Below are 72,089 nucleotides of genomic sequence, written 5' to 3' on the forward strand. Positions count from 1 at the left end.
ATACTAGACAAAACTCTTTTGTCCTTCGAAGGTACTTAAGTATGTTTCTCACGGCAGTCCAATGCCCCTGCCCTGGGTTGGCCTGAAATCTACTTACTACACTCACTGCCTGAGCAATGTCAGGACGATTGCACAGCATAGCAAACATGATTCTCCCTACGGCAGAGGCATATGGAACGTCTTTCATGCCATCAATCTCCTCAGAATTCTTGGGAGACATCTTCTTGGAGAGAGTGACTCTATGCCTGAATGGAACATTTCCTTTCTTGGAGTTTTCCATGCTATATCTTTTGACTATTTTGTCAATGTAAGCAGATTGGGATAATCCTATTATCCGCTTCGATCTATCTCTATAGAGTCGAAGACCCAGTATAAAGGAGGCTTTCCAAGGTCTTTAATGGAGAATTGCTGTGAAAGCCATATTTTCACCGTAGTTAACATTCCTACATCACTTCCAATGAGTAGAATGTCATCTACATACAGAACCAAGAATGTAATCTTATCTCCACTGTACTTCCTGTAGACACAGGGTTCATCCGGATTCTGCTTGAAGTCAAACGATTTGACAGCAGAGTCAAAACGGATGTTCCAACTTCTAGAAGCTTGTTTAAGTCCATAAATGGATCTATTAAGTTTACATACCATGATTTCCTGACTTGCAGCAATGAAGCCTTGCGGCTGCTGCATATAGATATCTTCAGTAAGATCTCCATTCAGGAATGCAGTTTTGACATCCATCTGCCAAATCTCATAATCATGGTATGCTGCTATAGCTAGCAGGATCCTAATGGATTTAAGATGGCCACAGGCGAAAAGGTTTTCTCATAATCGATGCCCTCTTTCTAAGTGTACCCTTTCGCCACCAGACGAGCTTTGAAGGTCTCAACCTTACCATCGGGGCCCTTCTTCCTCTTGTAAATCCATTTGAAACCGATTGCTTTTACCCCGGAGGGCGGATCTACTAGAGTCCAGACTCCATTGGTCTCCATTGAGTCCATCTCTGCTTTCATGGCCTTCACCCACTTCTGGGAATCTATGTCCAACAGAGCTTCCGCGTAAGTCACGGGATTCTCCTCACTAGTCAAGGTTTCCACCAGATAACTATCCTGGTCATAACCATAACGGACTGGTCTAAACTCTTTGAACTTTTCAAAGGATTCAGACTTGTCTCTCACTAGGTACACGTAACCATATCGTGAAAAATCACTTGTGAAGGTGATGAAATACACGTGTTGGTTCCATGTCCTAACACTCAGGGGACCACATTCATCAGTATGTATTAGGTCAAGTGTGCCTGTACACCTTTCAGGCTTACCGTTAAATGGCTGTTTCGTCATCTTGCCTTGTAGGCAAGGCTCACAGGTGGGAAGATCTTCTATAGTTAGAAAATCCAAAGGACCATCCTTTACCAACCTTGTGATTCAGTCAACACCGATGTGGCCAAGTCGGTAATGCCATAGACACGTGGGATTAACTGTATCACGGGCTCTCTTCTTGGGGATTTCAGCCAACGTAGTTTCGGTTATATTAGTTTCTAGAGAAGGATGTAGAACATAGAGACCGTTCTCCAGTTCCCCATATGCGATAAATTTGTTGTTTCTTTTAATAGTAATCGTATTACTAAAGAAGACAAAATAACCATCTGCACACAGTTTTGAAACAGAAATCAAATTTCTCCTTAAATTTTGTACATAAAGGCAATCTTTTAGTACAATCGTTCATTCTCTAAAAAATAACTCCACAGTTCCTATGGCCGCGGCTGCAACAGTTGCATTAGTTCCCAAGTAGAGTGTGACTTCTCCTTCACTCAGCCTTCTACTTACTTTGAACCCCTACAGTGAGTTACACGCATGAGTTGAAGCCCCGAAGTCAATACACCAGGACGCAGATGCCACCAATAAATTGGTTTCGATAACACAAGTTTCGAAATTACCTTTCTTGGACTCTAGGTAGGCAGAACAGTTCCTTTTCCAGTAGCCGGTCTTCTTGCAAAAATGACAGGCATCTGATGCCTTGTCCTTCTTCAGTTTCTTGGGTTTGGCAGCCATCTTCTGGGGCTTTCTCTTTGCCTTCCTTTTCTTGCCCGATTTGCCAGTTTCAACAAGCATGGCAATTAGCTCATCTTTTTTAATCAATTCTTCGGCCCTCTACAACATATTGCTGAGTTCCTGCAAGCTGACGTTCAGCTTGTTCAAGTTGTAGTTCATGATGAATAGATTAAAGGATGGAGGCAGAGAGTTGAGAATAGCATCAATCTGTGTTACCAGATCCAGCCCGGATCCAAGAGCCTCCAGTTCATTGATATAGCCCATCATCTGATGACAATGGTCGTGAACTTGTTGACCCTTGGACATTTGCGCAGTCATGAACTGTTTCAAGACCTTCTGCCGAGTAGAACGGTTCTGCTCTTCGTACATTGTCTTCAAACTGTCTAGTACTTCCTTAGCTAGTTCGATCTGATCGAACTACCTCTGAATTGGATTGTCTAAAGAGGCAATAATATAGCAGCGGGCAAGGGAGTTTTTCTTCTCCCATTCTTGGTATTCTCTTCTTCGGGCCTCGGAAGCCCTATCCAGGACAATCCAGGGCAGGATTCTTGGCTACCTTATCCAACTTTTCAGAGGTTAAGACCAACATAAGAATCCTGTACCAGTCGGCGTAGTTTGGGCCCTTCAACTTGTTGTCATCAAGCAATTTTGCCAATGATCCGTTTGCCATTTTCTGATAAAAGAGCAAACATCAGTCCACAACCTAATTTGATTCATGTTCATTTCATAGATATGGATTTTAAACTACGTTCCATTTCCATTTATTCATCTCTGAGATTTCCCTCCTTTCTTAGTGACGGAGACTACGGGTTGTCTCTGGAAATGTGGGAAAATCACATAGGGTGCATGGAGCCAACTGTTTCAGCTGCATAACCCCACCACCTTTCTGTGAAGGATCATATCCACTCATATGAGTTTTCCCTTTGGCCTCTGTCAGACAAGGTTCAGAGCCGTTTTCAGGTAAACCTTTCTGTCCAGTGAGTGCTTACCCATCATATCCGTAAACGCCAAGGTTCCATGAGAGAGTTCCCATTTTCTGGTGAAGCCCCTCCCACATCAGTCTATGACGCCCCTACCATCTTATGAAACACTCAGACAAGCCCAACAACAAATGGATAGCCCATTTTCTGGTGCATTTCCTCATTACTGAAGGACCCATCCTCATGCTAATGATGGAAGGCCTTTAGAGAGTTCATCATATGAATCTCCCTATCACATGCACTCATATAAGCTGCAGGGAATAGCTAATTACGCCCTAGTTCTAATTATAGGTCAAACCAAAGTGGCTCCCACTGACTTTCATAAAGCCAAATTTCGGTGGGCCTAAATCGGCTAGGGTTCCGCCCGAGACCTCTTGATGAGGTGTGGGGCCCACCACTGAGGGAGGTCATCCAATGACCAAAAGGGGCACCATGGCAATGATGTGAATTCAGCCATGGTGTGCGCTAGAGCCACTGTCGATTGATCATGGGTCAAGCACTTATGGCCCATGTACGTAGCACATCACACATCCATACATCTTATGCAGGGATAAATTGATCCAATCAATTAATCACCTGTATGGCCCATTCGAAGCCCATTTTAAATCCATAATATTAACCATTAATATTATCTAGGTATATGGGCCGAATGGTTCAGCCCATATAGCTTTAAAAGTTAAGTGGGCTTTTAGCAATTTTAGCTATTTAAAACTGGGCCTTTACGGGTTGGGCCGAATTAACTATTTAATTAAATATCAATCCTCAAGCCCATTAGTGGGAAAAATTAGGGCTGACTTTCAGCCTTTATTAAACCCAAGATTTGGTCCAAACAGTTTGAACCAATCTTGGTTCGAATGGGTCTAGGGTTTGATTTTTAATTAAATCTTTAATTCAAGAAAATAATCTGAAATTAAATACTGATAAAAGAAAATCAAGAATCAGCCAATCAGGGTTGTTTGCACAATCCATCCCGCAAAACAGAGGTTAGATCACAGTTTGCAGTTTCATAAATTGAAAATCACAGATTGTAGTTCTCCCATCTGCGAAATCTCCTTCTTCGCGAAATCTCCTTTTCTACGCCGCCATCTTCGATCAAAAATAAAAAAAATAGAAATCCTATTTCTATTAATAATTACATCAGATCGAATACCTAATACATTGAGTCTAGAAAATAAAAAAAAAATTATTTACAGACCAAATGTAATGAATAAATCAAAAAACTGCAAATCTTGCAGGTTCCCTGCGTAAACCAAGAATTCGATCTCCTCTAATATGAATAGCCCATAAACCAAGAAAATCATAAAGAACAGTTCTAAAGAATAATCAGATTTATATAAAATTAATTTCAGATTATTCGCCCATTAATTTTGGGAACAAATTTCCCAAAACCCATATCTGTGCAAATCGGGTAGAACACCTTCTGCCCATTTGAGCAGGTTCAGATCTGAAACAAATTGGTTCAAGAATTGAACCTGGCTCTGATACCACTGAAGGGATGAGAGATCCATCGTATGGATGCCCAAAGATTGTGGAATAAGGGGGCGAATTTCAAAAATTTTTCTCTCCCTTCAATTGGGAATCGCATTCCCTATTTTAGAAAATCATATTTTCAAGGATCATTCTTGAACCATAAACTGAACCAGATCTAAACCAAAAGGAGTAGGAGAGGATTATACCTGATACGGAGAAATAGTATCTCCCAACAAAGGTGTTCACGCCCAAGGAAGGATCCAAAGACTACTTCCACTGAAGATGGCGCAGTGCAGGATGGAGCAGAATCAGCAGTGTTCTTCTCCAAGAACTCTGTCATTTGCAAGAATCAGCAGGATGGCACGTGAGTACAGATTCCTATCAATTCTTTCTCAAAGAACTGATGTTAAGATCCAATCTTGACTTCTCCCACAACTGGAGATCGAACTGGTAAACAGGGCGGCAAGAACAAGGAGGCGGCAAGAAAGAATTCTGCAGGGTTGCTTAATTCTTTCTTTGTGATTTCAACACTAAAAAGGATCTGATTGTGTGTCTTCTAAAGGCTGTCGCCCCCTCCTTCTTTTGTTAACCTAAAAGATCAGCTCCTAATCCAATTAGGAGCTGCTTATCCAAATCATATTTGGATCAACCCTCTCTTTAGGTGATAAGGATAAACCCTTATCTTAACTGCAGATTGGATTAGTTTTCTCCTAATCTCATTAGGAGGTTTCTAGATCTAAATCACATTCAGATCTGGACTCTCTGAGTGGATAGGGTCAAGACCCTATCCTATCTACTAATCCATCTCAAAATTTGCCCCATAATTAACTAATTAAATAGCCCAGTTCGAAATGGGATTTATGCCCATTAAGCTTATGTACTCACTTAACCTTCCTAACTGCTGCCCAGTTGGGCTTCCTTGTATGGCGTGGGACCCAAACATTGATCTACACATCAGCTACATGGGTTCAACCCAGCCTTTATTACAAGGTCTGGCCAAATACACTGTTATGGACAGTGCACCCCCTGAAACCCATCTTATGGACTCTATGGGCCCAACACTTACCCTAAGTGGTCCCTGGGCCAAGCCACCTTGTAACACCCAGGGACTGTGGGCAGATGCAAGATTAGCCCATCAGGTATTATCCTCAATGGTCTTACACTTAACCTCTCAGCCCATAATGATCATACACTGCCCGACAAGAGAGGACCTCTCCCTAGGCTGCAAGGAACAGTGTTGCACTCCCTACTTATATGGATCCCGGGAATAAAAACCTTTTGCAAACCTTTAAGAAACCATAATATATATACTTTTATATCTCATATAAAATATATTTTGCAAAAACAAATCTCAACGGTTGAAATCGGCTACTGGCAGTCTTGGTTTCCATCAGTGAGAGTGCATCCCCGATCATTACCTTTGTCCGACAAAGGGGCTGATCCTGTCACTATGATCACCCACTCAGATGAATTCTCAAACTGTCCCAACATACCCAGGTTTTGACCCCCGCTAAGAATCTCACTGATTGGTACATCAAAGACAGCCTAATCCGACACCTAGTGCAGTATCATAATCGAGTCTAGGGGTCGGGTGTAACTTTCCAGTTTTGCCCATCAATCTCCAAAGTCCAGGGTAATACTGGAAATTTGGTCCAGTTCATATATTCAATTAATCCTACACTATATGTGCCTAGGGTCTCACCCTGGCAGCTGAGACATGCCACCCCAACCGACTTGGTGGCACGACAGTGTCAGCCTTGTCAGGATAGGTCTCCCCAGACCGACCCACTGGCTGTGAACATTCTAAACTAATACGTGTCTCATTAAATGTCTAGTTTAATGGTATTAAACAGAAACATACCAAGGGAACATGAATCAAATATGCATTTTTATTCATTTACAATAAACTCATAAAGTGCATCATTCTGATTGAAGCTAAGGGCATACAAAACTGTCTAACAGTTTTATTGTGATGGTACAACAAATCCAATATTGGAACTTCAAGCAAACAAGCGATTTAGGGATGGAGGTAACTTGGTTAAAATATCATCTCATATTCTTTGTTTTATACTTAGTCTTTAATCTTGAACCTTATGATTAATGTGTGTAGAATTCTAATTTTGTCTATTTATTTTTTTAGATGACTATAATTTTTTCAATGAGATGTTAGAGGAAAACTTAGAACATGATCATGTAGATGCAAATGAAGATGAAACACAACCTAGAAATGAAGGTGAAACACATCCTAGAGATGATGATGATGTGCCACCTGGTTTTAGTTGGCTCCGCCGATGAAGAGTTTATGGATTTGAAATTTGAACTTGTTATGTATTAATTCAGTAACTAGTTTTTGACACTTGTTAGATTTTAATTTGTGGATCTTATGTTTTTATATTTACTATTTAGTTGCAACTCATGAGTTATAGAGACTTGGAAGTTGGAAAGGCTATTTAATTTCATGTTATTGCTGAAGGGATGGGAGATCCATCATATGGATGGCCGAACCCTGCAGGAAGGTTGGGCAAATTTTCAAAAATTTCTTTACTCCCATCCGGGAATCCTATTCCCAATTTAGAAAACTGCATTTTCAAGGTTCGTTCTTGTAACCAAAACAGACCAAATCTAAAAACCAAGATTAGGAAGGAATATACCTGATACGGAATACACGCAAAAAGCTCCTCCCAACGTAGGTGTTCACGTCCAAAGAGTGTACCAAATCCTCCCTCCACCGAAGATGACACAACTTAGGATGAGGTAGGATCAACAGGTAGTTCTTCACTAAGAACTTGTGATTCTTTTGCAATAATCGAAGGGGGCAATGAGCACAACTTCAAAATTGTTTCTTCTAGCAAGAAATAATATCAAGATCAAATCTTGATCAGATCCAAGAACTGGAGATCGAACAATGTAGGGCGGCAAGAGTAGGAAGAAAAAGAACTGAAGGCAAGATCAGTCTGAGTTGTCTTCTCTCTGTGTTGTGTTTGGTGTCTTTTTCAGGTCCGCTCTGCTCTCTATTTATAACCTTAAAGAGACAACCTCCTAATTTGATTAGGAATTTCTAGATCCAAATCTTTATTTAGATCTGGACTCTTTAAGTAATAAGGATAATCCCTTATCTTATCTACAGTTCAAAATCAGCTTATTCCTAATCAAATTAGGAGTTTCCTAATCCAAATCTTTATTTGGATCTGGACTCTTTAAGTGAATAAGAGTTATCCTCTTATCCTTATCTACTAATCCAAACCTAGATCTGCCCCTATTTAATTAATCCAGTTAACCCAGTTCGAAATGGGCCTTTAGGCCCATTAAGCTTTTAGACTCACTTCCTTTTAATGCTGGCTAGCTTGGCTCTCTTTGTATGGCGTGGGACCTTAACATTGATCTACACATCAGCCACATGGATTCAACCTAGCCTTTGTTACAAGGCTTGGCCGAATTCACTACTGAATACAGTGAACCCCTGAGTCCATCACCATGGGCTCTTAATGGGCCCAATATTTACACTAAATGGTCCTTGGGTCCAGCCATCTTATGAAGGCCCAAGGAGTGTGGGCAGATGCAAGGTTAGCCCATCAGGTATAACCCTCAATGGTCTTACACTTAACCTCTAAGCTCTTAATAATCAAACACTGCTCGACAAGAGAGGACCTCTCCCTCGGCTACAAGGTACAGTGCTGTGCTCTCCACTCACATGGATCCTAGGAATTAAAACCTTTTGCAAACATTTTGAAACCATAATATATATAAGTATATTTCTATATAAATATATTTTGCAAAACCAAATTTCAAACACATTTGAAATCCATTACCGGCAGTTTAGGTGTCCATCAGAGAGAGTGCATTTTCCCGATCATTCACTTTGTCTGACAAAGGGGTTGATCCTGTCACTATGATCACCCACTCAAATGAGTTCTCAGACTGTCCCAACATACCCAGGTTTTGACCCCCTCTAAGGATCTCAATAATTGGCACATCAAAGACAACCCAATCTAACACCTAGTGCAGTATTATAATCGAGTCTAGGGGGCAGGTGTAACATTCCAGTTTTGCCTATCTATCTCCAACGTTCAAGGCAATACTGGAATTTTGGTCCGGTTTAGGGTTTCAAGAAAACCCACACTACATGTACCTCAGGTCTCATCCTGGCAACTGAGACAAGCCACCCCAACCAACTTGGTAGTATACCAGTGTCAGCCTTGGCAGGATAAATCTCCCCAGATCTATCCAACGGCTGTGAAGATTCTTAACTAACACGAGTCTCATATGTGTCCAGTTTAAGGGTATTACACAGAAACATACTACAATAACATGAATCAAATATGTACTTTATTCATTTACAATAAATGTCATAATGTACATCATGCTGATTGGGGCTAAGGGCATACACTGTCTAACAATTGCATCTTGTTTTATGGTAATTTAATACTTTAATTTAGCACTCTTGCACTCTTACACTCTTACACTTTTATGATATGTTAACAAAGAATTCATGTATGTGTTCAAGAACTCAAGTATGAATTCAAGAACTCAAGAACTCAAGAACCCAACCCTGGGAAATTGTTGTCCTAAGGTGAGTCTCTTTTCTTTGTAGCCATTTGTTTACATTCATCAGATGTAAATCATGCAATTACTTGCTTGTCTTTTTGTTTCTTAGAGTGCTGTAGTGTATAGCTTATGGGGTTGTTCTTTTGGCAAGCTTGATATATATTTGTCCAAAAATACAAATCGGCCAAATCCAGTTGTGACATTTGTAATAGGTGGAGCCTAGATTATTGGATGAGTAAATATTGGGACGCAGATACCCTTGAGACTCTTCTTGGTTGCTTAAATCTATTACACTTTTAAATGCACATATTAGACAGTTCATACGTATTGGCTGAAGAGGTTCACTTGATTACAGACTGTGGCAGATGCAGCCCAACAAACCACAAAGGTAATTGAAGAGGCCAAGCCCATTGGTTCATCAACCGTGGAGGCCATCTCAACAGCAGATCCCGTGATAATTTAGGAACTGCCGGAGTATTATTCCTTACGTACCTCCTCCTTCTTCCCATCTGGTCCTCCATTTCTTTTGGCCGTCGTGGTTACAAAGGTATATCCACTTTTGTCTGAATTTTGCATCTTTTGGTTAAATTAGAAATCAGATTACAAAAGTAGCATTGATGTAAAGTAATTCTACTTTTAGTGTTTAGTACATATATTATGTGTCCTTGTATTAGATTTGAATATTAGGAAACCAATTTTACCATGGCTGGGCTAATCTATGGTCATATGGTGGTTTTGGTGTTCTCTAGGTGGGCTTACTCCTGCTCAGACTCTTGATGTGATATCTACACAGAATTACCTCATGATAGATATTAGATCGGAGAATGACAAGAACAAGGATGGTATTCATCATTGTAGTTAGATGTAATGTCCAAAACAGTTCAAAAAAGGGGATTGAGGGACTTCTTATGCTCTGGAGGGTTGCAAAAATTTTTTTCATTATTCATTTCTTAGGGGCCACATGCTTATGAGGCTTGGTAGTTGCTATGATGAGTATGATCAATGCCTAGTTAGCCCACTGAGTGCAAATTATATGATGAAGGATGCAAGATAATTCCGTGCTAGCTAAGGGCATGATATTCTCTTCATTGTGAAATTGTTTACTGTTATTGGTACCACCTGCATGACAAGTATAATGATATGTTTGGTGTTATGAATGTTTCAGCTTGGAAGAGCTTCCAAGCAAATTAAGAGGGTTTGTCAGAAACTCAAAGAATGTAGAAGCTGAAAGCCGGAAATAGCTGCTCTGACGATTTTGTACCTCAAGAGAATTAACAAAGGTTCCAACATCATTATCTTTGACTAGTGAGTTCATTTCTTACCCTTTTAACAAGTAATATATTAAAGAAAGCTAATGAATTGAAGCTTTGATTAAATTCAAAATTTAAATTAATTTCAGCTAGCTCTGCCATTTTCTGTTAATAATCATATTTGTCATCAGTTTGGTTGGATACTTGGAGAGTTGGATCTATGGTTCTGTTACAGGAGATGAGGGCTTTGTTGAAAACTTGAAAGGTTGAGTTTGACTTGATTTTCTCCTTTTCAATATATTTGCTTGAGTTCATTTATTGTTGAATTGACTAGAATTTTACAATAAGAGTATTGATCGATATTGGAAAAGACTATTGAATTATTGGTTTATTGGTTGAGTTTCAAGGCATGAGGAGTTGAGGGTGGGCGTTGGGGACTTGCCCACTTCCTGAATGAGATCCAAGAGATCTCAGCAAATATTTTTGCTCTTATAAATGGATTTTGAGGGCTGTTAATCCCTTGGTTTGTTAGACAGTTTTGTATGCCCTTAGCTTCAATCAGAATGATGTACATTATGAGTTTATTGTAAATGAATAAAAGTACATATTTGATTCATGTTCCCTTGGTATGTTTCTGTGCAATACCCTTAAACTGGACACTTGATGAGACAAGTGTTAGTTTAGAAGGTTCACAGCCAGTGGATCAGTCAGGGGAGACATATCCTGATAAGGCTGACACTGTTGTGCCACCAATTCGGTTGGGGTGGCCTGTCTCAGCTGCCAGGGTGAGACCCTAGACACATACAGTGTAGGATTAATTGAATATTTCAACTGGACCAGATTTCCAGTATTGCCCTGGACCTTGGAGATTAATGGGCAAAACTGGAAAGTTACACCCGACCCCTAGACTCGATTATGATACTGCACTAGGTGTTGGATTGGGTTGTCTTTGATGTACCAATCAGTGAGATCCTTAGCGGGGGTCAAAACCTGGGTATGTTGGGACAGTCTGAGAATTCATCTGAGTTGGTGATCATAGTGACAGGATCAGCCCCTTTGTCGGACAAAGGTAATGATCGGGGATGCACTCTCACTGATGGAAACCAAGACTGCCGGCAACCGATTTCAATCGTTGAGATTTGTTTTGCAAAGTATATTTTATATGACATATAAAAGTATATATATTATGGTTTCTAAAATGTTTGCAAAAGGTTTTAATTCCCGGGATCCATATAAGCAGAGAGTGCAACACTGTTCCTTGCCACCGAGGGAGAGGTCCTGTCTTGTCGGGCAGTGTTTGATCATTATGGGCTGAGAGGTTGAGTGTAAGACAATTGAGGATAATACCTGATGGGCTAATCTTGCATCTGCCCACAGTCCCTAGGTGTTACAAGGTGGCTTGGCCCAGGGACCACTTAGGATAAGTGTTGGGCCCATAGAGCCCATTTGATGGGTTTCAGGGGGTGCACTGTCCATAACAGCGTATTCGGCCAGGCCTTGTAACAAAGGCTGGGCCGAACCCATGTGGCTGATGTGTAGATCAATGCTTGGGTCCCACGCCATACAACGAAGCCCAACTGGGCAGCAGATAAGAAGACTAAGTGAGCACATAACCTAAATGGGCCTTAAGCCCATTTCGAACTAGGCTAATTTAATGAGTTAAATATGGGACGAATTCTGAGATGGATTAGTAGATAGGATAGGGTCTTAACCCTATCCACCCAGAGAGTCCACATCTAAATATGAATCAGATCTATAAACCTCTTAATGAGATTAGGAGAAAGTTGATCTAATCTGCAGATAAGATAAGGGTTTATCCTTATCACCTAAAGGGATGTCTGATCCAAATATGATTTGGATCAGCAACTTCTAATTGGATTAGGAGCTGATCCTTTAGAGTTACAAAAGAAGGAAGGGGCGGCAGCCTTTAGCAGAGATTCTCACATCCTCTTTAGAGCTGAAATCAGAGAAGGAAGAATTAAGCAATCGTGCAAAATTCTTTCTGGCCACCTCCTTTTTCTTGCCGCCTACCTTGCCAATTCGATCTCCAGTTGTGGGAGAAGTCAAGATTTGATCTTGATATTAATTCTTTGTGAAAGGACTGGTAGGAAGTTGTGCTCATGTGCCATCCTACTGTTTCTTGCAAAGGAATAGGTTCTTGAAGAAGAACACTATTGATTCAGCTCCATCCTGCACTGCGCCATCTTCAGTGGGAGCAGTCTTGGGATCCTTCCTTATGCGTGAACACCTTCGTTGGGAGATATTACTTCTCTGTATCAGGTATAATTCTCTCCCACTGCTTTTTTTCAGATCTGGTTCAGTTTATGGTTCAAGATTGATCCTTGAAAATATGATTTTCTAAATAGGGAATTCGATTCCCATTTGAAAGGGAGAGAAATTTTTTAAATTCGCCCACCTTATTCCGCAAGATTTGGGCGTCCATACGATGGATCTCTCATCCCTTCAGTGGTATCAGAGCCAGGTTCAAATCTTGAACCAATTTGTTTCAGATCTGAACCTGCACAAATGGGCAGAGGGCGTTCTACCCGATTTGCGCAAATAAAGGTTTTGGGAAATTTGTTCCCAAATTTATGGGCGAATAATCTGAAATTAATTTTACATGAATCTGATTATTATTTAGAATTGTTCTTTATGATTTTCTTGATTTATGGGCAGGTCATACAAGAGGAGATCGAATTCTTGTTTTGCGCAGGGAACCTGCGATTTTGTAGTTTATGGATTATTTTATTACATTTGGTCTGTAAAATAATTTTTTTATTTTAGATTAAATGTATAGGTATTCGATCTGATGTAATTATTAAAAAAATTAGGATTTCTATTTATTTTATTTTGGATCGAAAATGGCGGCGTAGAGAAGGAGATTTCGCAGATGGGAGAATTGTAATCTGCGATTTGCAGTTTATGAAACTGCAAACTGTGATCTAACCTCTGTTTTGTAGGAAGGATTGTGCGAACAACCCTGTTTGACAGATTATTGTTTTTCTTTTATCAGTATTTAATTTCAGATTATTTTCTTGAATTAAAGATTTAATTAAAGATCAAACCCTAGACCCATTCGAACCAAGATTGGTTCAAATTGTTTGGACCAAATCTAGGGCTCGATCAAGGCTGAAAGTCAGCCCTAATTTTCCCACTAATGGGCTTAAGGCTTGATAATTAATTAAATAGTTAATTCCGCCCAACCTGTAAAGGCCCAGTTGTAAATAGTTAAAACTGCTAAAACCAACTTAACACATAAAGCAATATGGGCCAAACCCATCAACCCTAATTCAGCCCATATACCTAGATAATATTAATGGTTAATATTATGGGTTCAAAATGGGCTTCAAATGGGCTTTACAGATAGTTAATTGATTGGATCCATTTATCCTTGCATGTGATGTATGGATGTGTGATGTGCTACGTACATGGGCCATAAGTGCTTGGCCCATGCTCAATCGACAGTGGCTCTTGCGCACACCATGGCTGAATGCACATCATTGCCATGGTGCCCCTTTTGGTCATTGGATGACCTCCCTTAGTGGTGGGCCCCACACCTCATGGAGAGGTTATGTGCAGAACCCTAGCCGATTGGGCCCACCGAAATCTGACTTTATGAAAGTCAGTGGGAAACACTTGGGTTTGACCTAGATCAAATTAGGGCGTAATTGATTGTTCCCTCCAGTTAATATGAGTGCATGTGATAGGGAGATTCTTATGATGAACTCTCTAAAGGCCTTCCATCATTAGCATATGGGTCCTTCAGTAATGAGGAAACGCACCAGAAAATGGGCTATCTATTTGCCGTTGGGCTTGTCTGAATGTTTCATAAGATGATAGGGGCGTCATAGACCAATGTGGGAGGGTCTTCACCAGAAAATGGGAACTCTCCCACAGAACCTTGGCGTTCACGAATATGATGGGTAAGCACTCACTGGACAGAAAGGTTTACCTGAAAATGGCTCTGAACCTTGTCTGATAGAGGCCAAAGGGAAAACTCATATGATGAGTGGATATGATCCTTCACAGAAAGGTGGTGGGGTTATGTAGCTGAAACAGTTGGCTCCATGCACCCTATGTGATTTCCCACATTTACAGAACAACCCTAGTCTCCGTCACTAAGAAGGGAGGGAAATATCAGAGATGAATAAATGGGAATGGAACGTAGATTAAAATCCATATCTATGTAATGAACATGAATCAAATTAGGTTGTGGACAGATGTTTTCTCTTTTATCATAAAATGGCAAACGGACAATTTGCAAAGCTGCTTGATGACAACAAGCTGAAGGGCCCAAACTATGCCGACTGGTATAGGAACCTTATGTTGGTCTTAACCTCTAAAAAGTTGGACAAGGTAGCCAAGTATCCTGCCTCGGATCGTGCGGGAGATAGGGCTTCTGAGGCCCGGAGAAGAGAATACCAAGAATGGGAGGAGAAAAACTCCCTTGCCTGCTGCTATATCTTTGCCTCCTTGGACAACCCAATTCAGAGGCAGTTCGATCAGATCGAACTTGCCAAGGACGTATTGGACAGTCTCAAGACAATGTACGAAGAGTAGAATCGTTCTACTCGGCAGAAGGTCTTGAAACAGTTCATGACCGCGCAAATGTCCAAGGGCCAACAAGTTCACGACCATTGTCTCCGGATGATGGGTTGTATCAACGAACTGGAGGCTCTTGGATCTGGGCTGGATCTGGTAACACAGATCAACGCTATTCTCAACTCTCTACCTCCATCCTTTAATCCATTCATCATGAATTACATCATGAACAAGCTGAACGTCAGCTTGCAGGAACTTAGCAATATGTTGTAGAGGGCCGAAGAATTGATTAAAAAGGATGAACCCATTGCCATGTTTGTTGAAACTGGCAATCCGGGCAAGAAAAGAAGGCAAAGAGAAAGCCCCAGAAGAAGGCTGCCAAACCCAAGAAGCAGAGGAAGGACAAGGCATCGTGTTAGTTTAGAATGTTCACATCCAATGGGTCAGTCTGGGGAGACATACCCTGATAAGGCTGACACTGTTGTGCCACCAAGCCGGTTGGGGTGGCCTGTCTCAGCTGCCAGGGTGAGACCCTAGGCACATACAGTGTAGGATTAATTGAATATTTGAACTGGACCTTGGAGATTAATGGCAAAACTGGAAAGTTACACCCGACCCCTAGACTCAATTATGATACTGCACTAGGTGTCGGATTGGGTTGTCTTTGATGTACCAATCAATGAAATCTTTAGCGGGAGTCAAAACCTGGGTATGTTGGGAAAGTCTAAGAATTCATCTGAGTGGGTGATCATAGTGACAGGATCAGCTCCTTTGTCGGACAAAGGTAATGATTGGGGATGCAATCTCACTGATGGACTGTCGGCAGCCGATTTCAATCGTTGAGATTTATTTTGCAAAGTATATTTTATATGAGATATAAAAGTATATATTATGGTTTCTAAAATGTTTGCAAAAGGTTTTAATTCCCGGGATCCATATAAGCAGAGAGTGCAAAACTGTTCCTTGCAGCCGAGGGAGAGGTCCTCTCTTGTCGGGCAGTGTTTGATCATTATGGGCTGAGAGGTTGAGTGTAAGACCATTGAGGATAATACCTGATGGGCTAATCTTGCATCTGCCCACAGTCCCTGGGTGTTACAAGGTGGCTTGGCCCAAGGACCACTTAGGGTAAGTGTTGGGCCCATAGAGCCCATTTGATGGGTTTCAAGGAGTGCACTGTCCATAACAGTGTATTCGGCCAGGCCTTGTAACAAAGGTTGGGCCGAACCCATGTGGCTGATGTGTAGATCAATGCTTGGGTCCCACGCCATACAAGGAAGCCCAACTGGGCAGCAGATAGGAAGACTAAGTGAGCACATAACCTAAATGGGCCTTAAGCCCATTTCGAACTGGGCTAATTTAATGAGTTAAATATGGGGCGAATTTTGAGATGGATTAGCAGATAGGATAGGGTTAGACCCTATCCACTCAGAGAGTCCAGATCTGAATATGATTCAGATCTAGAAACCTCCTAATGAGATTAGGAGAAAGCTGATCTAATCTGCAGATAAGATAAGGGTTTATCCTTGTAACCTAAAGGGACGTCTGATCCAAATATGATTTGGATCAGCAACTCCTAATTGGATTAGGAGTTGATCTTTTAGGGTTACAAAAGAAGGAAGGGGCGGCAGCCTTAGTAGAGATTCTCACATCCTCTTTAGAGCTGAAATCATAGAAGGAAGAATTAAGCAACCGTGCAGAATTCTTTCTTGCCGCCTCCTTCTTCTTGCCGCCTACCTTGCCAGTTTGATCTCCAGTTGTGGGAGAAGTCAAGATTTGATCTTGATATCAGTTCTTTGTGAAAGGACTGATAGGAAGCTGTGCTCACATGCCATCCTATTGTTTCTTGCGAAGGAATAGGTTCTTGGAGAAGAACACTGTTGATTCTGCTCCATCTTGCACTGCGCCATCTTCAGTGGGTGCAGTCTTTGGATCCTTCCTTGGGCGTGAACACCTTCGTTGGGAGATATTACTTCTCCGTATCAGGTATAATTCTCTCCTACTACTTTTGTTCAGATCTGGTTCAGTTTATGGTTCAAGATTGATCCTTGAAAATATGATTTCCTAAATTGGGAATTCGATTCCCAGTTGAAAGAGAGAGAAATTTTTTAAATTCGCCCACCTTATTCCACAAGATTTGGGCATCCATACGATGGATCTCTCATCCCTTCATGGCTTACTCTCTAGCTAAATTGGAGGTGAAAGCATTTTTTTGTATAGTGTGTACACTGTGTAGAGAAAAGGGTTGATTAGCTTGTGGTCCCATTTGTTTATCTATTATTGATGTTATTTTTCTGTCATTAGCTAGTTGTGCCAAGTTTTTTTCTTTCATATTGGTGGCAAGGGTATTCTTGTCATTATAACTTCTTTTATTTATTTTATATAAAAGAAGCCACATGGCTTTGTAACTTTCTGTATTTTTTTGAATTTTTTCTATATTTTTTTGTATTTTCTGTATTTTCTTATTTTTATATTTAGATATTTTTATTTTTTCATATGTTGTTCTTTTTCCTGTATTTTTCTATGTATTTTTGTATTTTATTTAAATTTCTATGGTATTTTTTATTATATATAAATATTTCTTTTATTTATTTATGACATCAGTTGTCAAACCGTTCGACCTGGATGGTTGAACTGTGAAACCGGAAAACAGTGCACAAAACGATTCAATTTCCGGGTCCGTTTTTAAAACCTTGATCATGCCAATGCCCATCTACCTGCTAAGGGCATGGATGTGTACCATGCGAATTTGTCAAGCCTCTTTGAATGGGGGAAAATATATGGAAAGAGGACTCTTAATCTTGTCAAGCCATGGAGACATGGCATCACATCTTGAATCTAACTACATAAATACTTATGCAAAATCAATACAGTTGCCTAATACTATTAGAACCATTCATCATACTTAAACTGCATGGCATGTTTGGCTCCTTGCTGACTGCATTTCATGGGTAGCTTTATATCTTATTAGCTTTTGAATTTTAATTTTTCCTATTTGTGTAGGAAGTGCAGAAAGAAGGGTTAAATGTTTCCTTGAGGTCTCTGTTGTGGATGCATTCGTGGGAAGAATTACCGCCGCCAGCAGCAGCAGAGAGGGGGGCCCACACAACAGCTTATCTTGCCATGTTAACTCTTCTTGCCAGCTCGACAATACTTTACTTATTCCAGTTTTGTTCTTACTTATCTAGTTCTGTTCTTACTTATCTATTAGAGATAGGAACTGAGTTTTGTTAGAAGTTTGTTAGAAGTAGGAGTTCTATTCTTACTTATCTAGTTCTGTTCTTACTTATCTATTAGTGATAAGAACTGAGTTCTGTTAGAAGTCTGTTAGAAGTAGGAGTTTGATTTAAAGTTGGATTGTCCTAGCTTAGTCAAATGGAGTAAGGAGTCTCCTCTTGTAATCTCCTATTTAAGGAGCTGTGATTTGGGAATAAAGTATTCAGTTTCCTGTCAAGAGAAGAGTGAGGAGAGTTCGGGTGGTCTCTTGGACAAATCACCCATTCGGTTTAACACAATAGGGTCTGCACGCAAGGGAAGGCACAAGGGGAAGCAAGAGGTTCTCCCCTTGGACCGACCCGTGACGAGATCCTACGCCCGGGCCCATAACATTCTGGTATCAGAGCCTACCGTCATGGGGGAACAGGAGCCGCTGTCTTCTAGGGTCCATGAACTGGAACATAGGCTCGCAGAAACCATCATGGAGGTTCGTGAAGTCATGGATGATGTCCAGGAGCTGCAATGCCTACTGGATGCATTCCTCTCCAACAAGGACAGAAGTTCTGAGGGAACCGCCACCACAAACAGTCGCCGTTCGGACTGGGTAGAGACGTCCAGCGAACAGCAGATCGCTGCCCCAACAGCCGCAGTTATTCCCAAGTATAGCCGGCTGGAATTCCCATCTTACAACGGCACCGGAGACCCGTTAGGATGGCTGAATCACTGCGAACAGTTCTTCCATAATCAGCACACTGATGACAAAGATAAGGTCAGTCTGGCCGCCTTCCACCTATCAGAAGAGGCACAGCTCTCGTTCTACCGACTGGAGCAAGAAGAACCCAGGCTCAGTTGGGGACAGTTTAAATCATATTGTCTCCTCAGGTTCAGACCACCGTTGACAAGAAACCCGCTGGGCGAGTTAATCAACCTCAAGCAAACTAGAACCGTGGCAGAATACCAATGCCAGTTCCAAACCCTTCTCGCCAGAGCAACCTCAGTTCGCGCAGATCAGCAAGTCAATATGTTCACCGCGGGGCTAGCAGAACCCCTAAGAGTGGACGTGGAGATGCAACACCCTCCCAACCTGGTGACAGCCATGAACCTAGCATGCGCCTTCAAACGCAAACTACAACTCAGCCACGGAACCTTCAGTATGGTGCGGCTTCCTTCAGCATGGGCATCCCCGGAACCACTCGGAATGGCTCCATATCCAGCAGCCAGCCATGAACGGAAGCCACAGACGAGCACCAATTCCAGATCAGCATCCAGTGTGGGGAGCAACGTTGTTACACCCCCTATTAAGCACTTGTCCAGGGCTGAGATGGCAGAACGCAGGGCGAGGGGGCAATGTTTTAATTGCGATGAACTCTACTCAACAGGGCACAAGTGCAAGAGACTTTTCTGCCTCCTGGTGAAACAAGAGGAAGATGAGGATGAACCCCCTTCATTGGAACCAGATCCAGGAGGGCAAAGTCATTCCACCTATCCGGGATTCCTTTGACGGTGTTTCTCGACACCCATCCTGAATTCGAGCTTGAGGACAAGCTCGTAGTCCAAGAGGGGAGAAATGTTGTGGATGCATTCGTGGGAAGAATTACCGCCGCCGGCAGCAATAGAGAGGGGGGCCCACACAGTAGCTTATCTTGCCATGTCAGCTCTTCTTGCCAGCTCGCCAATAGTTTACTTATTCCAGTTCTGTTCTTACTTATCTAGTTCTGTTCTTACTTATCTATTAGAGATAGGAACTGAGTTTTGTTAAAAGTCTATTAGAAGTAGGAGTTCTGTTCTTACTTATCTATTAGAGATAAGAACTGAGTTCTGTTAAAAGTCTGTTAGAAGTAGGAGTTTGAATTAAAGTTGGATTGTCCTAACTTAGTCGAATGGAGTAAAGAGTCTCCTCTTGTAATCTCCTATTTAAGGAGCTGTGATTTGGGAATAAAGTATTCAGTTTCTAGTCAAGAGAAGAGTGAGGAGAGTTCGGGTGGTCTCTTGGACAAATCACCCATTCGGTTTTCCACAATAGGGTCTGCACGCAAGGGAAGGCGCAAGGGGAAGCAAGAGGTTCTCCCCGTGGACCGACCCGTGACGAGATCCTACGCCCGGGCCCATAACAGTCTCATGATGAAAAGATATGTCAAAGCACAAATATCTACGTGGTTAATACATTAGGTCCATATGTTAGAGTTAATGAAGGAAGTGAAATAGGCCCACCTTTGAGGATGGAATTAGCATGCATACTACGGTGATTCGGAAAGTTGAAAGGATTCTTTTCTTATGGTTGCCCATATTGGAGTTCAAAGGGCTAACAATTGCCAATTTTTGTTAGGATTGAAACTGTATTCATAGTTTAAAGTATTGATGCGATACGCCATATCGTATCATATCTTTAGAAAAAGATACAGTCCGAAACACTTATTTTCAGGACCCCCAACTTTTTTTAATAATAAAAAACATGTTTTAAGATTCCCAAAAAATCAAAATTTGAAAAAAAAAACTGAAAAAAGGTGTTTCGACCGTTGATAAGTATCGATATATGTATTGTATCGATACTTTCAACCTTGACTGTACCATCTTTGATTCTGTTTTTGATGTATGATGTACAAACTGTTGTATATGCATCACAAAAATATATGACCATATTACAATTTTGTAAATGGGTTTTCCCTTCATGTTTACTGATACAATCAATATCCTTATAAGGAGAGAGAACTTTGAAGCCAAAGATTAATCATTATTTGTATTTCTATTATCCAAACATAATGTTTATGATTTGTTTCTACTTTCTAATAAATGGTTTATTTTTGTATCAAAATAAAGATTTAAATTACCCAAACTCTAGCTTCTCCTATTTCTGAAGAATGTGATTTCTCTCATACATGGATCTGAATGAGAACATCAAGCTTTACTCATCTTTAGGACTGCCGCTAAAGATGCCCTTGACTGTCGCCAAAAATCATGTGCCAAACTTGTAGCGGCAATCACGACTGCTGCTTAAAGTATTTATAGCAATAGTTTTTGTTTGTACCAGCAGACTACCACTAAAGATGTCCTTGATTGTCGCTAAAAATCATGTGTCCAATTTATAGTGGCAGTCGTGGCTGCCGCTAAAAGTATTAATAACGGCAGTTTTTTGTTTGTATCGGTAGCCGAGAAAATTGCCGCTAGAACTTCTAGCAACACATCTTTTAATGGCAGTTTTTTTACTACTGGTAAAGTTTCTAGAGGCAATTTTGGGGACCTTTAGTAGCAGTTTTGGGGACTTTTAACTGCCGCCAAAAGTCATTTTTCCTGTAGTTGCTTTAAGCTTGTTACTTTGGTGATCAAAAAGATGAGCAAAACATACACATCTAAAAAATACGAAGTGGTAAAACAAACAAGGGAATCTTATTTTGAAGAACTAATGAGGTCATTCTATTGATGAGATAACAAGTGGTAAGAATAGCATTACTCCAATAAATCTTTGGCACATTCATCTAAATAAGGCAAGTCTGTGTAACTTCTAGCAAATAGTGGTTTTTGCATTCAGCCACACTGTTTTATTGTGGTGTATCAACACAATAACTCTGGATGTATGATTCCATGCTCATTGTAAAATTTAGTAAATGATGAAGCCATGTATTCTTTAGCATTGTCAGATTGAATAACACGAATAGTAGAGCCAAAGTGGGTTTTTATAGATTTGAATACAGAAAATAAACCGGACCTCTCCTTTAACAAAAATAACTAAGTAACTCTTGAAAAGTCATCAACAAAAGTAACAAAGTACTTGAACCCCAAATAAGACACTATAGGACACTGACCTCAAACATCTGAATGAACTAACTAAAATGTTTTAGACACATGACTCATAACTTGAGTCACATGTCCTAGACATAAGGTTAAAAGAAAAGTAAGTACATAAAGAATAGATGATAAAGACAATTGGGATGTTGGGTTCACATGTCCTATGCTAGATACCAAAGATTTATATCCATTAGTAAGAGTAACATGTTGGACAAAAGATGCCAAAGGATTTAATTAAGAAAACATAGATGAAGTACCTGACATGTGATCAATAACTCTTAAGTCAATGACCCATGGAGATGGTGAGGAGGTAGAAAGAAGATAGGTGGAGCCAATACATGATGTCTGGGCAATAATAGCAATTGAGGAAAATGACGCTACAACCAATTGATGATCTCTCCATCCGGATGATTGTTTGTAGCAGCTATCTATGGTTGGGATTGTAACACATCATCTGGACAAATAACTTGGTTAGCATAATTTCATGGTTTCTTCAATAGATGACAATACTTCATAGTATGTCCCTCACGATGACAATGTAAGCAAAAATGAACTTCACACAAATCTCTACAATAGTTAATAGTGTGTCCTTCTAACCCACAATGACTATAAAACCTAGTATTACCATTCCTGCCTCATCCATGATCACAACCTAAAAATCCCAGAGGGCCATGACGACCACTTCCACAACCTCCTCTGTGGGTACCACAACCCCATCTATTATTTCCAAATACAACCAATGTTGCTCGATCAAATGTTTGGATGGGTTCAGATAATTTGGCCCTCTATAGTTGAGAAAACGTATACTCCATGTAAGGTAATTTTGGATTGCCTAATGTTTGGGCTCTCACTAATTCATATTCATGTTTAATTCCCAAAGAAATTTAGCCACATACAACTCCTTTCTTTGCTTTTCCATAACAGTTGCATCACTCGTAACAAGATGGTATATATTAAGCTCCTCACAAATGCTGACAATATCCAAGTAGTAAGTAATCTTCAAGAGACTTATCTCCCAGTTGTAAATTGAATAATGATTGGAATAACTGATAAGTTCTAGTAATATTATTACGACCAGAGTATATCCTCTTTACTTGTCCCCAAATCTTCTTTAAAGTTTCGAGAAATATAAGGGTACTACTAATTTTTGTCTTCATAGAGTTCCACAACCATGTTTTAATTTGTACATATTCTTGTAACCACTCTAAGTACTTAAAATTATCAATCCTAAGTTTGTTATCAGTGAAGTACTTTAATTTCCCAACAACTGTAAGGGAAACTTCAACTGATTTTGCCCAAATGGCATAGTTTCCACTACCATTCAACATAATGGTGGTCAACATAAAGGTTGTAGAGGTCATAATACTTGATTCACCTCCACTGAACTTCACTATCCTCACATAAAATGAAATCACAAATGGATTTTACTAACCTGATCATATTCACAATTCACACACACATCTATCACGTCACTAAAAATCCCTTCACAATTTTAGTTTCATCAGGAAATCAGTCTCATCACAGATTCATGAGAAATCTTCACTTCACAATACTAAATAAACTCAATTATCACCTTCCCCTCTTGGTTTTGATCCATTAAAGGGTTACAAACAATCACTGATCACCTATCACAACATCTGTGATGGTTAGAACCATCACTAATCGCCTAGAAATTCTGTTGAACCTAGTTCAATCCATTATAACAAGCAAGCTATGACAGTCTTCTAGAAGAAACCCTAATCACATCGATGTTAAGGATGAGCCCTAATCTGATCTTACTTTCGTTATATGCTCTGATACCATGTGAAAAGTGGTACAATAGAGCTACAATGGAGTTCGAATCAGAAAAGAAAGAAAGAAAGAAGAAAGAAAGAGAGAAGAGAGGAGAAGAGAGAAACAAGAAAAGTGTCGCTCTACTTTAGAGAAGGATTAGATTTCATAGTCCTCTCTTAGCAGTCGGCTCAACTTTTACATTAAAAATAAAGAGATGTTGAATTATATATATGCCCTTGTGTTCAAAACATAAAATAAAGACTTCTCTGTCATGCCACCTAATAAACCTGAAAAGACTTCTTTTAACACACCAGAAGTTGAATTATATATATGCCCTTGTGTTCAAAACATAAAATAAATAGACTTCTCTGTCATGCCACCTAATAAACCTGAAAAGACTTCTTTTAACACACCAGAAGTCGGCTCAACTTTTACATTAAAAATAAAGAGATGTTGAATCAAAACATAGAATAAATAGACTTCTCTGTCATACCACCTAATAAACCTGAAAAGACTTCTTTTAACACACCAGAAGTCCCTCTAGGCACCACCTCTCCTCTATAGCCAAGGAATTACTCTACTAAGCTGAACTTTGACCTCAAGGAGATAGGAGTGTTCAAAACATAAAATAAAAAGACTTCTCAGTCATGCCACCAAATAAACCCGAAAAGACTTCTTTTAACACACCAGAAGTCCCTCTAGGCTCCACAACCACAAGCTCAGTAAATCCTCTCCTCTAGCCAAGGAATTACTCTACTAAGCTGAACTTTGACCTCAAGGAGATAGATTCGAATTCTTTTAAGGATCAAAATAATGCAATGTATTGATATGTATGAACTGATACATGTCGGTTTTTAGGGCTACCCACACTCTAAATACAAGGAGTTGGGACATTTGGCCACTTTGGATGACAATACCCTCCCTAGAGATGTCGTAGTTCAATTCTTGAGACATAACTACCTTTTAATATGTGTATCATCCATTTGAAGTTTGAACCACGCGATATACAATTTTTGTATATTGCATGTATTGGTACTTTAAAGTTTGTTACTTTTGATATGCATCCCTCGGAAATTAATGTGTTGGACAAAGATAACTGAAATCTTCTTATTCAATGAAATGATTAATTAAAATGTTTTAACTTCATCATTGGCAACTAAGAAGGTATTCTTTTTTTCGGATTTGGAGAGGGGGAAAGTTGGTCAATGGGATTTTGGTTCCCATCGACCAAGAATCGCATGTTCTTTTTTCAGCTTTGTGTAGGGAACAGGAAAATTTTATTTTCCTGGGTATCACTTACCCAGGAAAGTGATACCTATCTCCTAGGTGGGTAAATAACTTTCCCACATAGGGAGAAAGTTACCAACAGTTGAATGGGACAAAAATGTCCCTTTCAACAATGAATTTCTATGGCTAAAATGATCATTGCTTTATTTACCTGAGAAATAAAAGAACATAGGTAAATGCACTTACCTGGGTAAGTGTTTCCTAGGAAAAACTTACCTAGGTAATTGCATTTACCTGGGTAAATAACTTACCGAAAAGCGAATGGGGCCTAAAATCATACTATAACATGATAGATACCAATCAAATGGAAACCTACAAATCAATTTTTCTTATTTAAATATCAAAGTGAAGCAAATAAATAAATAAATTACTGTCACTAGAGCCTACGATGTTAATACCTAAGACAAACCCCCTTACAAGTAATTGGGTTTGTACAACAAAAGGAAACAAATTGATCTACAGACTGGAGAAAATGAAAAACAAAATGAAATAGAAGGAAAATAAAAAGACATTACACGACAAAAATTCTAGAAATACTGGTACTCATACGAGAAGGCAAAAGAACATACAAACACATTGACTCAAGGAAAAGAAAACTCAATAAATGACCATAAAAACTTGGCCTGCACAAGCAAACAAAGATTCTCCAGCTGTCAATTGAATTGCCAAATTGGGCCCAGAAATCAGAAATGTAGTCAACTTCATCTCCTAGTATGTACAGCAAAATTGCAGATTTTGAGCACCAATTTCTGTTTGGAAGCCTTCAATGATCTATAATTTGTTAGGCATAAAACCACCAAGAAGTCGTTTAAGAGAAATAGTCTTGCTTGAAAATTGTAACAAAATCAAGGGATGACCCATCTTCATCTTTCTGCTTCCACAACTCTCCATTGCCTTGGATATGCCATAATATTTTAGGTGAAAGTGGTGAATACAGATCTGTATGTTTCACCAAAAAGATGTAAAACCAATCTTTGATGAGTAAAATGTTAGTAGTTAAAATAATGAACAAGGAAGAAATAACAGCTAAAATTCACCATTTGACCATTCTCATTACAATGACTTTCTGCTACTAAACAAACCAAGGTTATTAAAAAAATGAATAAGAAAGAGATAGCAGGAATAAGTGAAGCATGAGAGGGCAGCATTTGGGTGCAGTAAAGGCTGGCATCAACTCAACCCCAATGGATTTAACTTATTTCAAACCAAACCTGATCCTCCCCATTTTGGAGCACTTTTGCTCTCTTTGGATTCAGATGGGTTCCACCTCAGAATGCTGCTAGCTTATTCAGTTCACAGGTAGTGGTTCAACCAAAAAGAAGATGAAAGATGATATGGAGAGCCACCAGAGCAGGCTGTTAAAGGAAAGGAACAACAGGCTGAGCAATGCAGGACATTAGAGGTTGTAATTGAAAGCATCATGTGAAGGCAATACACTGGACCAAGATGATGGACAATTTTAAGTGCTTTTCAGTAGATGAGTTAATGAGAAATTGGTGAGCAGTGGCAGATGACTCCACTTTAAGATTAGGCTTCAACATCAGTGGATCCCCCCCAAAAAGTAACAGGATAAAGTTGAACTTTGATGAAAGCTCTCTTGGCAATCCAGGCCCTTCTAGTATTGGAGGAGCCTCTAGGGATGGTTATGGGATAATAGTGACTCTTCTCTGGCCCAATTTGAATTGGAAACTCACTAAGAACAGAAGTGTCAGCTCTCCTGCGCTCACTAAGACTTGCTAAGCAGTTGAAGGTGAAAGGGGACTTTATGCTGGTATTGAGGTGGCTTAACAAAAACAGTCAAGGAATCTGGAAATACAGGTAGATTTTATTGTAAATTAAGGCATTATCAAGAAAAGTAGTGGCTTCATTCAAATGGATCAGCAGATCAGCAAATGGCTTGGCAGATTCACTAGCCAAGCAGGGGGTTTATAGGGAACAATTGTTTCAAGCTTTGCTTGTAAGACTAAGATGTAAAGGGCTTAGAAACATTCAAAACTGAAAATTGTACTCCTCTTTTTCATTTTAATCAAATAAAAGTCACTCCTGTCATTGATCAAAAAAAGAAAATAAAATAAAACCTGACCCTCCCCATAAATGAGATAGAGAAGAGCAGGGCAGCTATTAGAGTGATATAGGAAAAAAATAATGGCATTAATGGAGAGAGAGAGAGAGAGAGAGATGGGGCTCAAATGTTGAGCGTTAAACATGATTATAAGGATCCTCATGGGTCCAGAGGTTGCTTAAACTTGAAATGGAAATGGTTGTCACTATTTACTACGTCCAATCCTACCCCAAAAAGTTATGCTCAGGCACAACCTTAGGGTGAATATTCAGAAAATTGTCTCTCTTAACAGAGGTTGTTCTTGATATATATTTGGGTTTTATTTCTTTTTCCTTGTACCTGACAGTAGAGCTCAAGTGGTTTCCTCAGATTTTTAAGCAGTGTTTGAAAGGCATGGGAGGCATACACCTGGAGATGTGCCTCCAGGCAAGGCACCCCAAAACGCCCTGAGGCATATGCCAAAGGAATTGATGCCTCTGAGGCTACGCCTTAGTTGCAAGAGGCATATACCTCATGTACCTCATGCATGCCTCATACAAAAAGACAGAAAGAAAAAAAAAATAAAAGAAAAGAAAGGAAAAGAAAAGAAAAGAAAGGGAAAGAAAAAGAAAAAAGAGAAGAAAAAAGAAAAAGGGAAGGGAAGGAAAGGAAAGAGAAGGGGTAAGAAATGTCCCCCCTCCCCTTTCAGCTAGTGTTATGCATTTCGATACATACCTGTAACAGGGGGTGGATCTGGTTCTCTAGTACTATGCAATACTGTGGTCCCAGAAAGCACAGTGATAAATCCACAGATCTCTGATACCATTTTACTTGCACTCTGACCAGACCAATCCTAAAAGCAAGAAAAACAATATTAGTTTGAAACATGACATGCACAAATACATGTAATATGATTGCAGTATATAGATCCAATGAATACCTTAAACATTATAGCACTTGCAAAAATTGTGAGAGTTGTGAACATTGCATAGTAGATGGGAGAAACAATTGCAGCACTGAAGGTATCCAATGCCTGAAAACATACAAAAGATGGTCATGATGTATACAAAATGTTTTAATTCACATTTATGTTTGAAGAAAAGTGCTTATAGTAAAAGAATAATATGCATATTGCAGAAATAATAATTTGCATCTTACATACCAAGAGTGAGTTATTTGTTTCTAATCTAAACAGTTAAAAGAAGAAACATGACTTTAAGAAGATATAACTAGGACAAATCAATCAGGATTCAAAAATGTGACAGATTAAAAATGACAACATAATATTCTAAGCTTCATATTTCTTCATACTTTGGTGTTCTAAAAAACCAAGGAGTGCTATTGTATCAGACTTTTTACCATTCCCATTCCCTTCCTAAAAAATGGAATTTGGACTCCATAAAATAAGAATCTCAAACCAATTAACAGAAACCAATTAGATCATTCAAATACCTAATTATTTTAATGAAATTTTCTCACCAAGGCCGGTGTTATTCATTGAAGTGAGATTCACAGAGGCCTGAAATCCATTGTTTTTGCACAAATTAACAGAAAATATTTTTTCGCTTTTAATTAAAAGAAACCAATTAGGCCATTCAAATACCTAATTATTTTAGTAAAACTTTCTCTCAAGGATGTTTGTCATTAGAGTGAGTTTCATGGAAACCTGAAATTAGAAAAGGACAAGCTTGTAATTATGTGTTTTTTTCCTTTGTGATTTAATGTGTTTTCTAGCCATGAAACTTGTGATTTATCTTTGTTATTCTCCCCAAATTGGCTTGTCCAATACTCTAGAGTTGATTTGGATGAACAAGTCAGTCAACTTATAATTAGTAAACATATCTAAAGCATGAGAAGTTTAATATATGTGGCTCAATAGGACGCAAACCAGGCCTACACTAACCAAGGAACTATTTAGCTAAAATCTAGTTGTTTACTCTAGCCACAGCTGCTCAGACTTCTCTAGAAATATCTTTAGGAAAGGGCTGGGCATCCTGCATAAAGTTCTTGTTCAATGATATTGTGTTGGTAGCAGAGTAAACCACATGATGGAAAATCTCACTTGAAGTTTCAAGCATTTGATTGGTCAAATGTAGTGGCAAGATAATATGGTTCAAAAAGTAGGCAGTAGAAAAATCAAGAGTAGAAGAGGAGACTAGGAAACTATCTGTTCTAGGTCCTTAAGATCATTGTTATGTTCAGTAGAAGGAACTAATGTACTAGGGATAAAGGCTACAAATATAGGCGGATGGATTTTATGGGTCACAACTGTAGCATTTAGATGCAGTTCCAGTCATCCAGGAAGGTAGATATTGTAAGTTAGAGTCAAGGTTCAAAATTCCAACATGATATGATTGAGCATATCGCATTGTATCACCAAGTCTTGGATACCCCAAATAAGGGGTGTTTTAGATTTTTTGAGTGGTTTCAGGGGATGGGCATGCAAAACTGACACCCTGAAGCAATTTTTAAGAAAACTTGAAAAAAAAGAAGTTAGTAAGCATTGAAACACCCGATACACCTGTTCATGTGTATTTGGTGTATCAATACTTTGAACCTTCGTTAGAGTGTAGTAACAAATGAGACCAACTCTCCAGTAAAGGGTTAGGGAGGTAATATGATTCAGTTTTAATTAGTTGGTCACTTGGTTGCAGTGTTTTAAAAGGTGTGGGAGGCATACGCCTGGAGGCGCGCCTTCAGGCGAGGCGCTCCCAAAACGCCCTGAGGTGTATGCCAGAGGTGCTGACACCTCTGAGCCATATGCCATGCACATCTCATATAAAAAGACTGAAAAAAAAAAGAAAAAAGAAAAAAAGGAAAGGAAAGGAAAAGGAAAGAAAGGGAAGGGAAAGAAAAAGAAAGAAAGAGAAAAAAAAGAGAAAAGGAAAGGGAAGGGAAGAAAAGACAAGGGGAAAGAAAGTGTTGTGCATCTTTATTCTTCTTAATATAAAAGATTTTTATTAAAAATAAAGAAAAAATGAGATCCCCCCCTTCCTCTTCTTCCTCCTCCCCTTCCTCTTGGCCCCCCTCCTCTTAAGGAGGCTTACACCTCTTACGTTCTGAACTATGCCTCACTCCTCTAGGTAGTGGAACGCCTCGCGTCACGCCTCCGCTTTTTAAAACATTGCTTGGTTGATGTTCACCTGATTGCTCCAGCTGAGATTCTAGGAGGTTAGTTGAACCAAAAAGGTAAGTGGGTATTGAAATATAGCAGCAAAAAGAAATTGCTCAATATTGCATAACATTTTACAAATAAATCTAGACACTAAGATCAATATAGCAAAAGACAGTGTGGATGTATTAATGGGCAATGTTTTAGGTTACTCTCTATGTCATGGACTGCTAACATAAAATATAAACTTCTCCACCTTCACTTGAATGTACCAATCAAAGAGAAGCATTAGGAGGCAAAGAGTAGTTACTGACTGGGGAAAAATCAATTTATAAACTTCAACCAAATTAGCTGCAGTAAAACTAGTTTTTTCACATGTGAAATCAGGGTTTGAAGTAACACAAACTGAGAGAATGTGCAGGATTTTTTTTCATCTCATACAAGTCAATCGACAATTTTTTTATTGGTGATAATGAAATAATTTTACTATACAGAAAATAATTGTGCCAAGAACTCCTTCTAATAGGCTAGCTTTTTCTACCTAACCCATTTGTATTATGTGTTTATTTGCTATGTTATAATCAGTTCAAAGAAGAGTCCAAATTCTGAATCCTTGACATGAGTTGAGTCAATGAGTATGTACAATCCTTGGAGTAGCTTCACAGAAGTTGATAGGCCATAACATCAGCAGCTGGAAAGGACCCACTCATACTAAAATTGGACACAAGTTGGATAACCTTGATATTCTTAAACATAAAGGACCTGAAGTATGAAAATTGTGGATCATGAGTTCAAAATTTATTAAAGCAAAGTAATCTTTGAGCCTTAAGTAGCAGCTTCTTCAGTTAGGGATTCAAGCCACAGACTTCACTATGACTACAAGCTTAAAGATATATTCAAGTAGAAGATGACCTTTCCAAGCAAGGCATAAATCAAATTTGGTCATCCTAAAAAAACAATAACATCAAATAAAAAAATAGAGGAAATTGTAATAGTAATCGTTAAAGTTAGTCGACAGGGGCAAACCTGCCCTTTTTCTGTTTACTATATCTGTTTTACATAACTGGGGGCACAGTTGTAATTTTGACTGTCAATGAATGAAAATATATCCTGGGTTGACAGTCAAGGGAGTCAAGTTTCACTTTTCCATTTTTCTTCTACTACTGTTTCTTATTCTTTTCTTTCACTTTCTTACGTTAAAATATAGAAAGCAGTAAAGGACGTTCACTGTTCACACAACCCTTTTGTGTGCCCTAGGAATAGAACACTCTATTCATTGCAAGAAGAAAAAGGAAGACAAAAGGACTGTCCCTTAGGAAAAGAAGCTTTAATGCCTCAGATTATGTTGTTTGAAGTGCTGGTAGTGGAATTCTAAGTCTTCTCCTTGTCGCAGCCCTGGGAGAGATGACAGGTTGGTTGTGGATGTTGCGGCTGTCATATACTGTTATGTGGTGCTTAAATGGTGGTTTGTGGTGGTGGTGGTTTGGGGGTTAGTGTGTGAGGCTACCTTGGTGTTTACAAGTGAATGTGTGCTTATTTTTGGTTTTTTTCCTAAGCTGAAAGTAGTGTTACAGTAGCTGTATAACAGATGTTTGATAAATTGTTTTGGTGGTAAATTAGTAGTTTGTTTCCTTGATTCATGGCCTCATCAAGTGGTAGCTCTAAGCCTGCTTTTGTTATGCAATCAGACCTCATGAATTCTCAGTTAATCACAGTGAAACTTGATGGTACTAATTATATACCATGGGCCAAGTTGGTTGAGGTGTCACTCATTGGGAGTGCTAAATTGAAGTACATTAAGGAGGGTTCTTTGAAAAGAGGATCAAAAGGGTATAATGAATGGACAAGAGAATACCCAAATTATGACTTCCCTATGGATAGTATGGGGAATTATATTAGTGTGAATCTCATGTTTCTAGACACAGCAAAGGAGATTTAGGATCATGCCAAGCAGTGTTTCTAGACACTCCTTTGCCAATCTCATGTTTCTAGACACAGTAAAAGTGTAAACACTAAAACCTAAACAATTCCCCTCCCCCCCCCAAATTCGATTAGGCCCTATTTTGATTTTCAAATCTACCTCAGTCTCTCGACTCTCCCATGCCTTGCTCAGTCTGAATGAATGCTAACCCTATCACCCAGCTCCCCACTAGCCACTGGCCCACCAATGCCTCTTGCTGTTGCCCACTTGTCGCACCTATCGCCATTGACGAATTGCCTCCAATCGTAGCCACTACCATCAATGATTGCCTACCTGTCATAATACCAACAATAGCTATTAAGGAACTTAAGCGATTATCTCCTTGCTTGAAAAGGAAGAAGATAGAGAGATCCTTTACACTGGCCCACTCCTACCGCTTTCCACACTGTTATAGTATTATCCCCATCCACCGGGCACCAAAGGTTAATCTCATTTGCCCACAGGCCACAACTAGAGCCAAGCTTGCTATTGCCACGATTTTACAGATATTAGCATCTTTTTATCTTCTTTTTAGTTTGCAATTTCTTATAAAGATGGGTAAATCACTAAACCAGGAATATATCATGCATACATGAGAATTTGCATTAGTTTGGATTCATATCAGAACCAGAGTAAACAGCCGACTCCAAATCAATTCAAATCGAATCGAATAATTGACTAAGTCAAAATCAAACTCAAATTTGAGTTTTTGACATCCATCGGGTATCAATTTGAATTTGAATATTCAAATTCAAATTTGAGTCTTTCTTGATTTTATTTGAATTTGATCCATTTATAGGCCTAGTATTCTGGACAAGATAGTTGTTGAGGGCCCGGGAATAGGATCTCGTCACGGGTCGGTCCAAGGGGAAAACCTCCTGTTTTCCCTTGTTCCTTCCTGCTTGTGATGAACCTATCTTGGCGCCTTCGATGATTTGTCCAAGAGATAACCAACTCTCCTAACTCACTCTTGAATGAATAATTTGATATCTCATTCAATAATGGGGTCTCCTTAAATAGGAGATTACAAGCGTCCTAATCAAAGGGAGTCTCCTTGCTGAATAGGGAGACTTCTAGTTCTATCTTGCTAAGGATAAGATAAGCTAATCCTAATCTGATAAGCTACTAACAAGATAAGATAAGCTAAGCTAATCCTAATCTGATAAGCTATTAACAAGATAAGAGATAAGAACAATAAGATAAGAACAAGCAAAATGAGCTAATCTAATCTAGATAAGGCTGCTGTTGCCGAACTGGGTAGGATGAGTATCACTGAATCCTTGCTGCTGCTGGCGGTGGGCCCGGGGCCTGCTGCTGCCGGCGGCGATGGTACGTCTTCCCAAGGAAGGCGTCCATAACATTACTCCCCTCCTGGACTACGAGCTTGTCCTCAAGCTCGAAAGCTGGATATGTGGCTTGGAACTCTGCCAATGGGATCCATGTGGCTTCTGTTGGTGGTAGATCACACCATTCCACCAAGACTTCAAGGATTCCACGATTGAAACGAGAGCGGGTGATAGTTTTAGGCTGGGGGACCTGTTTGCCATCTTTCAAGGGTGGCAGGGAGGGAACTTGGTCCGGGGGAACACCCGTAAATGGTTTCAGCAAGGAGATGTGGAAGACATCATGAATTCGGCTAGTCTCTGGCAATTCCAGCTGGTAGGCCACACTGCCAATCCGTCGCAGAACCTTGTAGGGCCCATAAAACTTAGGGGCCAGCTTCGGGGCAGCCTTGTGGCGCAAGGAGCGCTGCCGGTAGGGTTGGAGCTTCAACCAAACAAATTGTCCTGGATCGAACGACAGTTCCCGGTGGTGCTTATCATAGTGGAGCTTCATGCGGAGCTGGGCCTGTTGTAAGCGAATGCGGACGTCGGCGAGGAGGGCGTCGCGGTCCTGTAAGGAGTGATCGATTGCGTCCAAGCGAGTAGATCCGGGCTCGTAGGACAGCAAGCGGGGAGGATCCCTGCCGTAAACGACGCGAAAGGGAGTCATGCCGAGGGAGGAATGGTAGGCTGTGTTGTAGCAGTACTCGGCCCAAGGAAGCCATTCCAACCACCGTCGAGGTTGATCGCCTACGAAACAGCGAAGATACATCTCGATAGTGCGGTTAACCACTTCCGTCTGACCGTCGGTTTGTGGCCGGTAAGCTGATGAGTAGGCCAGGGTGGTGCCGTGAAGTCGAAATAACTCTTTCCAGAAGGCACTAGTGAAGACCGGGTCTCTATCGCTGACGATGGATTCCGGCAACCCATGTAAGCGAAAGATATGTGTAAAGAAGGCGAGGGCAACCGAAGTGGCACTGTACGGGTGTGATAGAGGAATGAAGTGCGCGTATTTAGAGAAGCGGTCGACTACCACAAAGAGAACGGATTTGCCCCCTACCTTGGGAAGTCCCTCAATGAAGTCATGGAGATGTCGGCCCAGATTTGCAATGGGATGGAAAGGGGCTGAAGGAGGCCTACCGGGTGTAGGTTTTCCCATTTGTGTTGTTGGCATGTGGAGCAATTCTGGACAAAATCTCGAATAGAAGTCTTCATACCTCGCCAATGGAAATCAATCCGGACGCGGTGTAGTGTTTTCTGAATGCCCTCATGGGTGGAGTTATGGATGCTGGTGATGATGGTGGGAATCAACGGGCAGTCTGCTGGAAGATGGACTCGTCCCTTATATAGTACCAACCCGTCGTGAAGTGACCAATCGGGGTCGGCCGTGCCGGTCTGGATCTTCTGCAGTAAGAGCGACCATTCCGAGGACTGTGGTGTTGCCTTCTTAATGTCGTCAAACAGAGAGATCCGAGGTTGGGAAATGCTACATAGAACCATCGCGTCTTCTTCTCGCCTAGACAAGGCATCAGCTGCGCGATTAGAGGATCCCGCCTTATATTCCACCCGGAAGTCAAACCCGAGCAGTTTGCTAACCTAATGCTATTGAGAGGAAGTGGTGAGACGCTGCTCTAACAAGTATTTGAGGCTGTAATGATCAATTTTGACGATGAACGACCGCCCCCACAAATATGGCCTCCAGTGCTGGATGGCTCGGGCAAGGCCGATTAGTTCGCGCTCATAGGCTGGAAGCTTCAGATGCCGGTCAGCCAATCTGCGGCTGAAGAAAGCGATCGGGTGCCCTTGCTGCTGTAGTACGGCCCCGATACCCACTCTGGAAGCATCGCACTCGACTGTAAATTCGAGGGCGAAATTAGGTAATTGCAGAACAGGGGTTGAAGACAGTGCATTTCGCAGTGACAGAAAAGCTTCATCAGCTGCGTCGTCCCACCGGAAGGAGTTTCTCTTCAACAGGTTGGTTAACGGGGCTGCCAACACTCCATAGTTTTGTACAAATTTGCGGTAGTAACCCGTTAAACCGAGGAACCCGCGTAGGGCCTTGGCGGATTGAGGTTTGGGCCATTCTGTTATAGCCTGAATCTTGGAACTATCAACTGTTACACCCTGCCCATGGATGATGTGGCCAAGGTAAAGAACCTGTCGTTCCCCGAAGGAGCACTTGGACCGTTTCAGGAATAAGCTGTGTTGGCGTAGGAGTACGAAAACGGTCCTCAGATGGTGGACATGCTCTACCCATGATTTGCTGTAAACGAGGATATCATCAAAGAAAACTAAAACAAATTTGCGCAGATGCGGCTGGAATACCTCGTTCATTAGTGCCTGAAATGTAGATGGTGCATTGGAGAGTCCGAATGGCATGACTAAAAATTCGAAGTGGACATGGTGGGTGCGAAAAGCAGTCTTCTTCACGTCACCGGGAGCCATGTGAACTTGGAAATATCCGGACCTGAGGTCCAACTTAGAGAAATACTAGGCACCATGCAAATCGTCCAGCAATTCGTCCACAACGGGAATAGGGAACTTATCTTTGATCGTCCGGTCATTGAGTTCTCTATAGTCAACACGGAACCTCCATGTTCCATCCTGCTTCGCCACCAACAGAACCGGCGAAGAGAAGGGGGAGTGACTTTTGCGTATGATCCCTTGGTTCAGCATCGCTATACATTGTTTTTCTATCTCATCCTTCTGTAAGTGAGGGTAGCGATAAGGCCTGACAACGACTGGTGCTGAACCCGCCACCAAAGGAATACGATGGTCGCAAGCTCAGGAAGGGGGAAGGCCCTTCGGTTCCTAGAACAGATCTGAAAACTCAGCGAGAAGTTTTTCCATGGCTGCCGGTTCTGTCTGGAGTGCATGAACCTGCGGTGTCTTTTCTTTAACCCTGCACCCATGCCATGAAACTTGCTTGCCATTCAGGTGGAAGGTCATGGTGAGTGCGCTGAAGTCCCACAAAATCGGGCCTAGGGTAATTAACCATTTGACCCCGAGAACAATATCGAACCCATCCAACGAGAGTACAAATAAATCAACAAGAATTAGTTCAGAATTGACCTGTACTGGGACGTCCTTACAAATCCCTGGACTGTGAACTTTTTCACCATTTGCGACGGCTACCTGTAATCGTGGCCGGAGTTCCATTGGTAGTTTTAACTGCAGGGCTGCATGTTCACTTATGAAGTTGTGTGTGCTCCCTGAATCGACAAGAATGCGCACCGGCTGACCTGCGATTTGTGCCTGTAACTGCATGGTCTGAGAGGTTTTAATACCGGTGATCGCATGGAGAGAGATCTCTAGTTCGAATGTGACGGGTTCCCCTTCCTCCTCCTCTTGCTCATCTATGAGAAGGCAAAAAAGCCTCTTGCATCTATGTCCTGCCGAGTAGAGGTCATCACAGTTGAAACATTGACCTCTCGCTCGGCGCTCTGCCATTTCTGCCCTGGTCAAGCTCTTGATGGAAGGAGTGACCATGTTACTGCCTGTACTTGTCACTGCTCTAGAGGTGGTGGTCGTGGGAGGATTCATTTCCCGGCTGGTAGCAGAAGAGGGGGTCGTTGCTGCTGGTCTTGGGGGCACCCACGAGTTCGGTGGACGACCCACATTAAAAATTCCGCGGCTGAGCTGCAGCTTGCGCTCAAATGCGCGGGCTAAGTTCATGGTTGTGACCAAATTTCAGGGATTCTGCATCTCGACATCCACTCGCCGGGGTTCTGCTAACCCTGCTGTGAACATATCCACTTGTTGGTCTGGTCGCACGAAGGATGCCCTCGCGAAGAGGGTTTGGAACTGTCGCTGGTATTCAGCAACTGTTCCGGTCTGTTTAAGGTTAATTAGCTCGCCCAGTGGGTTGCTGGTCAATGGGGGTCCAAACCGAAGAAGGCAATAGGATTTAAACTGGGGCCAATTGAGCCCGGGTTCTTCTTGCTCTAACCGATAAAACCAAAGTTGTGCTTCTGTTAAATGAAAGGCGGCTAGGCTTACCTTGTCATGGTCATTTGTCCGTTGGTTCCGGAAGAACTGCTCGCAGCGATACAGCCAGCCTAGGGGGTCTCCGTTGCCGTTGTATGATGGGAACTCCAGCCTGCTGTACTTGGGGATGATGGCTGCTCCATGGCCGACGGACTGCTGTTCGCCGGAAGACTTCGGCAGATCTGGCCGGTGGTCGTTAGCTGTTGTCCCTCCGTCAGAGTTCCTTTCCCTGCTGGAAAGAAACATCTCCATTAGTCGTCGCAGTTCTCGCACTTCACCTTTGATCTCACGAACTTCGGAGCTGGTCTCCACGAGTTGGTGCTCGAGGTCGTGGACCCTGGAAGGTAGCTGCTCCAGATCTCCCATGACGCCTTGCTCTGATACCAAGTTGTTGAGGGCCCGGGAATAGGATCTCGTCACGGATCGGTTCAGGAGGAAAACCTCCTATTTTCCCTTGTTCCTTCCTGCTCGTGATGAACCTATCTTGGCGCCTTCGGTGATTTGTCCAAGAGATCACCAACTCTCCTAACTCACTCTTGACTGAATAATTTGATATCTCATTCAATAATGGGGTCTCCTTAAATAGGAGATTACAAGAGTCCTAATCAAAGGGAGTCTCCTTCCTGAATAGGGAGACTTCCAGTTCTATCTTGCTAAGGATAAGATAAGCTAATCCTAATCTGATAAGCTACTAACAAGATAAGATAAGCTAAGCTAATCCTAATCTGATAAGCTATTAACAAAATAAGATAAGAGATAAGAACAATAAGATAAGAACAAGCAAAATGAGCTAATCTAATCTAGATAAGGCTGCTATTGCCGAACTGGGTAGGATGAGCATCACTGAATCCTTGCTGCTGCTGGCGGTGGGCCCGGGGCCTGTTGCTGCCGGCGGCGATGGTACGTCTTCCCGAGGAAGGCGTCCATAACAATAATGCTACAAGAATATATTGGTTGTACCAAGATTATTCCTCTCTACAACAAGGGATAGAAGTATTGAAGATGCTTCTTGGAAAAGTTTAAGGAACAAACTTAATGTTTATCAGTCCCTATCCATTGACTTGAAGGTACAACAAGAACATAGAGAACACCTAGATGTTGCAAAATTTTTGTTAAGATTGAAGTCTGAATTTGAACTGGTGCGGGCCTAGATCTCAAGCAGTAGTGACCTCCCATCTTGATATAAGGTTTTCTCCCATATAAGAAGAGCCTCAACTCCACATATTGACCATGCTCCTACCTTAGAGTAGGCTGCATTGGTAGTCTCCAATGGAGGTCTTGCAGGCAGAGGTGTATGTTGTAGAGGTGGTGGTATGAGGGGCTTTGGTCGAGGGCCTAGGGTGGCAATGGTGGGGGTTAGGAGGTGTAAGAGGTTGTACTGGATGTGGTTCAGTTCGTGAGCGTTCACATTGTGGCTGAGGTCACACAGTTGACTTTTGCTATGATCTTTGTGGCCCTCCATCCTCTTGGGCCAACCATGCAATAGTGGAAGATGATTTTAGGATGGCTGGTTTTGCAGACGATACACCTACTCCAAGTGTAGGTAAGGGAAGGGACAATCTCCATCACACGTGAGGAGTATGAGAGGCTTCGCTAGATTACTTCTTCTAGTGCTACCACTGCTACACTTGTAAAATCAGGTATAGCCTGTCTTGTTTCTAATTCCAAACCTTCAACCTAGGTAATTAATTCTGGAGCCTCAGACCATATGACTGGCTCCTTAGACATGTTTATGCCTTTGGCACCTCTCCCCATGTTCCAGACTGTCATTTTAGTTGATGGCTCCTCTTCCTCCATTATTGGTACTGGTAATATGTCTCTTGGTTCTAACCTTAATTTACACTATTTTTTATGTGCCTAAGTTTCTCTTTAGCCTCTTGTTTACATGCAAGCTTACTTAATCTCTTCATTGTTCAATAACCTTATATCCTTCTTATTGTGTCTTGTAGATCTCAAGATGAGGAAGACGATTGTTGGCAATCATGATGTTAGAGGAATATACTACTTGGATGACCATGGTCCACAAAAGGCACTTCATTCATCTCTTACCCCACATCAATGGAATTGTCATTTTGATAATCCATTCCTACATGTTTTGAAGAAGTTGACTCTCACCCTAACTTTTATAATTAGTTGGAATATATAAGTCGTGTCAATTAGGCAAACATCATAGAATATCTTTTGTTTCTAGAGAAGATAAGAGAGTCTTGAGTCCTTTTGATTTAGTTCACTCAAATGTATGGGGTCTAAGTGGTATGTCATCATATAATGGATTCGAATATTTTGAAACTTTTATTGACGACTATTCCAGAATGACATGGATTTATTTAACGAAGGACAATTCAGAATTGTTCTCTTTTTTCTATCATTTCATGCCGAGATAAGAAATCAATTTGGGGTTATTTCAATCTGGCAATGGTAAAGAATATTCATAACACAATAGTTTCTAGTCTTAGGACTTGTTCGTTTCCTCTTAACACTTATCTCTTAAGAGAAATCTTTTAACTTTAAGAGGAAATCGGTTGTCCATTTCCTCTCATCTCTTATTTCTTAAAGTGCAATCATACAACTTTTTGTTTTCCAATGGTACCCTCAAAAAGACAAATAGAAACCATCATATATGGGGTCAAAATGGATATTTGATAATTTTCAAAATTCAAAACAGCATTCTCTGCACTCAGAGTTCAGAGGAAAGAAAAGTTCACCAATACCAATATACCTCTTAATGTAATTATTGCACTTTCAGATGTCAGATTTCAAAGCAAACGAACAGGCCCTTACTTTGATTCCACAGTATTATCCATGAGTATTCTTTCTACTTGCACACTCCCTAGCAAAATAGGGTGGAAAAATAAAGGAACCATCATGTGGTTAAAACTGATCATGCCTTATTGATTCAGATATTTGTTCCTAAAGTCTATTGAAGTGATGTAGTACTCACCTCATGCTTCCTCATAAACTGTATTTCCTCAATTTTAGATGGTGAGTTTCCTTTCTCTATCTTATTTCCTTCTGTATCTCTTTGCCCCCTTTCCCCCCTCATGTGTTTGGTTGCATGTGCTTTGTTCACAAAATTGGGTCTTGACTATAACAAATTGACTCCCAAGCTATTAGATGCGTTTTTTTTTTGGTTACTCTCGGACTTGAAAAGGGTACAGATGCTATGATCCAATCCTTCGGAAGGCATTTGTTGCTCCCAATGTTACTTTCTTTGAGAGAGATTCTTCCCTATTTTTTTGGGTGTGAACCATCCCCTTTCATTCCTCTTCCTTTTTTCCTCCAGTGGTGTATTTATCCTTTTACCCATTGTTGAGGAGCCTCTTCGACCATTGATTTACAATGTACTCTAGATGTGATCAACAACTAGAACCAATGCCGACAGTTGCTCCATCTCCAGCTTCCAACCCAACTTGTGCCTTTACCATCGACAGATCCATCATAGTCAGACCTTGATCTCTCTATTGCTCTCTGCAAGGGTAAGCGTGCTTGCACATATCATCCAATTTCCCGGTATGCTTCATTTGCTCAATTATCAACTTCAAATCAGTGGTTTACCTCATTTTTGTCTTTTGGTTCTTTGCCATTTGTTGTTCAAGAAGCCCTCACATCTCCCAACTGGAAGAAGGCAATAAATGAAGAATTTCATATTCTTCAATCCAACCATACTTGGGATATTACTTCCTTACCTCCTAGAAATCAAGCAGTTGGTTGTTGGTGGGTCTATATGGTTAAACACCATCTAGATGGTAGCATTGAAATGTTTAAAGCTCATCTTGTTGCTAAGGGATATACACAAAATAATGATGTGAATTATTCAAAGACCTCACCAATGGCTAAAATAGGATCAGTACGGATAATCATCTTGTTAGCTGCAAACTTTGATTGGCCCTTGTTTCAGCATGACATTAAGAATGCCTTCCTCTATGGTGATCTTCAAAAAAAAGTGTATATGGAACAACCTCCTAGGTAAATTGCTCATGGGGAGACAGGTAAGGTATGTAAATTGAAGAAGGTTATTTATGGGCTGAAGTAGTCACTACAGGCAAGGTTTGCTCAGTTTAGCAATGTGGTGCAGGATTTTGGTTTGAAATAGTGCAGTGTTGATTACTCCGTGTTTAGCAAGGATCTTCATTTGAGAAGATCATCTTGGTAGTTTATGTTGATAATATTGTTTTTACCAGCAATGATGCACATAGAATTAGTGAGATGAAACAACTTTTATAGCAACTCTTTCAAACCAAAGATCTAGGAACCTTGAAGTACTTTATGGGGTTTTAGATGTGTTAGATGAAACCAAGTTGTTAGGATCCAAGCCAATGAAGACTCCTATGGATCCCAATGTGAAGATGACAAATGTAAAAGGGAGCCACTAGAAAATCCTACAAGATATAGAAATTTGTAGGCAGGTTGATCTACCTCACTATGACTTGGCCTGACATCTCCTAGTGTTGGAGTACTCAACCAGTTCATGCAACACCCAACTGTTCATTGGGATGGTGTTGTGAGGATGTTGATGTATTTAAAGGGTGCTCCAGGTCATGGGTTGTAGTACAAGAAAGGGAGAGAGTTGTCCCTAGAGGGGTATTCAGATGTAGATTGGGCAAAGTCTCCAATGGATAGGAAATCTACCATAGGCTACATTACCTTCTTGTGTGGAAACCTTGTTACTTGGAAGAACAAGAAGCAAAGTGTAGTTGCTAGTAGTGTTAAAGCTGAACATGGGACAATGGCCCATGCCACCTATGAGTTGATTTGGTTGAGACATCTTTAGGAAGTGAACATTCAAGTTTGGCAGCCCATTATATTATTCTATGACAACCAAGCTGCAACACATATTGCCTCCAACCCAGTGTTTCATGAAATAACTAAAGACAATAAAGTCGACTATCATTTTGTGAGAGATAAAGTGATAAACGAGGATATTATTACACCTTATGTCAAGTCAAATAACCAAGTAGCTGATATCTTCACCAAAAGTTTGGGTCATTCAAAGATGGAGTACATTTGTAACAAGCTAGAACTTTACGACACGTAAGCTCCATCTTAAGGGGGAGTGTTAAAGTTAGTCGACAGGAGCAAATCTGTTCTTTTTCTGTTTATTATTTCTCTCATGTCTGTTTTACATAACTGGGGCATAGTTGTAATTTTGAATGTCATTGAATGAAAATATATCCTAGGTCAACAGGCAAGGGAGTCAAGTTCGACTTTTCCTTGTTATTCTCTCTTCGCTCTCCACCTTTCTTCTACTGTTGTTCTTCTCGTTTCTTTCTTTGTTCTTTAAATTTCTTAAGTTAAAACAGTAAAAAATAAGTAATGGATACAATATAGCATGTGATATGACAATGGACTCCTATAGAGTAGAACCATGTCTACCTAACATTAAATAGCTATTTTGGGGCTTAGTTGTATAAAATGGAGCAGATATTTAAGAGGATCCACCACTGAAATGGAGCAAAGTTGCCATTATGAATATGGGCTAGTAGAACTAGGTCCTCCTTCCCAGAGAGTTACTTCATTAAGTCACAAGGAGCCCCTAGCAAGTCTTCTCAAAGGAAAGGAGAGGAGCCACACAATGCACCTCACTAAGCATTTGCACCTTTATGGTAGCAGGGACCTCTCTGAGTATGAAATTATATATTGTTATCCCTCTCAGTTTAACATTTATATGTTGTTCTCCTAGCTACTGGAAGAACATGCTTCCAGAAACACTTCCATCCAGACTCTTTTTCATTTGATAGATGACAATGAATGCAATATATTTGCAAAAGCTGAATATTAAGAAAAAAAAGGCAAACCTCCAGAACTGAACAAAAATTAAGAACAACAAGGCAAACTAATGACCTTCCTGTATAAAATGGGCAAGAGGAAAAACAACAATCTATTTCAATTTCGTAGAGATATTCCCACAAAGTTAACTCTTTTTCAACTCTGGTTTGTTAAGCTGCCTCTCACCATATCACAGAGTTGGATGACTTAAGGTAGTGTTTGGCACGACTGCCATTTTTGGCATTGACATTTTGTCTTAATCAGCAGAGCAACACCGAAAGCATTGGGAAAACATTTCCAGTTGAAGTGTTCTGCTTTGCATATTTAAATTTTATTTTGATCAGTGGTATATTAAAGAATTATGCTGCAGTTAGGATGCTACGACTCTATTAAATTTTCTAGTGGTTCACCTATTAATGAACCATTTAAGATGGGGAATTGCTACAACTTCTCCCAAATTCTCAAAAGTCAAAACATCAAAAAGGTGTTTATTCCAACACCCCTACATCGAATTCTGATATATTGCATTGCTATTTTGAGGGAAATAAGCATTTGCAAATACATTTTTCGCATATTTCCTATAACATGCTTATGCCGAAAACTCATCAAAGCAACCGTTAAAAATCACATCCATGCCAAACACCACCACCTTGGGAAACTAATGCAATAAACAGTTCAATAAGCGTATTTAGTGAATATGGTTTCTAATGAAGGGTGATTTGGCACAACCTAGTAAGAAGGAGACACATAGACGCAATCTGCTCGAGGGGTGACAACTCAACCGAATGAACCCATTTCGCAACATTCGGAGCTCGAGTATCACGCCACCTCAGCATAGAGACACCTCGATACCATTTCGGTTCGGGACTAAAGAATCAAAGTGCCAATTCGGAGCTAATGAGCCGAAACGCCACATAACCTGCTCTAGAGGCCTCCCCAACGGACCCCGGATTTCTCGGGATCACGATGAGGCTTGTCCTAGCTCCGCCTGAATCAGGGGTAAACGATAAACCTTATCAACATATTGCTCTCCTTCAAAAACGGAACAAACCTTATCTGCACAGCCCGGAGATCCTGGAGCTCTTTCGTAAGGCCCACGGCTACTCCATTATATAAGGACATGAAACTTCAAGGCAAAGGTACACGTGATTCCTTTGCTCACTAGCATTCAAGCACTCAAATATTCAGCTCGCATTCATAGCATAAGTACTGACTTAAGCATCGGAGCGACCTCGTCGGGTTAGCTACCCCGGGTTCTCTGATCCACGATTTTGCAGATCAGTCCAGCTCGCCGCCCAGTCGGAGTTCGGATCGTCTTCCAGCTAGGAGTATCTAGATCGCGCACTATCAATTGGCGTTGTCTGTGGGAAACGCTACAAAAGGCTATGTCCTCACCCAATTCTCTGAGCGTCAAGTAATAACACCTTCAAGCAACAACAATAGCACTTGATCGAAAGAACCCCCTAGGGGGGTAGAAGCAAAGTGATTAATCGAAACGAGTTCTCGCAGTCTTGCCTGGACAGAATCTCCCCAACTATGAGGCCACTCCCATATGTCGAGCTCTACGTGCTCTCTGCGAGAGTTGACGGCCAATAGAATGTGAGGCCACCCCACAGGTCGAGACCTCCGTGGTTCTCGTGGGAGTTGATAGCCAACAAACTGTGAGGTCGCGCCACAGATTGAGCCCTCCATGCTTTACGTGGGAGTTGATGACCAGCAGGTTGTGGAGCCACCCTCGCAAATCAGTCTTGCCAAGGTGACGAGGTGTCTATAGACTGAGGTGTTGAAAGCAAAACTAGACTGTCAAATTCCGACGACTTGGCGACCTGGAGACCTATCTCCAAACTGGCGACTTGCTTCCACCGACTTGGCGACCTACTCCCACCGACCAAGTGATCAGCCTCTACCGCCAAGATGGCAACCTACTTCCACCAACCTAGCGACACACATAATCAGCCCGGACGAGCCTTGTTAGCCCTGTTCGCGAGGTCACCCTACAGGTCAAGCCCTTAATGGCTCCCACAGGAGTCGGCGACCAACAGACTGCAGTCGCCCTTATGGGTTGAGCCTTTCAAGGTTCCCATGCGAACTGGCAAACTGCAGTTAGTAAAGTTGCCCCTGCAGATTGAGCTCCTTGTGGCTTATCGTAGGAGAAGGTGACCAGCACCTTAGAGGACTAACACAGTGCAGCCGTGACACCGACCCGCTATTTAAATTCCAACATCAACACACATAGCAAGGGGAAGCCAAACCGCTTTCAGTTGATCTCAGCTTTGGAGTGGGGGGTAATTGATGAGGGCAGATTTGGCCCTCCACTGACATCATGACACATGGAATATCATAACAGCTAGACTACATCCCAGCATCACCTAGGCGACAACTTGCCTTTAGCCAAAATGGGGTCCCAACTGGTGACCTGCCTCTGCCACCAACCTGGCGACCTACTTCTGTTGCCGACCTGAAGACCTGCCTCTGCCGCCGACCTGGCGACCTACCTCTACTGCCGACCTGGCGACCTGGCGATCTGCCTCTGTCGCCGACCTGGCGGCCTACCTCTCTAGAAGCTTGCCAGTTGTCTCCAAACCCTTCGGGAACACGACGCGTAACCGTAGGCCTTATCTCCATCCCGCCCGAATCGAAGGGAAACGACAAGCCTTATTAATTGGCACGTTATCCTCCTTCCAAAGCGGAACAACCCCTATGTCGTTCGCTGAGGATTCCGGGAGCGTTTTGCGAGACCCACGGCAGGTAGATGCGCAATTTAGTTCTCGCAGCTCTCCAGCTCTCTCACATTTGGCTATCTTAAAATCTCTGATTCGCTAACTTAAGCATTGGAGTGCCCACCCCGGCTAAAGCAACCCAGGCACTCTGACATTGTTTCCTTGCAAGTCGCAATAGAGCCACCTCTCCAGCTCATCACCATTCAGCTAGGCAACAGAGCCACCTCTCCAGCTCGTCACCACTCAGTTAGGCAACAGAGCCACCTCTCCAGCTCGTCACCATTCAAGTAGGCAATAGAGCCACCTCTCCTATGGACGCCCAAAGATTGCGGAATAAGGGGCGAATTTCAAAAATTTTATCTCTCCCTTCAACTGGGAATCGTATTCCCCATTTAGAAAATCATATTTTCATGGATCAATCTTGAACAATAAACTGAACCAGATCTGAACCAAAAGGAGTGGGAGAGGATTATACCTGATACGGAGAAATACTATCTCCCAATGGAGGTGTTCACGCCTAAGGAAGGATCCAAAATCTGCTCCCACTGAAGATGGCGCAGTGCAGGGTGGAGCAGAATCAGCAACGTTCTTCAAAAGAACTTGATCCTTCGTAAGGATCAACTGGACGACTTGAGTACAGCTCCAACCAATCTTTTCACAAAAGATTGAAATCAAGATCCAATCTTGATTGCTCCCAAGAACTGGAGATCGAACTGAAGGAATGGCAATGGCAGGAAGGTGGCGGCAGGAGAGAATTCACAGTATGCAGGAAATCTCTCAATCTCTCTTTCTTTAAGAGAAGAATGCTGTTGATGATGTAAAAGGCTGCTGCCCCCTTCCCCTTTCATAATCTCAAAGGGATCAGCTCCTAATCAGATTAGGAGTTGCTAATCCAAATCATATTTGGGTTAGAAGTCCCTTAGTGATAAGAGATAATCCTTATCTTATCTACAAATCAAATCAGTTGTCTCCTAATCTAATTAGGAGGTTTCCAGATCTAAATCTTATTTAGATCTTGGACTCTCTGAGTGGATAGGGTCTAAGCCCAATCCTTTTAGCTGACCCACTTCAGAATTCGCCCCCTTTAAATGACTGATCAAATCAGCCCAGTTCGAAATGGGCTTAAGGCCCATTAAGGTTATGTACTCAAAAAACCTTCCAAATTGCTGCCCAGTTGGGCTTCCTTGTATGGCGTGGGACCCAAGCATTGATCTACACATCAGCCACATGGGTTCAGCCCAGCCTTTGTTACAAGGCCTGGCCGAATGCACTGCTGAAAACAGTGTACCCCCTGAAACCCATCAGATGAGCTCTATGGGCCCAACACTTACACTAAGTGGTCCCTGGGCCAAGCCACCTTGTAACACCCAGGGACTGTGGGCAGATGCAAGATTAGCCCATCAGGCATTATCCTCAATGGTCTTACACTTAACCTCTCAGCCCATAATGATCATACACTGCCCGACAAGAGAGGACCTCTCCCTCGGCTACAAGGAACAGTGTTGCACTCTCCACTTATATGGATCCCGGGAATTAAAACCTTCTTGCAAACAATTTAGAAACCATACATATATACTTTTATATCTTATATAAAATATATTTTGCAAAACAAATCTCAACGGTTGAAATCGGCTGCCGGCAGTCTTGGTTTCCATCAGTGAGAGTGCATCCCCGATCATTACCTTTGTCCGACAAAGGGGCTGATCCTGTCACTATGATCACCCACTCAGATGAATTCTCGGACTGTCCCAACATACCCAGGTTTTGACCCCCGCTAAGGATCTCACTGATTGGTACATCAAAGACAGCCCAATCCGACACCTAGTGTAGTATCATAATCGAGTCTAGGGGTCGGGTGTAACTTTCCAGTTTTGCCCATCAATCTCCAAGGTCCAGGGCAATACTGGAAATCTGGTCCAGTTCAAAGATTCAATTAATCCTACACTGTATGTGCCTAGGGTCTCACCCTGGCAGCTGAGACAAGCCACCCCAACCGACTTGGTGGCACTACAGTGTCAGCCTTGTCAGGATAGGTCTCCCCAGACCGACCCACTGGCTGTGAACATTCTAAACTAACACGAGTCTCATTAAGTGTCCAGTTTAAGGGTATTACACAGAAACATACCAAGGGAACATGAATCAAATATGTATCTTTGTTCATTTACAATAAACTCATAAAGTACATCATTCTGATTGAAGCTAAGGGCATACAAAACTGTCTAACACTCCAGCTCGTCACCACTCAGTTAGGCGTCAGAGCCACCTCTCCAGCTCGTCACCATTCAGCTAGGCAACAGAGCCATCTCTCCAGCTCGTCACCATTCAGTTAGGCATCAGAGATACCTCTCCAGCTCATCACCATTTAGCTAGGCATCAAAGCCACCTCTCCAGCTCGTCACCATTCAGCTAGGCGTCTAAGCCACCTTCCAGGTAGGAACCATTCAGCTAGGCATCCAAGCCACATTCCAGGTAGGAATTATTCACCCAGGCATCCGAGTCACCTGCCAGCCGGGGAGCTGCCAAAATGCGCATCATCAATTTCCATGGGCCTGAAGTGGGAAATAGCCTCCCATCCATCCTATCACTAGTTGCATATCTCCCCCTATGATTATATGTTCATAAACCATAGATACAGAAAGCTTCAGACCCATCAATGGTAACAGGTTAAATTGTGTTGAGTATATTAGCATATTCCTATCTATGAAAACCTCTGAAGTTCCAAACGGGTTGCAATTATCAAAATAATATGGAGTTATCCCAAGGAGAGGTCCAACTTGCAATCATCTATTCTCAATGCAGTGATAAAGTAATTACTGTAGTTACAATATCTGACCCATGTGAGTCATCATCATCTAACCCTTGTTCCAACTACATGGGATTGGCTACATGAATCCTGGTTCACCACTTCATTCTTTTCAGTTGCATATCCCATACTACTGAGACCAATAATTTCTTGCTTGGATCTCCTTTTGTTTTACCAAATTGAAGTTAAACACAAAAATTAGTTATTTATTTGATGTAACTGGCTCAATTTAATTCTTTGATACCAAATGAAAGAGCAAATTACACGGAGAAATTAACTAGAAAGAGTTTTTTTCTCCTAATTGATCTCATAAGAGTCTACTGGAAAAAAACTTAGACACCTAATTTGCCACCAGATAAGAGGGAAGCTGTGAAATCCACATGTAGAAATGATGGTCTGATTGTCTATTTTTGGTTTAGTTAGTTTCCTATTATAGTTTGCAGTTTTCTTCTTAGTAATTTCCTATTCTAATTCCTCTAAAACTGTTGATTAGAGCATTGGCATGTAGCAAGATACAGAAACTGAAATATATATCTAATCACCTTATACAAACGGAATGTAAATTTTAATGAACCAAAACCTTCAATGATTTCCAAAAGAAAACAATGTTGTAGTCTAATAAATATATCACAAATCAAATATGTGATAAGTAGATTGAGAAGTACTAACCATGTTTAGATAATTTAATTGAGTGATGATACATGTTATTGCAACCATTGCAAATATCCATGTCTGGAAATATCCTGCCTGGTTTGTACCTTCGATTGTCAGTTTTATTGCAATCCCTATGGCCTTTATACTCATTACCTGTAGAACATAATAAACACATTATAGATAGAGATCCCATTAAACAAAAGGAACCCTAAAAGTCAGTTGCAGGGTTAGGACATGAGAACTGAATACTTGAAATGAAAGAGAATAACTGGTGATTCCATAAAGGCAAAACCAAAATGTATTGACGCTACCAAAATAAATAACAAAACAAGAATATCAGATGAGACATGTAATAGAAAGTGATCCAAGACAATACATCAAGCTCTGACTCAAACATACAATTCTTTTTTCTATCATCCAACACCAACCCGCTTTGGTTTGTAGGTGGCAACAAATTGTGAATCTAATGCACCTCATAACTTGACTCAGATACATAAAAAGTAGAAAATTTTGTGTTCAAACCATAGATTCTGCTAACAGGTAAGAACTACTTACTGTCAAAGATCCTATTATAGAACATATGCCTATGTAGACCATTATGTTTGTCTGCCCACATCGTGGCGCACAATGCAACATCAGCACCAGCACCACAGCTATAGCTGATGCCGTATATAAAAGAAATGCTGGACCATACACATTAAATCAATTAAGAGAAAGTTAGAAACAAGACAGAAAAAAAAAATGATAAATTGCAAACGGAACCAAGGAAACCATAATGAAAATAATGATAGTACCTGGCTGGATTGCTAAATCCCAAATTTCTTCTACAGAACTCGGAGTACTTTCTTCAGGAGCATGAAGTACAATCACCGTAGACCCTACTATACATAGAACACACCCCAGTACTCCCATTTTCTGCAATTTCTCATCCAACAAAAAATGCGCTAGAACCGCACTGCCCGTTTCCATGAAACACATCCAAGCCATCAAAATCATAACCACCAACTACATTTAACACTTCAACCAATCAAAATTCAAAATTCAACCTCACCTAACAATTATACTCAATGCCCCAAGCGGCGTAACAAGAACAGCAGGAGCAAAAACGTAAGCGACAAAATTCGCAACCTCCCCAACAATCACTGCCACGATTTAAAAAACCATGAATCAATCTCAACATTTCATTCAACAATGTCAGACACTTCAATGAAGTAAAACACAACTTACTAGTAAACATGCCGACCCACCAAAGCGGCTCCAACAAGTACCCATAACCTCCGACACCTTAAACCAACACAAGCACCAATGTGCCATCACTACAACCATAAAAATAACAAAACCCAGATCATGAAGCCTAGGGTTAGGGTTGCCATCAAATTAACTTACTAGCACGAGGACCCGACGCCCCTGCCCGCTTCAGACCCTTCTTCTTTACGATGAAACTGGATCCAATGAAGGCACTGGAGAGCACTGCAAGAACAAACCCTTTTAAATTATCTGTGTACGCGAGCGAAACGGCTGTTTCTCCGTTCGCTGAGGAAGATGGCGCCATTAATCATCGATTGATCGATTTTTCATCTAAAACAAACGATTCTTAAATCCTAGTGGAACAATCTCAGGCAGATTTCATCGGACGCGGATTCAATCGAAATCAAAAGGGCAATGAATCCGATTTTGACTGCAAGAAGAGCAATCCGAAACTCTGACGCCTACAAAGGAAGTCGTTAAAGAACGACGCCGTATCTCACCTGCCAGTCTACACAACGAGACGGTTGTTGCCAGAAATTAAATGTTCATTATTTGAATAAACAATTAATAAGAATATACCTTGTCCGAAACCCGTTACGTATCGGTTTATCTTTATCGTACCGTACGCAATCTTTTCTGTCCCTATCCTGCTAACATACACCACTGGATGGTCGAGCCGCATTGAATCGGGTTGCACTAAACCTTCTACTTATTCTAACCAAACCTGGCATTAAACCTAATGGCGGGATTAGGTTCATCGGATTGAATCTTGAATCCATATGGCTCAGTTCGGGAAGAGTGGAAACACAAATAAATACGGTGCAAATACGGTTGCAATCGAATCAAGCTTAATTGAATAGTTTGGGCTCGAATTCAATTAGAGTTGATTTGAGTTCGATACTAATGGAGTTTAAATCTTGAGGTAAGCTTGATTATTTATTCGAGTTCGAGCTCTACCAATAAAATGTTTGACTTGAAAGTTTGCCAGCTTGACTTAATTAATGCATACATGCATACACACATACATATATATATATATATATATATATATATTATAGAATATAATAAATATTTTATAATATATTATAAAAATATTTTTATATTCTATATAATATAAGATATAGTATATATTATAAAAAATATCATATATATAAAATATATAAATATATTTATTTTCGAGTTGAACTCAAGCTCATTAAATTTTTAATCGAACTAAGCTCAAGCAAGAAGATATAGTTCAAGCTAAATTTGAGCTCAAACTCAAACCTAGTAGTATTTTAGTGAAGTCAAGCTGAGCCTAGACATGCCAAAGTTCGGCTTGGCTTGATTACGCCCCTATTTGCACCCCACACAATGTGCCCCATGGTTACCCCATGACACATTTGTATTGGGAAGATCTCCAAGGTTATATAAAACTCACCATGACTTTTGGCATTTCTCTAAACTCACGATGAATTTTCAAAACCTCCCATGTCAATTAGTTTTTATTGTCCAAAATTCACCTTTTGTTAGAACAATGTTAATGAGCATTAACATAAATGACAAAAATTGTCTACAATTTACATGACCAAACTACCCCTAAGTAGCCAATCAACCTTATTAAATGTTTTCAATATTAGTTTTATACCCAAATACCTATCAACTAAAAACAACTCCATGGATGAGGTCATCAAGTGTTTCACGTCTCCACCATCAACTATAAAAAATGCAACCTCTCTCACCTTTGTGACCTTCCAAGATAGGATCACATCCCATACTGTTACTCTTTTGTCCCACGTATCAACCGACTCAACTATAGAAAGATGGAGAGCAAATTCAAATCAGTAAAGAAAATTTGCGAGCAAAAGACTGCAATTTCCATATAAAGAGAGATTAATTGATACGCATTTTCAAAGAGAGAGAAGGGTTATAGTCAATTATGAAGACAGGTACCAAATGATAAAGGGAACTCTTGTATTAAGTTAGAAGAAATTACAGGTATATATAGACATGAATTCAGTCGGTTATAACTAAGTTTGTACAAATTGTCAAGACCCCCCCTCCCCCATGTTGGAGTGTCTTTGATGCCCAACTTGGACAAGTAATCCAAAAAACAATCAACAAGGATAGCCTTGGTAAATAGATCAGCTGGTTGTGAGGTTCTGACACATGTGTAGTGAGTAGATTGCCACATCGGATAAGGTCACGAACAAAATGGCAGTCGATCTTGATGTGCTTAGTGCATTTGTGGAAGACTGGATTAGTTGCAATGTGGAGAGCGGCCTTACTGTCACAATAAAGAACTGGAGGTTCGAATAAGGTAATTGTAAGCTCAGCAAGTACCCGTTGTAACCAAATAATTTCAAATGAGGTAGAAACCATTGCATGGTATTCAGCTTTGACTGAAGATCATGAAACCGTGTGCTGCTTCTTAGTCTTCCATGAGATAGGGGAGTCACCAAGTAAGGTGAAATATCCCATAGTTGATCGATGAGTGAGGGAGCAGCTTGCCCAGTCCGAGTCACAAAATCCTTGGAGATGAAGAGAACTTGAGGCTGAAAAGAATAATCTAGCAAAGAGATAAGTGTTGCATCAAAATGTTCCTGGTGGGGTTGATGCATGAATAACTCTAAGTGTTGCATCAAAATGTTCCTGGTGGGGTTGATGCATGAATAACTCTAAGTTTTGGTCGGGTAATAGTGAGGTACACCAATTTTCCTACCAACCGACGATACTATGTAGGATCCAAATAAAGTGGGCTGGAGTAATCGACAAGATGATTTTGTTATTCCATTGGGGTCAAACAAGGTTTGCAATCTTGAAGTTCAGTTTCTTGAACAATATCAAAAGCATACTTATGTTGACTATGAAATATCCTGACTTCTGAATGTGAAACTTCAAGACCCAAGACGAATCGTAAAGGTCCAAGATCTTTAATGCCAAATCTGTTATCAATGTGCCTTTTGAGAGAGATGATACGGTCATGGTCATTGCTTGTGATGGTGGCATCATCCATATTTACAAGAATGGCAATAAAGGAGTCCTTCGAGGAGGCAATAAAAAGGGAAATAATCAATAGTGGATTGTGTAGAAGTTAAGGCTTGTGTAAATTTTGCAAACCACATTCGGGAGGCTTTCTTGAGACCATATTAAGATTACTGGTGCTTGCAAACATGAGTGAGATTTGTGGTTGCAAAGCCTTGAGGGACAATCATATAGACCTATTCATGAAGATCCCCATGGAGGAAAGATTGTTAACATCAAGCTAGTGAAGATCCCAACCCTTGACAGTTGCCACAACAAGAAGACAACGAAGTGTGGCCAATTTTGCTACTTGAGCGAAAGTTTCATGATAGTCAAGGCCTTCAACCTGAGTGTATCCTTTTGTTGCAAGACGAGCTTTGAAGCTCTCAACAGTACCATCAACTTTGTATTTTATTTTATATACCCGTTTGGAGCCAATGGGATGCTTTCCTGGAGGTAGAGATACAATTTGCCATGTGTTGTTTTGTTCTAGGGCTGCTATTTCGTTGGGCATAGCTTGGCGCTAACGGGGATCTTGGGCAGCTTAAGCATAGGATTTTAGCTCAACATCCAAAGCAACATGATTTAACTTGACAATGGAGGGTGGAAGGACACATACATAATCATTGAGCCAAGTTGGGGTTGTGGTATGACGTCAAGGACCAGAGGTATGGATTAGGACTAAAATAGGAGCTTGAACTTAATCACAAGTTTGAGTGTTGGGTTGTGGTGAAGTAATAGCTGTTGGACTAGCATCAATAGGTCCATGGTCTTGCGATGGGGTGAAAGTTGATTCTTTAGGTAGGCCATTATTTGTGGTTGGACCCGGATAATCAAGATCATCACATGAGTTTGATGGAAGTGGGATAATAGAATTTTTCAAGGGAAGTGAGATAGTCTTGTAAGGAAAATTTTCTTCATGAAAAAACAATATCTCTACTAGTAAAGACCCGTCAGGTTTTAAGGCTATAGACCCAATAACCCTTTTCTCCATGTGGGTAACCCACAAAAATGCAAAGTTCAACTCTGATAACGAATTTTTCTAGAGGCTTAGGAATCACTTGGGCATAGCAAAGGCATCTAAACACCTACAAGTGATCATATGAAGGTTTTTTATGAAACAAGGCTTCATAGGGAGAAATGTTGGATAATATTGGGGTAGGGAGTAAATTGATAATGTATGTAGTAGTTAGTAAACATTCACCCTAAAATTTCAAGTTTCTAGTCATTTACACTAAATAGTGATGTTTCCTCTCAGCTACCCCATTATGTCGGGGTGTGGCAACACATGTCCTTTGGTGTAGAATACCTTGACTAGTGAAATATTCCTACACAAGTCTAGAAGTGAATTTAGAACCATCTTCAGATTAAACAACTTTTACAGATGCATTAAATTGTCGAGTAACCATGATGCAAAATGTCATAAGATAAAAGCTAGCCTCTGTTTTATTTTTGAACAGATAGATCCAGATACAATGTGTATGGTCATAAAAAATAGTGACGATATACTGTGCACCAGAATGTGAAGGGGTTTTATAGCCGCCCCAAATATCACAGTGAATAAGAAAAAATAGAAAATAGCTACATGTTGTACTAATAGGAAATGGAATTCGAACTTGCTTGGCTCCATGTCAAGTATCACAACACTTGTTTAAGCTAGAAGTAAATATATTGGGAATGAGCTCCATGCAGGATCGTGAAGCATGACCTAACCGTTGATGCCAAAGTTCAGGGCTGATGGGAGTAATTGAAGAGTTTGCAGCCAATGGAGGTGGAGTGGAGTGAAAGGTAAAGTGGTACAGGATGTGGCAAAGTTTACCCGTCCCAATCACAGTCTTTGAGTTCAGGTCCAGAAGTGTGCAAGAAGGAGAGAAAACAGTTACACAATTTAGTTGTTGTGTAATCTTTTTTACAAATAAGAGATTGCAATGAAATTCTAGAACAAATAAAACATCATGCAAGGTGTAAGAACCCATGAAAATGGAAGCACGATAAGTAGAATGAGTGACAGAGCCATTTGGAAGGCGTATAGAGGTATGAACAGGTTCAGAGACATGGAAATAGGATGGTGAAGAAACCATGTGGTCAGATGCACCACTATCTATGATCCATTCAATAAAGTTTTCAATTACCAACAAAGGTGTTGGCAACAAATTTAGAGGATTCATAGTTTAGTAGATAAATGAGTTTAGAATACTAGTGCATGGTAACACCTGCTATTGGAGAAGATTCATTTGCTAGAGCCATATGACATGTACCATTGGATGCACAAGTGGCTGATTTATTAGCAATTGAGGTGTTAACTTGTTGTGAAGGAGTTTTATCATTCTTGCATCGATTCCAATGAGCTGGATATCCATTATGTGCATAGTACCGATCCTTCATGTGTCTTGTATGTTTACAATGGGCATAGTAAAATTTGGATCAAGTGTTCCCATTCTTGGAAGTATTTGTAGCTAATGTAGCAGCTTCTAGTTGCAATGGTCATGGAAATACCACAATCTGATGTCATTCTTCCTGACTGATGAGTGCATACACTTTGTTGAGAGATGGTAATGGCTTTGTTCCAAGAGTACTTGAACGAATTCCATTAAAACAATCATTTAGCTTCATGAGAAACTGATGCAGTTTCTCCTTCTTGCGTTCAGCAGCATAGACCTTTGTGATTCCACAAGTGCATTTTGGAATAACTGTGAGGGCATTGAACTCATCCCATAGTGCCTTCACCTTGGTGAAATAACCAATTACAAACAAATCACCTTGCTGAAGCAAAGTAAGGTCATGTTTCAGTTGGTGAATTCAGGGACTATTACCTTGAGAATACCTTTCTTATAGTTCTTTCCATATATTTGCCACTGAATCATTGAAAGCAATGCTTTTGTATACTTCTATTGTTAGGGAGTTAAAGATCCATGCCACTACCATAGTGTTGCATTTGATCCATGCATTGAGATCTGATTCATTTGCTGAAGGTCATGGCAGAGATTCATCGACAAAGCCGATTTTATTTTTTGCTTTGAGTACATTAATCATTCCTTGCTGCCACAATGGAAAGTTATCTCCATTAAGTGGAGACAAAACTAGTACAGAACCTGGACTATCAGATGGATGAAGAAAGTATAGAGAATTGACTTTGATTTCCATTCTTGGAAGAAAAATAGTGTTTCAAACAGGAATGGTTTCTTGAAAAAAAAATAGAGGAAACATACAATGGGAGGAGAAGTGGATCACCACTCTGGTACCATGAAGACAAGTATCGAATGTCAAAGGGAAGACTCTTGTATTAAGTTAGAAGAAATTATAGGTATATATAGACATGAATTCAATCGGTTATAACTAAGTTTGTATAGTTGTCAAGATACAACTGTTCTAACTGACTCAAGTATCTAACACATGACATTTTAACAAATGATGTTTCTGAGATAAGGAACATTGTTGACATATGGTAAAGCATTAGTGATCAGAATGTTTTTGTGGCCTTCAATTGGAAGCTTGGTCTAAAACCTAATCAAAGAAACACAATCACTCTCATCTAGGAAATACAACCATAAATTTCCCTTTGGCCGAAATGACAAGCATCAAAACTTAACCAAAAAAGATAGTCGCCATTAGCAATCACTTTGCATCCATTGTTTTCACCAAAATGGCAACCATTATTTGCAACACAATTGCTTGAGAAGAAATAATAGCCATGGTTGTACCTCACATATATGTGTAATATTTCGATGCTTGATTAATTCATGGTTGATATTTCACATTTAATTTGCAAAGCTAACAGGAAAGAAATTGATACTACTATAGAGTCTACTTAAAGAAGACACGTGATGCTTTACATGCCTGAAAAGTTTATCAGAACAATTAAAAAGAAATAGTGATGATATAACTATATGAATCTCATTACAAAATATAATCAAACATCCAATTTTGAAGAAAAAAACCTAAGCTAGAAGTTTCTTCCTAAAACATGTTGAACTTCTTAAGGAAAGAATAATTAACAAGTCCATAAAATTGGAGAAAAGAAAGAAAAGAATGCATGTTTGATGATAATAGCATACTAACATGCATTTTCTTCTCTTTTTTGATTCCACAATAAACCAAAAGAATATAAAATTATTATATCAATAAGAATAAGGTAATGTATGAGAGAAAGAGAGATAGAAGCATGCATTACAATAAGGCAATTAGTGCGACGGAATGAGAGAGAGGGAAATGTGGCCACCCTTGGTTTTGATTTTAGAAGGAAGAAGACAATGAACCATCTCTCCCAACTTTCATAAAATAGGGGATATCTGGGGGTAGTATGGGAAATTTGACAAAATTGTTTATATGGGGCTCTTTGGAGGTTTTGAAAAGTCATGATGAGTTTTAGAGAAATGTGAAAATTTCATGGTGATTTTTTGACAATATCCCATAGAAATATCATATACAAGGTTTTTGCACCGGAACTATAGTAGAAATACAAGGTTTAGAAATACCATATACAAGGTTTTACATAAAAAATATTTGTATTTGCACTCTTCCCAAACTAAGCCATAAGGTCTCTTCTATGAATTACATGTACATGTATGGGAGATATTCCCGCTATGAGGCTAGATGTCATGAGCATTGAGATTAACACAAGGCTACCATGAGCCTTCAAATCTTTCAAGCACTCTATAGTTTGAGAGGCCTTTCAGGAATCAAAGACTAATGGTACTCCATGTCTTGTCTAAGGAAGAAGGTCTTGGAAAAATCCCCCTCCTTGAGTGAAAGAATAAGTTCTTCTTCGTCTCCTATGTTGAGGGTTGGATCATTAGGATTGCATTGAAATAGCCTACGCGTGGACGTCAAAAAATGCGCTAAATTGAGTTTATTCTTGGGGGTCGTGCAGCCGGTTTTTCTAGGAGCCGTTGGATTGCTTCGATCTCGACCGTTAGTTTTCGGACATAGCGGCTATAAATAGGGGGGCCCGTGACTCATTTTTCTCGCCACAAATTCACAAGTCTTTGTCCTAAGGTCGCATCGGAATCCTTCAGCTTGCTACTTACTTCTTCATTTTCCGAGGTCACTCTTTTCTTGGTGAGTTCGTGTTTTCTTAAGTTTGTTCTTCCTTTGTTTTTCAATTATGTCTAGCTCTAGCATAGACAGGCTCTTAGGTAACTCTAGTGAGGTCGAGGGTGCTGAGGTGTAATCTACGGCCCCTACTGGGGAGGTCAGCTCATCGCTGGGCGACTCCCCTCTTCGATCATTAGAGGGAACTTCCGTGCCCGAAGTTGAGCCATCTCAGCTCGGGGAGACCGGGGTTCGGGAAGAGGGTCCATCCTCTAGAATGGAGGCCCCGTCTTCTTCCCGGGGTCGGGATCCAGACGACTTCGATCCTTCTACTTTGACCTCGGATAGGCTAATGTACTTAGTAGCTCGCTATCGTCTTCCTGATAGCTTAGTCTTTAGTCTTCCTCTATGTCAATATCCTTGGGCTCACGATCACCATGAGCTTGCGGTCTTTGAGGAGCAGCTCGCAATCGGTCTGCGCTTCCCACTTCACCCCTTCATCATAGAGATAGTAAAGTTTTTTAACATCACCATCGACCAACTACACCCGAACTCCATCTGGAATATAGTTGGTACCATCTCCTTATTCCACATGTATAACTGACCTCTGTCCCTAGATATCTTTAGCTTGATCTACGCGATCAAGAGAAATTCTGCTTGTTTGCGCGGGGACATCAGACAAAGCTATTGCATCTCTCCTCAGCCTGGGTTCAAAATCCTGTTCGGCTGCCCGAACAAGGTTCCAGCCTGGAAGAGGAGGTACTTCATTGTCCGAAATCCTAAAGGGTGGTCTTTTCTAACTCATTGGAGGGTGGCTATCAAGGATCCCGGGGTGAGCTTAGATGTGGAAACTAGGGCAGTTATCAACTTGTGGAGGGACCTCGGCCTCGAGATGAAAGATTTCTTGGCCGAGGAGAAGCTTGTGCGAGCTGGTCTGAGCCCTCCTGGTAGGTTTCCACCTTGGTTTTTACTTTAAGGTTCTCTTTCGTTCACGGCTAACATTTTCCTCTTGTAGTTACCATGCCGGAGGTCAATGCCAAGAACCTTGTCAAGAGCTTTCAGAGAGGGAAGAAGAGGAAGGCTTCGAAGAAGCCTTGTTGGGAGGCCGATCCTTCAGCCCCTGCCCCATCCGAAGTCCTTGCCATGTAGCCAATCTCTGTCGAGATCCCCGAGGAGGCGGTCCGTCCTCAACCCCCCGTAGTGGGCTTGGATGACGACCAAGAGGAAGGTGCTCAGCCTCATGAACCGGGGAGCACTTCTGTACCCGAGCAGGAAAGCGTCCAACCTCATGAGCCGGAGAGCGCTTATGCACCAGGGCCCAAGTCCCCCAAGGAAAGCATAATGACTCCTCGGTTCGGAATGCGCAAGAGCAGGGATGTCGTCTTTCTTGATGAGGTCACAGAGTGGGCTGACATGCCTACAGCCCGGCTCGGAGGCCGAGCTGCCAGTTATTGCATGGTGGTAAGTATCTTACTTTACATTTTATTTCCTTGTCAATTTTTCAAATGTACTTACCTCGGTTTTATTTGCTAGGTGAACTCCGCCATTCATTCGTTAATGTGCCTGTCCGAGATCCGCCAGAAACAGGCTCGGGATGCCAAGGAAAAGGCACGGCAACTTCATCGCGAAATGGACATAGCTCGGGGCGAGATACTTTGGGCCAAGAATGGAGCTCGAAGCCAGTAGGAGCTGATCTTGGTCATGACCAAGGAGAAGGCGAAACAACAGGAGCTAATCTCTGCACTGACCGAGGGGAAAATGAAGCAACAGGAGCTAATCACAACGATGATTGAGGAGAAGGCGATGCTTCAACAAGAGATCGAGAACCTTGAAGCGACGATCCAGGAGCGGACTAAGATCTTCGAGACCGCCATCCAAGAGGCGTGAGCGGAAGAAAGAAGCCATGCCATCGAACGCTTCAAGGGATCCTCGGAGTTCCACAATTTCCAGGTCGAATATGGACCGAGCTCCTATCGTTCCGGTTTCAAGCTGTGCAAGTACTTGATGCGGCAGAAGTTCCCCGATCTTGATCTCAGAGTCGTCTCTATGTCGGGCCTTACCCCCGAGGTGGCAGAGGCGGCGAATGAAGAGCCCGGCTAATCAGAGGAGGAAAGCGATGACAAAGTCAAAGAGGCGGGCCCCTCGAGTCAAGAGGACATGGGAGATCACATGGAGACTGACCCCGCTGGCAGTCCTCATGCATGATTTTGGCGTTTTCTTCTTTTTGTGTTTTGGATGTACACCCTGAGGCCACCGAGCTCAGGTTACAATGAAATCTTTGTACTTACACTCTTTTCATTAATGAAATATGAACTTTTCTGAGTAATCCTTGTGCAAAAATATTCTAAGTGTAAATGACTCCCGATCTGGGCAACAAGTGTATAGGTTACCCGAATTGTCAAGCTACCGAGCTAGACAACAAGGATAAGCAAAGTAAAAATTTATCCAAGTGTTTGTTACCTTGAACTGTCTACTTGGACTATTAGTAGGGGCAACTTTACGTAATGTGCGCCGAGGTGAGTGACATTGCAGGGTATATACCTGACCTGTCCGCACACGAGCTACTCATTTAAATGTTGGTTGTCCCTAACGGACCCAACCTGTTGATATATGCCGAAGTGGGCTAGACATTGTAGGGCTCACACCCGAGCTATCTACGCCTTAGGCATTAGAGGTACTTTGCCCATGCCGAGGAGGCGACTGGGACTTGATCACCCATGCCGAGGAGGCGACTAGGACTTGATCACCCATGCCGAAGAGGCAACTGGGACTAGTTCGCCCAAGCCGAAGAGGTGACTAGGACTTGTATGATACTGAGGTCTTTTATCAGCTCGACACTTTTAGTCCTTGGACTTCTGGGAGTGACTCGCAGTCCGCTCTTCAGTTCGATGATCACAGGTAGTATCGCCTTAAATTGTTGATGTTTCACGCTTGAGGTACCTATTTTCCTTCTAAGGTTTTGAGCTCGTACGTACCTTCCCCGAGTACCCACTTTACTCGGTAGGGACCTTCCCAGTTCGGTTCAAGCTTACCGACACCAGGCTCAGGCACCATAACTTTCCGAAGGACCAGGTCTCTGCACGGAAGTGCTGCTTCTTGACTCGGGCATTATAGTACCGAGCCACTCTTTGCTGGTAGGCTGTGGTCCGGATATATGCAAGGTCCCATACTTCTTCCACCAGGTCAAGGTTGGTATGGAGCTCGTCATCGTTGGTTTCTTCGTCGTAAGTTTCTAGACATAGCGTAGGTACCTCTATCTTAATTGGGATCACTGCTTCTGTGCCATAGGTGAGGTTGAAAGGGGTTTCACCCATGGCGGTCTTCACGGTAGTTCGGTAGGCCCATAATACACTAGGTAGCTCATCTACCCATAGTCCTTTAGCTCGGGCTAAGCGGGCTTTTAGTCCACAGAGTATAGCTCTGTTTGTGACTTCCGCCTACCCGTTTGCTTGAGGGTGTGCCACCAAAGTGAAATTCTATTGTATCTCCATCTCGGCACACCAGTTCTGAAACTTGATATCTTTGAACTGCTTACCGTTGTCAGAGATAAGCACCCGAGGTAGCCCGAAGCGGCATACTATATTCCTCCAAAGGAAGTTTTGTATGCTTCGGGTTGTGATTGTTCCTAGGGGTTCCGCCTCCACCCACTTCGTGAAGTAATCCACTACTACCACCAGGAATCTCCCCCGTTCGATCTGTTTGGTTTTTATTATCTTTTTGTAAAAAATTTTTCAAGTATCCGCACGGATGAGTTCTTTAATCTCGTTGTGGAGGTTTCTACAATTTTCGGTACTGTGATCGTGATCTCTATGGAAATGACAGTATACATTTTTGTTTCTAGTGGCGGGATCTCCCCTCAATCGGGGTGGCCACTTCACATAAGAGGCATCCTTGATCGCCATGAGAATCTCTCCCCGCTTTGCGTTGGGAACGCAGATCTAACTCGTTCCCTCCCCTGGTTGGTGACTTGCTCTTTCTTCGCTTGTTGTCCCCATTGTTCGAGGTGTCACCTTCTCGTTTCCACTTCTCCGCTGGGTTCTCACTTTTCTGGTTCATCTCCTCTTCTGTCCCGATGAACTGATCAGAGAGCTTGAGAAACTCGGTGATATCTTTGGGCTTGTTGGCTACCACATGCCACTTGAACTCCCTGTGAGTGATACCTCTCTTTGCTGCCGTGAGTCTTACAGCGGGATCCAGATCGGGAATTTGTAGACAAGTGTCGTTGAAGCGTTTGATGTAGCTTCGAATCGACTCTCCTTCCCTCTAGACTATGTTGATGAGGCTTTCTTGTGACCTCGGGCACTTCTTGCTGGTGATGAAGTGCGAGGTGAACATTTGCACGAACTGCGCCCAACTCTTGATCGTCCCTGGCGCAAGGTTCCTGTACCACATGCGAGCTACTCCTTTGAAGGTCGTAGAGAAGGCAACGCACATGCAAGATTCATCAGCCCCAGCTAGGTGCATCTGGGACTGGAAGGAGTCTACATGATTATTTGGGTCAAATGACCCGTCATACTTATCCAGTAGAGGCATTTTGAAGTCCTTCGGCATCGGGGTGGCCAGGAGCTCGGAGGACCAAGGAGATGGCACGGAGAGGAGAGGAGCGGTCTTCGGGGCTTCCGAGCTTGCCTCCTCTTTGCCTTTAGGCTGTTCGGGCTGACTAGGTCCAGCGAGTTGGCTTGGAACTGTAGCTCGGCGTGCCTTACGATGCCACTTCTGTTGCTTCTTGACTGGTTCTGCATTTGTGCTGCTAACTTCGGTGTGATCGGGTACAGTGAGGACACGGGGTAGTTCGGACTGCTGGTGCTGGCTGCTGTGGATGGAGGGGCCTCGCCTGGAGTCTGTGGCCAGAACCCTGAACCGATTCCCCACGAGCGGACCTTCTTGACGCGATGGCCTAGGTGAAACGGCCCTGGCGAGCTGAGTGTCTCCCGATCTGTTGATTTTCTCCGAAGCAGGAGGAGTAATCTGTTTATCCCTCCTGCCGCGAGACGAGACTTGGCTCCCAAGGGGATGTGGAACTTGGGAAGTCTGTCCTCGGCGAGGAGGGCGAGTGTTCTGATGACGGGATCTGCTTTGCTGTGGGGCTAGATTCTGAGGTGGAACCGGTTGTTGATTCTACGGTAGTGGAGGGAACTGTTGTTGATATTGGTGCTGGTAAAAGTGGTGCAGGACTTGCTGCTGGTATTGCTGGAATTGCTGGACCTGTTGCATTTGGACCTGAATAGTCCGCACGTAGTGTACTAGGTCATCAAGCTGATTCTGCCCGACTACAAGGGGAATCACAAAGAGTTCAGTAAAGGTTGCACCCACCGTAGGAGGGAGTGGGGCATTCACTGGTGCTATGACTCGAGGTATGTTCAATGTTGGAACCCCATCTGCAGAGAGAGGCACGGTAAACTGACCAATGCACACGGCTGGGACCTGAGGTTGCCCCCCGGAGGCACTCATTTCACCATTCTGTCCAGCGTTACTGGAGGATGCCATGGATGCTTTTCGAGGAAAGAGGCTTCTTGTAGTGTTTCCCATAGACGGCGCCAAATGATGTAGCACAATCCGGCTGCTCCCAGCTGGAGGTGATCTGGCTTCCAGTAGACGACGAACTCGGTTGATCTGCAAAAAGCGAATCAGAGAACCCGGGGTTGCTTACTCGGTGAGGTCGCTCCGATGCTTAAGTTAGTACTTGGTTGCGAGCTGATAATAGCTTAGAATGCAAGAGAGCTAGAGAGCAGAGATTACGCATACCTTTCACCCTCGGGGGGTGGAGCCTTTATATAGTGGAGCCTTTGCGGGTTTCGCGGAGCGGTTCCGGGATCCTCGTCACGATGAGGTCTGTTTCCGTGTTAATTGGGGATAATGCTGTCAACTGATAAGATTCATCACTTCCGCCCGAATCAGATGGGGGAGATAATGTTAGCTGTTACGAGGCGTGATCCCGTGGGGCGCAGAATCTGGTGGGAGATGTTCGGGGTTGCCATGCAGTGGTCGGTCAGTATTACCCGAGCTAGTGTCCTTTGGATCCGACCTGGTACGAATGCCGAAGTGCCTTGGGACCGAGGTGGTTCTGATGCGATCGTGCACCAAGGTGAACTCGTCCCGAGGTGGACTTGCCCCAAGGTGGTTTGGTTATTCGAGCTCGATCTGTTGCAGACTTGGTGCGTCAAACTAATCTGTCATCCTGCTAGTTAGGTCGTGTCCACGTATCCCCCTATTACTAGGTCGGGCCAAATACCAAAAATTTGCACACCCTTAGTACCAAGAACCAAGAGAAGCAACCTTCCATAAGGCATTTGCATCCAACATCATCAACAGGGCTAATAAGGTCAAAGTCAAGGTAAGTGAGGTGTACGAGCCTTAAGTAACGAGGGAACTAGTACTGCACTAGTTAAGTGCCAATATTGTCTCTCATCTAGTCGAGTTGAACCATTAGGCATGTAACCCAATGGGTTGTACACCTAAGTCCTTGACTATGATTGGCCTCTTCTAGGTCTCTAAGCCCAAAGGGTCTCTATTAATGAAAGATGGGTTGTATTTGATGTGTGTTACTACAGGAGTCGAGGTGCAATACTTGAAAAAAAGGTCACATACAATTGGATAAATTGAGGAACTTAGGTGATTACATAATTCATAAGACATTCTAAGGTTTTTTGAGTTCCAAGTACGTGGTATAGACTTTCCGTTGAGGTTCTCAAGTTAATAAGTCCTAGCTTCGCTTCCCAAATCCTGACTCAATGATTATTGCATTGTAGTATCGAGGAAATCCTCTATTGGTAAGCTACCATCCTTATTTAGGCTTTCTCTCGAACTTCTCCCAGGTGCAATTTTTCTCTATGTTTCTCAATGTTTTTGTCTTTGGTTCATGACTTTGTCCTCAAGGTTGGTTTGTTAATATCAATAGATATGATTGATCACCATAGTGTCAAAAGCGAGGTTAAAGGGTATTTTAATCACGACATTTTGGGTTGTCATCCAATAGACTCATAGGATTCTTGGGAGCTCATCCACCCAAGATCCCTTAGCTTAGTTCAATATTGTCTTTAGGTTATGGAGTATAGTCATGTTGGTTACCTCGGTTTTCCTATTGCTTTGAGGGTAGCCAACTTTGGTGAATCATTACTCAACTATGAGGCCAAAATAAAAGTCCATGAACTTTGATTCATTAAACTACTTACCATTGTTTGTAATTAAGATCTGAGGTAGAACAAAGCAATAGATGATGCTCTTCCAAAAGAAGCATTGTATGCTTTGGTTGTGATTTGTGTCAAGGGTTCAAGCTCAACCCACTACATTAAATAATCGATATCACTATCCAGACCTTTCTCTAACCCAAGGTTGGTGGGGATGGCTTGAGGATATTCCCTATTAAGCAAAAGGCGATGGATTGCCAATGAAAGTGAGAGAAGTTGCAAGTTAATGGGGTACATTGGTGTGTTGCTAGCATTAGTTAAACTTTTGAATGAGTCAAAATGCACCTTGCTTCATATTGAGCCAAAAATAGTTTTGTCTCAAAACTTTATGGACTTAAGGAATGCCTCTTTGTGATTGCCACAAATGCCTTCATGTATCTCCCTAAAGGCATAGTTTTCCTCTTTAAGCCTCAAACACCTCAAATAGGGCAATGTGAAAGATCTTTTATACAACTTAACATCTATCATACGTACCAGGATACACACAACCTTCTAGCCTTTTTCCATGTTCGTAGGCAAGCAATCATGGTACAGGTACTTCAATATAGGACCCATCCAACTCATATTGACTCATAGTAGGTACATGGTGCAATTTAATGCCTCTATGTTGGGATGGGTAAGCTCTTCCATGTACACTAGCCTATTAGGGTAAAGTTTCACCAAGCCAGCCAACTTGGAGAGAGTGCCGGCTTGGGCATTCTTCGATCGCAGGATCTACTATAAAGTGAAGTGTTGGAAGGAGGTCAGCTTACAAACCTTGCCAAGGTACTTGGATATGGTTGGTTTCCTGACTTCATATTCCCCATTCACTTGGTTGATAATCAACTATGAATTGTTAAAGGTGTTTATCTAATCCATTCCCAACCCCTTATCCAAAGACAGTTTAGTTATAAGTACCTTATACTTGATTTCATTGTTTTGAGGCTGGACAACCAAATTGAAGTGCATACTCTAGTGTAGTGTCATCCGAGCTTATGAGGATGAGGCATGCTTCACTTTCCTTCAAATTAGAAGACTCGTTTACATGCAAGGACTAAGTGTGTCAAAGTTCTTCTGGTTGCATGGTACTATTATCAAAGGTACACTCAACTATGATGTCTTCTAGGGCTTGATTCTTGGTTGATGGCCTCAGTTGATACTTGATGTTGAACACTTTGAGCTCAATTTTCCACTTCAGCAACCTTCCTAGGGTCTCATGCCTTTATAAAATCTACCTCAAAGGTTGGTTAATGAGGATGATTATTGTATGTGCTTGAAAGTGAGAGGCCTTAGCTTCCTAGTTGAGGTTACCAATGCAAATGCTATCTTTTCCACGTTGGGGTGCCTGGTCTCGACATCAGGGATGACCTTGTTGGCATAGTACATTAGCTTCAGTTCTTGCATTTGTATCAAACTAACAACCTTGTCTCTTGCTAATAGGTAAAGATATAGCTATTTCCCAAGACATAATCATTAATGAAAAGGAGGTAAAATATATCTTTAGCTCATCAAAGGCCCTCTAATAATCCTTTGTCCATTAAAAGTCCTTTAGCTTCTTTATGGCATAGAAGAAGGGAAAGCATTGAGCCACTAATCGAGACATGAACCTGTTTAAAGCTGTGATTCAGCTTGTGTGTCTCTATACCTCATTGATTAACAATGGAGGTTGCATGTCTAGGATAGCTTGGATCTTATTGGAGTTAGCCTCTATACCTTGTTGTGTCACCATGAAGCCGATGAATTTTCTTGAGGCCACCCTAAAGGTCAACTAGTTGTGATTCAACTTGATTTGGCATCTCTATAAGATGCCAAAGACTTTATCAAGATCGACTATGTGCAAGTTGGCTTTTGAAAACCTTGTTGACTAACCGTTTTTATGTTTCGGAAACCATTCTGCCACATATGCCTTGATGTTTTGACTATTTTGTTCTTTGAAAACCTTGTTAACTAACCTCTAATACATGGCCCTATCATTATCTAATTCAAATAGCATAACCTTGTAATAATAGAGTCCAATCTCGATAATGAAAGTGATCTTCTCCTCATTATTTTGGTGCATTCGGAGCAAGTTGTAGCTAGAGAAGGTGTCCATGAAACTCAATAGCTTGTACCCTGAGGTGGCATAAACAAATCAATCAATCTAGAAAAGAATGTCTACTAGAGAGCCATTGTTAATTAGAATCCTCTTTATGTCATAATTGGTGATTATGAGTGAGACTACCAAGCCATCATCATGGAGTGTAAGAACCCCATGTAGGTCTTCACCAAAGAAGGTGATAACCTCTTCCAACCTAGGTTTTTTTTCTTAGGCCTTTGCTCAATCTACAATTGTTGGGCATAAACCTTTTTGGCAAAGGAGCTCTCTTATTTAGAAGACAATCTACCAGAGATAACTATGATGACCCTTGAAGTGGGTTGGTTGGATAAGGGGTTAGCCTATTCTAAGGCCGACCTAACTTCTTGGTGTCGCAGACAAAGTTCTTCAAGAAACCTTTCTTGATAAGGGTCTTGATCTCATTTCTCAATTCGCCACATTCATCTATGTCGTAGTTGATGCCACAATGGTATTTGCAATACTTATATTGGTTCCTCTTATTAAGGTTATTTTTCAACTTGGAAGGCCATCAAACCTAGTCTTGCTTCCCGATCTGCACAAGAATGTGACTTTGGGAAGTGTTTAGAGTGGTGCACTTCTCGCATTTCTCTTCAGGCTATTATTCTTCATTTAAGAGCTATTAAGTCTCAACTCATATCTATCTTTCCTTCTTTCTCCTTGGTCTTTGTCTATAACTCTTATAGCAGCTTGGGCCTCGTCAACATTAATGTATTTTTTAGGCCTGAGATAGGAGGTTGACCATCATTTAAGGGGCTTCATTGCCAAAGAAAAACTGGAGGGTGAGGACTTCAATCCATTCATCGTTGCTACTATGGCTACAACCTGGTCTACGTCTTTCACTTCCCATACCTCGGTGTTGGATGTAGTCTCTAAGTGGCTCATCTTGCCTTTACTAAACTAACATGAAGCTAGTTGAGGTCTTATGGTAGCATTTATCACTAACGAAATGGGAGAGAAACAACTCACTAAACTGATCCCATGAGTTGATTGATTGAGGCAGTAGCCCAAAATACCAGCTTTGAGTTGCCTTTTTTAGAATGGCCTAGAAGGCCTAACACATGAGGGCATCGAAAAACGTATTTAGCAACATTATTGCTCTAAACTTCTCGACATGATCCACCAAGTCAGTAGTGCCATTGTAGAATTTCATCTTTCCATCTTTCACTTCATTGATCTCCTTCAGTATCATACCGAGTTGGATGGCAAGCTCATCTCTTCTCTTGTTATGGGCATTTCACTAGGACATTCTCTATTGATGTCTCTCCAATCCAAGAAGGTTGAAGGCCATTCTAAGAGTGTCCCGATATTGTAGAATCTGCTCTTTAGGCATGAAAGTTGTTTAAATGATCTTGGAGGTCCTCTCTGGGGGTAACAGATCTTTGGGTCCCTTGTTAGTTGTATGGTTATCATCCACGTGAGCTCTAGTGTAACAACTAGTCTCTTAATGGGCATTAGAGTCCTAGTTCTCAATTGTGTGGCTGTTAGCACCTTGGATAGGGTTGTGCATTAGCATTAGCTAGCTGACCGTGAATGTCGTTGCTCCCAAATAGTTGCCTCATGTTGTGGATCTCAGTTGCGAGGAGCTTCACTTGATTCTATAGGAACCAAAATTGCTCCTATGTGACTAGGGCTGGAACCAAAATTGCTCCTATGTGACTAGGGCTGGTGGAGGCAGAGACTTGCACCTTATAAGGGTTAAAATGCTTTTCAGGGTTGATTTGTACAAGTGTTTCATGAATAGTGATCTGTATTTTTATTCCCATAAACAACACCACTCCAATGGTTGAGTTAGCCAAAGGTAAGTAAGGTATTGTTTGGCAAGTCTTTTTAGAAAGACCATCTAGTAATCCAAATGACTAAAAGACATATTAAGCTTTTGTGGTCTTATCTTTAAGGACAAATATCATTTGGTAATCGGTTATCTATCACACAGAAAGGCCAAAAAGCTTCATTTGAAACTTTCCAAAATTCGGCATTTTCGATCTTTTTAGGTTTTCTGTGTATGCATCTTTTTATCTTTTCAGCCTTTTGTTACCAAACAATAAAAAGACCAACTTTTGATTATTCAAGCTTGTCGAAGCCCAAATGACTGTGCGGAAAGACCTTCCAAACACCACCCAAGTAAGTTGAGGTGGGAGAGAGTGCCAATGGGTAAGTATAAGCGTGAAGAGAAATTCATACCTTTTGCCACCTTGTCTATTTACAAGTTAGGTACCATTGAATGTAGGATTAATGAAATTAGTAACATCTCCACATGTTAGATCGCATTTATTGCTTGTGTCATCTGAGTTAGCACCACGTAGCTGAGTACAAGGATTGCCTTGGGTGTTAAATGAGGTGGAATGCTCAATCGAGGTCGTGACAACTAGGAGTAAATTAACCTTTAACTGAGGGAAATTCCAATAGTGCTCTTCAAGGTACATGAAATGTCAATAATGCCCTTTAAGGTGAACCACATAGCACGACCCCCTATTGTTCCAAGGTATTTGGCACTATTAGATGGAATAGCCAAATCGAGAAGTAAAATCATCTATATTAGACCTGGAAAATAGCGATCCAACCTACAAAACCGACTCGACCTAATCCAAGAAAGTGGGTTAGGGTTGTTGGATTTTAAATTCATAAGAGATTAAATCCAATGGGTTTGATTGGTCAATTACATGAGAAATTGCACCTACACACTTGATTGAAAAATTAGCTTTTCTCTTGTAAAACCCAGTTTTGAACATGTCCCACATTGGAAAATTATAAGTTTTATTTTCAGTATTTCAATAGGAGCTGATTTACACTCCTTAGAAATAGTAGAGGAGAGTATGGGGGTTTGATACCGGGCAACGTGCACGCACACATGTGCGCGCGTGTGTGTGGCGCAATGAGGCGCTTTAGAGGCGCACTTTGCTCGCACTTTCCGCGTGGCTCGCAAAGGGCGGCTTTGGTTTTGGTGCATTGCTGACGTTGATCACCGTTGATGAGATCAACGGTCACGATTCGATCGGGTGTGATCAAGAGGCACAATTCAAAGTTAACGGTCATTAACTGTTAACTACTTTTTAAACAGTCACAATGTTTGAAATTGTGACTGTTCAAGGTGCCTTCTCTAAACCAGCACCTACCTTTTCTTCATACCTCTTTATAAACTATTTAAGGAGCATGAATCAGACTCCAAAAATACACAATTTCGAAATTCACTTTCTCTCTCTCATAGTCTAGTCTACTACAGTCTCACAGAAGGTTTCTTCAGAGATTCTTCAACTTTGCTAGTTGTAGATTCTCGCCCAAGGCTCTGTTGTATCCTGGGAACGGATTTGCTTGTAATCCAACAGCAAACTTAGTGAAATTGAGTGGGGGCAAATAACATTCTAAAGACAGTGTCTTCAGACACGCCTCAGAGCTTCTCCTCCAAAGTTACAGTGACCCCATTTTCCAACAAGGGTTCCCCTACCTAATAACTCAAGGTAACCTAACCCAATCCAAAAAGAATCTAGTTATCTATTAAAAAAAAAACGTTCTCAAATCGGCATTGATTCGAATAATTGAACCATTCAAACCATCTGAACCAAATGGTTGAACCAATATTTTTAGTAAAAAACTATTTACTTGGTCAAAGACCAATTAACCTAGGTGGTTGAACCAGTGGGTCAACCCAAACCTAAATATTTATGGTTAGGGTCCAAGATTCATTGATCCAACCCGAAGTGACCTAAAAAATACCTTGTCAGCCCATCTCGAACCCAACCAACCCTACCTGATTAAGAGGTCTAGTGCAAATAATAAAGAAGTAAAAATCAATTTTGGTGAAAGCTAATGGGGAAATTGCTTGAGATGGTAGTGGAAATTAAATATTCTTTGATGAATTTTGTAGGTATCTTGGCCAGGTTACTTACTATCAAAACTGTGGTCCAATTGGCAAGAAGATTCTTGGAGAAGTCTATCATTGTTGATTATCTGATTTTCGCATGTGTTTTAGACTTTAGAAAGGCAAATATGGCGCCAACCACATTCCCACTAACATTCCTTTGGGTTGTCTTTCTTGTAATGGAGTTCAAAGACGAGGCTCAATCTGAACCAACTTGTATTTTTCTTCCTAAACCATATCCTGTTTCCAATCCAACAGAGCCAACATCATTTTCGGCTTGATTTTGGTTGGTTTGGGTTAGATTTCGGTTGATCCATCGTTGTAAGCAATTGCTAAAATGCGCATAGATCATACAGAAGCCGCCGCAGACTCACTATCATGAGAATCTTGAAAGGTTGGATGGATGGGCACAG

The 72,089-nt window shown here is 41.4% G+C and overlaps 1 protein-coding gene across 1 annotated transcript; it reads right to left on the minus strand.

Annotated features, from left to right (window-relative positions):
* Nucleotides 1-25,196: 25,196 nt before the first annotated feature.
* On the minus strand, nucleotides 25,197-51,043 carry LOC104590614 (putative magnesium transporter NIPA6). The gene is made up of 9 exons (XM_010249332.2): nucleotides 50,643-51,043; nucleotides 50,484-50,540; nucleotides 50,308-50,398; nucleotides 50,051-50,211; nucleotides 49,812-49,939; nucleotides 49,272-49,409; nucleotides 27,873-27,965; nucleotides 27,668-27,785; nucleotides 25,197-25,830 (listed from the first exon to the last, which is right to left on the minus strand). Exons 1-9 carry the CDS (start codon nucleotides 50,806-50,808, stop codon nucleotides 25,700-25,702), a joined length of 1,083 nt encoding a protein of 360 aa, XP_010247634.1. The 5' UTR covers nucleotides 50,809-51,043; the 3' UTR covers nucleotides 25,197-25,699.
* Between the last annotated feature and the right edge of the window lie 21,046 nt (nucleotides 51,044-72,089).

This window comes from Nelumbo nucifera, chromosome 1 (assembly GCF_055504915.1).
Source record: "Nelumbo nucifera cultivar China Antique chromosome 1, China Antique-T2T, whole genome shotgun sequence".
Classification (NCBI taxonomy): Eukaryota; Viridiplantae; Streptophyta; class Magnoliopsida; order Proteales; family Nelumbonaceae; genus Nelumbo; species Nelumbo nucifera.

Bases quoted from the DNA above. Each gene is read 5' to 3' on its own strand.
- LOC104590614 (XM_010249332.2), bottom strand. From the start codon at position 50,808: ATGGCGCCATCTTCCTCAGCGAACGGAGAAACAGCCGTTTCGCTCGCG. The intron at 50,399-50,483 runs GTAAGTTGTGTT...AAATCGTGGCAG, and splicing joins GTGGGTCGGCATGTTTACTA to TGATTGTTGGGGAGGTTGCG. The intron at 50,212-50,307 runs GTGAGGTTGAAT...GGAAACGGGCAG, and splicing joins GCATTGAGTATAATTGTTAG to TGCGGTTCTAGCGCATTTTT.